Source organism: Pinus tabuliformis, chromosome Q, assembly GCF_031772625.1.
Source record: "Pinus tabuliformis cultivar Carrire ecotype Pingquan chromosome Q, CPIR1, whole genome shotgun sequence".
NCBI classification, from domain to species: domain Eukaryota; kingdom Viridiplantae; phylum Streptophyta; class Pinopsida; order Pinales; family Pinaceae; genus Pinus; species Pinus tabuliformis.
Window position 1 is genome coordinate 1281422988 of NC_142296.1, and position 72089 is coordinate 1281495076.

Here is a 72089-nt window from a genome sequence, read left to right on the forward strand (position 1 = left end):
ACACTTCTTCGTGCACTTTCATTCGGGGTGTCCTATTCTGCTTCAAACTCTGCATCTCCAAGCATAGGTTATGTAGCTACACGTGGATTTGTTGGACTCCCAACCTCAAATCCTGGATCGGTGTTTCATGCAACCTCATCGCCATTTCCAAAGCTTTTGCCTGGGTAGAGATCTTCAGTTGTGACAGCGTCGTCCTCAGGTGTGGTGTCAAAGATGCCACAAACCATGCATGGTGCTACGCATCTGTCAGATCCATATTAGCCTCGTGGATCATACTTTTCAGTCTCTGATCTAGATCCCAGGGGGTTTCACCTGGAAGCATTGTGATCTCCTTAAATCTGATGATCGACTACGTCTCTAACTTCGGCTGCCTAAACTCTTTGTTCAATGCAATCTAGATCTCCGCTATTCCTGCATTTGGGTGATCATTCAAGTGCTTGATATACCACATCAGCGCGCAGTCCTGCAGCGTGCTTACCAATGTGGCCTTCTTAATATTATCATCCGTAACCACGTGTGCTTCCCACACTGCTCTTACTAAGAACCAAAACTCTGGATCTTCATTTCCTACTCCTCTAAATATCGGCAACTTGATCATGCTCACCATGCTAAACTGCTGGTTTGGTGGAGGCGGTGTGGGCGAAGATGGAGGTGAAGGAGGTGACACGAGTGGTGGCATTAGCAGGGATGATAACTGTGGAATGTGTTTCCTTATCAAACTGACCACACTCCTTGGGGAAACCTTGGCGCGATCTTCCTCATTCGCTCGTGGAGGTGAAATTAAAGGACTATTTCCTAACCCTTCGACACCCTTGTAGACCTTTCCGCTCCGCGTCGTTCCACTCATTAATGTATTATCATCACCCTTTTCTCACACAACAACATCTTAATCTAGGTATTAAAGGATTTGATGTACTTACCTCATGGTCCCTTGAGAAAATGTCTTTTTGCTTCGTTGTAGCTTACAATAACGTCTATCGCAAATACAGTGATAAACCCTCCTATTATCCAATCCAGCTAATGGTCTATAGCCTGCGCAACCTTATCTTCAGATGATTCTAGCCTGCGCACCAACTCTGGAGTCCACACTATCGGTTGATCAAGTTTGCACCTTCCTTGGCTATCTGCTAGCCTCACAATCCAATCATGCAATTCTGAAGAGAAGGACATGAAGAAGATCTCGTGGATTTCTGTATATATGAAGTGATCCAACCACCACTTCTTAGATATCTGCGAGGTTTTGTTTTCCTGTACTACGAACTCGTGAAGCTTCTGATCCAACCAATCTTCAATTTCCTTCTTCATAGGGTTCCATCATTCCGACATCAGACATCCCTTAGGCAGATCCCGTTCCTAGAAACATAACCATTTGTTGGCTTATTGGGGCCTGACCTACGTTCAAAAATGTTTAGCCAAACAAATCCCAAAACTACAGTCCCTTTTGGAAACAGTCCGTAGAGCACATACTAAGGTCTCACCTGAGGTGGTATGGGAGGGTGCTGGAACCAGGTTTCCGCACCCTAGGGATGTCTTGATGATGTCTCGAAGGTTCATGAATTGATCCTGCGCACTATGTTACTTTCACGCAGCCGCTTGTTCATAGAAACTACCTTCACATGGCTTGGAGAACGATCGTGAATGCTCTTTACTGTACTTAGTATTATTATAGATCTTGGATCAATTTAAGTAGGCACAATACTTTAATTTATCATTTAACATAAATAGAGATGCGCGCAATCATAAATTGTTAACAAATGTGTAAACAGAAACAGAGCAACAGATATGTGATATTCCAAAGCCAAATTATCTTTATTAATGCTTTTTCCAGTTACAATCCACTTCCTACCCTACGCACACAGCTGCAGGGGTCTGCGCACACAGCTGTGGACTCTACTAGGCCTCTGCGCACACAGCTGCAGAGCCTCTTCTACTACTATGACCCGTGACTCAGACTTACAGACTCAGAGTGAATATCGCAGTCAACAACCCATAACACTTTGGACCTAATCTTTCTTCCCCGCCTTCTACACCTAGACCCTTGCTCTATTTATACATTCCCATGGTCTGTGGACCATGGGTAGGCCAACACTTTCTAGATTAAATTACCATATTTTAGGGCAGACTACCCTTTGACTTGACTCATTACACTTCGCACTTTGCGCACTTTGCGGAGCCTTTATAACACCAATACCCAAATTTGTCGGCTTTAAGCCCCAAAACTGTTACGTAGGGGACCCGCTGCCCAACACTAGCCCTGGAAAACTCTACCTTGAATATGCTCTCAAACTATTAGGCAAGAACAAATCATTTGCAACAATCATCTATATGGAAAGTGTTTACCTTGTAGAAGTTGTAATTAACAATTAGCTTACAGTTTTAGTGTAGACATATAGCAACCCTTTAAGACATCCTTAGGCCACGTCTATGTCACCTTCCCTACCTTCATTCTTATAAAAAAGTCAAGTTATTTCACCCTCCCACAAATTTTGACTTGTTTTGACCTCTAAGACTAGGCCTAGGGTGGAATGATCCCTCTATCTTCTATCTATTCTACAAGTGAACTTCAAACACAACCATTTCTCTATGAGGTAACATAGACAAAGGTAAGGTCCCTTTAACAAATTCTTGCAACTAGAGAGTTAACGCAATAAGTTGCAATTACACTTGTCCCATTCCTGGTGATCCTTATGTTCCACCTGGAGTTGGCTCTAGTCTCATTCTCCATAACCATTTGATCTTCAACACCTTTACTAAATCTAGCTACTCAACATTGAAAGGAACATTAACCATCCCTTCACCTAAGTGTGGAAATGTAGTGTATATATAACACAAAAATTTACAAAATTTTGGCTGAAAGAGTCCCTATATCTCCCTTTTCTTTTGTGTGTGTGTGTATATATATATTTGAATTTTTTTTAGAGATAATGATAAAATAGATACAACACCATCTTTTAAGAAAGACTTCTTCAAATTGCTGAAAAGTGGTGATACTACCAGGTGGAAGGGATTTGAATGGGTGTTACAACATTTTCAACAAATTTAACATTGGTAGTTGTTATGACATCTACTATTAAAACACCTATTGTTAAAGAATCAGTTGTCAAAGCATCTTCTATTACATCATTCACTATAATGGTCATGGTTTCAGTAGTTTCAATAGTAGCAATTGTTATAGCATTATCATTTACTGCAATTTCAACATTTTCAACAATAATGGGTCCTATAGCATTAGTTGTTACAACATTTTCAGCAAATTTAACATTGACAATTGTTATGGAATTTATTGTTACAACAACTGCTATTACAACATCCTGTGATATCCCCACCCATGGTTCTCCCATAAAATGCATTGTAATTTTTTTTACAAATATTTGAAATTAAGGAAAAGGTGTTGAGTCAAAGGGACACAAATTCCAGAGTTGGGTAGGAGGATTTCTTGCTTGTGATGTTGAATTTTTCTTGTGAAAAAAATCTAAAATTTTTGGGACAACCTTGAAAGGTTGGTTGGTGCATGAATTAATGAATTGTTTCTTAAAATTGAATGAACTTCAAGGAATGTATAGAGGCCCATGCACTTGGGAACCTTCACAAAGAAAAGGGATAACTGCATACTGCGAGAAAGAAATGATGAAGTAGTAAATGTAAGCTAGGAAAAGAGGGCAAGGCATGGTATTTCAATTCATATTAAATGAGAGAGGAGACACAATCTGAGCAATAGAAAAATAGAGAAATCTGGTTTGATCAATAGGAAAAACAAAATATAAAAGAAGATAAGGGGATTGGCTCTCAATTTCCCCGGAGTTTGTGGGTTGACCTACTAGACATTGGAGCCCTGTAACAATTTGGGTTTCCCTGGAGATTGTGGGATGAGATAAGGTCCCTAGAGACCTATAACATATTGGGTCCCTCGAGGCTGTGGTTTGAGACAGATTCTATGGAGCCATACAACAGCTTGGTTCCATAGAGGTTGTGGGTTGGGCTGTAATCTATGGATCACTATAACATCTTGGGTCTCCTAGAGGATGCAGGTTGAGAGAACAGCCTCTGGAGCCTCAGACGACTTGGGAAGAGGCTAATCCTGCAACAACATCAAAACAATACTTGATTAAAGACCTTGGTTACTCAATTACTATTACAATAGATCCTGGAATCCCTAAAAGGGAGTGAATCATGGTGTATGCACTTGGTGTGAGGCAAGAAGCTCTAAATTCCATGTGTTGAGAAGATGGTAGTGTCAACTGGTGGTATTGAGGAATAAGCCCTTTAGATTCCATGTTTCTATTAGTAGCTAGTGTTCTAATCCCTTAAGCAAGCACCCCCCTCCTAGAATATGGGTCTGGGGTGACAACTGCAAGTAAGTTTGGTTGCATCAGTCTAAGGTTGGGTGGAGAGTCCTTGTCCCAGACTCAGATGCTCTACACCTTTAAAGATAAGTATTTGTTTGTGTTGCTTAAATATTAATGAACTTATGATGCATTTCTGGTTGAAATGGTCTATATTCTTTTGTGACTGTAACTGTGTTGTTAATGTGATGAGCATATGTATGCCTCTCTATGCAGAGATAGCTTTATAGTTATGGTAAATAAATGCATACATAAACACATATGTCACACCTTAGAAATTGAAAATGTTGATAAACAAGTTGAAATAGTGAATGCATCTACAATGGAATGAAGTGTTGTGTCAAATTTTCATTACCGCAGTTCATAAAACATACTCTACAATATAATGTGTATTGTCGTATACAATAAACTAACTTGAGTCATGTTCCTAAACCGGAATCCTATCTTGGGGTAAATGCTCATTCATACTGATTAACAATGCATATGTAAGTAATATAAGATTTCATGAAATACCACACGCAGGGATCCATATGGATCTGGAATAAAAACTTGGAACATAGGCACAAAGACCCTTTTTATTAACATAAAATAAGTACATAAGAGATATCCCGCTTGGCAGGGTTTGTACATATACATGGATGTTCCTTCACCATACTATAATCCCTTGAACCTGTCAAAAATACGTTGAGTCAATAATGGAAGAGTTATCCTCCCTTTAAGTGGAGGAATAGTTGAAAACCATGGAGGTAGGGTTCACCAACGTTGAATTACCAGTAGCCTAGATATCTTCTGCTTGCACTAAGGTGTAGCTAGCTCATCCATGGAAGTATATAAATAATGCCATGGAGCCGCTTACAAGTCTTCTTTGAAGCCTCGAACCCTTGTTGTATGGTAGATGAGGTGGAAACCTTTCAGGAGTTCACCCCAAGATGGTGGTAAGTAAGGGCCATAAGAGCATCTACGTCAGCATGTGTAGGATTCACTGTCTAAGAACAGGGAATTCAAAAGGGCCACAAACTCATTAGATTTGGATTCACTTCAGCTTATAAGGGATAGAACCATAGGGCACCTTAATAAGCCATTGATGGAGACACCTAATACTAGAATTGATCCAGATGTCTCCCGGGCCTTTGAGATAAATCCATGGTCGAAAAAACTAGCTTCGGGAAATTATGGTCAGTTGAGATTTACTCTTACGACGGTCGTAAATATCCCTGTTTGATGCATTTCTTAAGGCAGGGTCAAGATCCCTTAGGCGAGCTATGGAAAATATTGAAGGCAAGCTCAATGCACCACAGGAGGGAAAACCTTAAACTTATAATGAAAATTCAGCAAAACCTTGTATAGAAAACCCTAGCTTGGAGTTAGAAAATCAAAATATTACCCTAGAGGATTGTATAGTGAATCTATGGGATCGATTGAGATGATTTCATTTGGGATGATTTGGGTGACACACCAACCTTGAAGTCCTATGATTGGTCAGAGGTGGACCCTCTTAGCAAGTCGCCCTATTAGGCTCACCCTCGAATATTGCAGCAAGGGTGCAAGTGAACAAGAGTAAGGCTAAATCACTATAATAGAAACTAATGAGATGATGTGTCTCTGAGGGACCCCACCCAGTCTATTTCAAAGGATCAGTAGGCGAATTCTTCGGCATAAAGCATCAAGATGATCCAGGTGAGATGATGTGCACCTGGAAGCTAAGTTGTTGGTTGGAAGGATGGCCCACCTAAGCAATCAGGCCAATGAGTTCACCCTGAAAGACTAAAGTGAGGTTTAAATATAAGTGCCAAGAGGTGATTAGCAGGATAATGTGGGCATGACCTCATGGGGAGGTTCATAAGCCCGTTTACTTCCCTATTACTGGGAAGCGACCCCTTTTTACTTGTAAGCTCGATGGTAAAGCCCAGATATTATCAAAGGGTCACACTTAGAAATCATCGAGGGAGGGTAAGTGGGGTGGCATGTCTGGTGGGACACACATAGGAGGAATAAGGACGTTATGTCTAAAAACAATAGGTTGATGCAGTGATCGAAGGCCATTGCATTTGGTAGGGACCGATATATATATATATATATATATATATATATATATATATATATATATATATATATATATATATATATATATATATATATATATATATATATATATATATAGATATAGATATAGATATAGATATAGAGAGAGAGAGAGAGAGAGAGAGAGAGAGAGAGTTGTGAGGCCCATATGATGAGTTGAGAAGCCATGTATATTTCAGAGGAAAAATAAATAAATATGTTTAACTCCATTACTCTAACAGTATTTGAGGGGTTGGATGATGTTACACATCTGTTGTTACAACATCTGCTTCTCAACTTGTTGTTACCTACATTTTTGTTCTCAATTTGTTTTCTTGATCCCCCAAGTGTTGGTGTAGTGTTGGGTGGGAGAATCACCACTTTGGCTACCCACTTTCAAGCTTTTACAAGCAAGATGAAATGAATTTATACCCCTTAAGGGGTTACATCATTTTTTGTTGCAACATTCATTGTTATAGCATATGTTGTTACAACATTCGTTGTAATGGTAATTGTTTTAGTAGTTTCAATAGTAGTATTTGTTATATCATTAACATTTAAAGCAGTTTCATCATTTTCAATAGTAATGGGTTTTATAGCATCAGTGGCTACAACATTTTTAGCATATTTAAAATTGGCATGTTGTTATGGCATCTATTGTTGCAACATTCATTGTTACAACATTCTTCTCAATCTGTCGTTACCTATGTTTGTGCTTCTCAATTTGTTTTCTTAATCCCCCAAGTGTTGGTGTGTTGTTGGGTGGCAGAAACATCTCTTTGGCTTCCCACTTTCAAGCTTTGACAAGCAATATGAAATGGCTTGTTTTTACAACATTCGTTGTTACAACATCTGTTATGGCATTTTTTGTTACAAAATCCGTTGTTACAACATATGCTTCTCAATGTGTTGTTGGCTATGCTTGTTTTTTCAATTTGTTTTCGTGAACCCCCAAGTGTTGGTGTAGTGTTGGGTGGCATAAACACCTCTTTGGTTGGTCACTTTCAAGCTTTCAAAAGAAACATGAAATGGCTTTCTACCCCCTCTATTGTTACAACATCTATTGTTACAACACCCATTGTTACAACAACTATTGTTACATCATCCATTGTAATGGTCATTGTTTCAATAGTTTCAATAGTAGAAGTTGTTATAGAATCGATGTTTACAATAGTTTTGGTATTTTCAATAGTAATGGGTGTTACAGCATCATCTACTACAACATTTTCAGCACATTTAACATCGACATGTTGTTATGGCATTTATTTTTATAACATCTACTATTACAACATATGTTGTTACAACATTTTATTCTCAATCTATTATTACTTATGTTTGTGCTTCTCAATTTGTTCTCTTGATCCCCCAAGTGTTGGTGTAGTGTTTGGTGGAAGAAACAACTCTTTGGTTTCCCAATTTCAAGATTTGATAAGCAAGATAAAATGGATTTCTACCCCCTCAATTTTCTTCTCAAGGTGTTACATCTCCTTCAAGGCCACAAATTCAACTTCTTTGATAACATAAGATCCATAAATAGTAGGCCTATGCCCTGTTTATGTCATTAACATGGCCCATTGTGAAAATAAATATAAAATAAAACAATGATGTCTCTATGTAGGTCTTAACCCTGTACAGAGATTACTTGCATAGAAATTCTAAAAAAAAACACAGAAAATAAACAATAGCAAGAGCATAAAACAAAAAACAGATATACACAAAGATCTTCCCTTGGATCCCAAAATCAGGACTACTAAATTATTTCTTCATTATGTTCCTTTCAATGTTACAATACATATATATACATGTCGAAGCATTCATATACCCCAACCCATTAACCATTGATTAGAACATAATGGTAGTTCCCTTGACCGGATCTACAAAATACCATGGGCAGAAAACCATCATGCCCAAATCCATGTGTGAAACCCATGCCAAAAGCCATAGGTAGTTCTTCCCACCTAATATAGGGTCCAAAAAAAATTTCTTGAGTCACTACCCCAAACCCCCTATAGGGGGTTGTCACCCCCTCAGTGACCCCCATGTTGCGCCCAGCGCAATGAAGTGGGGGCTCCCCCCCCCCCCCTGCCTCTTCGATATGGGGCTATTTGTGGAAAGAATATAACACACTCCCAACATTCTCCCACTTGATGTTTTCTTTCCGCACATGGGATCATAGGAGAGCTCAGTCATTGATCCAGCCCAACAATGCCCATTGTTTCTCTACACCAAGAAAATTTCTTAGTGCTCACAAACTTTGTCACTGTATTTGCAATATTCTTCAAAGTGTCCATCTTTACCAGCAACATCTTTTTGTCCTCAACCATATCCCTCATAAAGTGATATTGAACATCGATGTGCTTTGTCTTTGAATGATAATCAAGGGTGTTTTCTAATAAAACCACACTTTGGCTATCATAGTCTATCCTTATAGCTCGTTGTACTAACCCCATACTTGAAAACAATATTTGCAACAAAATTGCTTCCTTGATTGCATGAGTGGCTGCCATGTATTCTGCCTCTATAGTTGAAAGTTCCACTACAGACTATCTCTTTCTCATCCAACTAAATGCGCCACCAAATAGGTTAAACACATACCCACTTTTATATTTTCTCTAATCCTTATATCTAGCCCATTCTGCATCAACAAAGCCACAAATGTCCAGAACTCTATCCAATCTTGGTCTTCCTTGGTAGCACAAACCATAATCACTAGTGCCATGTAAATACTAAAAAACCCACTTCATTGTTGTTCAATGCTCCTTCCTTGGTTTTGACATAAACCTTCTCAATACTCCCACTACATGTGCAATGTCTAGTCTACTGTAGACCATTGCATATATCGGGCTACGAACTGCACTTGCATATGGAACACAGGACATGTCCTCTTCCTTTTCTTGCATCTTCAGAAACTGTTAAGCAAATGAATTTACACCTGCAGGAATAGGAACCTTCACCGATTTAATATCTTGCATATTAAACCTCTGCGATATTTCCTTGAATACATCCTCTGGTCCAACTAGATCTTCCTCTTTACCTGATCTCATTTAATTTCCATGCCCAAAATATAGTTTCTAGCACCAAGATCTTTCATGTCGAATTTGGCAAACAATGGGGTCTTCAAATCCTAGATAATTTCTTTGTCATTTCCAATCAGAAACGTATCATCCACATACAAGACCAGATAAATAATACCATCGCCAATTAATTTACAATACACAATGATCCACTTTTCTTCTAGTGAAACCAAGTCCCTATATAAAGGTATCAAATTTCTGATACCACATCCTTGGTGATTATTTTAACCCATACAAACACTTTTATAACCTGCATAATAGTTCTTTCTTTCCCTTCACCGCAAAGCCTTCAGGTTGCTTCATGTAGATCTCTTCTTCCAGATCCCCATGAAGAAATGATGTCTTCACATCCATCTGTTCTACCTCAAAATGAAAAGAAACCACAACAGACAAAACTAATCTAATAGAAGCTACCTTGGCAATAGGAGAAAAAATCTCACGAAAATCAATTCCCACCACCTGGTAATAACCTTTTTCTACCAACCGAGCTTTGTATTTCTCCCCCTTGCCTTTTTCATTCATCTTCTTCTTAAGCACCCATTTACTTCCAATGGGTTTCCTTCCAGACAAGAACTCTACTAGATCCCAAGCCTCATTTTTTTCCAAAGATGACATTTCATCAACCATGGCTTCTTTCTAGAGTTTTTGATCCTTTGAATCTACTGCCTCCCTCACAGTTCTAGGATCATCATCAGTAATAGATAAAGAAAAAAATGAACAGGGAGAAGATGGACTATACCTTTATGGCTGCCCTTTTTCTTGAACTGATCTTCTCAGAGCTGGATTTTATGGCTCTTCATTTTTTGATTCATCTTCTACTATAGATTCTGACTCTACCTCCTTTAGCTCAAACTCTGCCTTGTCAGGTTCCTTTGGTAGGACTTCATGTTTAATAACATCTTTCACCTCTCTAAAAACCACATCTCAGTTGTACACAACCTTCCTTATTTTTGGTTTCTAAAGCCTATAACCTTTTAAACCATCCTTATACCTAATAAAGATGCACCTTTCATGTTTACTATCCAGCTTGCTTTTTTTCTCCTTTGGAACATGTACATATGCATCACATCCAAATACCCTCAGATGTTAAATAGAATGTTTCTTACTAGTCCATAACTCATATGGAGACTTATCCTCCACGATGATGAAGGTGATCCATTAATCAGGTAACATGCAGTCTCCACTTCCTCTACCCAGAATTCTTGCCCTAACCCAGCACCACTGGGATACTTCTCACCTTTTCCATCAATGTCTTGTTCATTCTTTCTACAACTCCATTTTGCTGAGGTGTGTATGGAGTAGTCTTCTTCCATGATATACCACACTTCTTACAAAACTCTTTAAATTCCTTCTTGTAGAACTCTCCACCATTATTTGTTGTCAACACCTTTTTCTTCTTCTTTGTTTGGTTTTCCATCAGAGCTTTAAATTATTTAAACATGTCTTAGACTTTAGATTTATTTCTGAGGAAATATATCCATGCATTCCTTGAGAATTCATCTAAATGATACATAGTACATAGACATACCTAGTGATGGAACTGACATAGGTCCAAACACATCACTGTGCACAAGCTCTAATATCCCTTTTGCCCTCTTAGCACCAGACGGGAAACTCACCCGATTCTACTTCCCATATACACAATGTTCACAGAAATCGAAATCCATAGAGCAATTAGACATATATTCTACCATACCATTACCGTGAAGTATTCGAAGGCTCTTCTCTCAAAAATGTCTAAGCCTTTGATTCCATAGTACAGTCTTTTCTCCAGAGACCATAAGGTTTTCTACTGCACTTTCAGGACCCACAGAATTGTTGCACCCATCAATAACATTGCTACCCAGAAGCTTGTATAGAGTTCTATTCTAAACTACCCGCATCAATATCAGTTCTCCCTGAGCCAGATTGCAGGTATCCTTCTCGAACAATGTTTTTACACCTGCATCATCCATCTTGCCTACAAAAATAAGGTTTCTAGACAATGCAGGAATATGCAGAACACCCGGAAGTGTTCTAATCCTTCCACCTTGCAACTTCAGCTTGAATTTTCCATGTCTGATGATTCTATCCTTCCTTCCATCCCCTAAGAATGCATCACCATCTTCATATTTCTGATCTCGCAAGACCACTCGCTATGGGGAGTGAAGTGAAAGGATGCACCCGAGTCAATCAACCATGCTTCATGATCTACATGTGTTCTTTAAGAAGAAGCCAACTACACATCCCCACCTTCATCTGAGGTGGTTTTTTCCTTTGCAGAAGGATCATAATCAGATCTCTTTCCTTTCTCAGGAGCTTTAGATATACAGTCCTTTTTGAAATGTCCTTCCTTTCCGCATTTCCAACACACCTTTATAGGTTTTCCTGGATATTTAGATCTCCCTATAGATTTAGATCTCCCACTCGAGGACTTGTTTTGTTTCTGTTCTAGGACCATCCTCGTACATACAATGTATCTCCATTCTGGACCTCCATATTTTGTCATCTCATCTCCTCTAACGCCAAGGATGAGTCTATTTCATCAAACTTCAAGGTAGTTGTATTGCTACCTATTGCAACAACTAGACACTCCCATGAATTGATCTAAAATCTTAGGAAAGCTTGTAAATGTTGTGAAAGATCCCTCATTAGTAAAAAATATGTTTAGGATCGTCTCATTTACCTAGTTATGCAAGAGGTTTATGTGTCAAGTTATATGTCTTTTATGTGTCATGTGTGAGAAAATTATGAGTTAATTATCTGCTTAAATAACATGGAAAACAAATGAAATGCATAGAAATATACACAGAAAAATTATAGGAAAAATCTGATCGAGGATTTCACCCTCCAGTACTGGGCTACATCTCCTGGGACCTCCTTCAATAGTTAGGCCCTCTTGGAATTATTTGATCAAATGTTTGATTACAAGCTTCTGGTAAACTCCAATTGCTTTTCATACTATACCATTAGGTTCAGAGGACCCAAAAACCCTAAAAGTGACTATTATATCTCTGAAAACTGACTATGTCTGATCTTGGCATGACCTCCTTCCCTGGTGGCCCTCGGATTCCTTGTGGAAATATCACCTGTATAAGTCTTCTGTTGCCTCTGAAACCTATTCCATTTTCTTCAAAAAATCAAAATCATCTAAAATTGACTATTCATTTTTAAAAATTGGTCGAAATCCCATCAAGTTATGGTCTTTTCAATTTTTCCCTAGGAATCTCCTCTAAATTGGGAAAACTTCAATTAATCTCGCTAAATTTGGTACAGTTATAGATTTGGCGGAATCCTCAAAAATATCCACCAAGTTAAATGGAATTTAGGGCTAACCATAACCCTGTGGTTTAAGGAGGCAGTCACATGTGGCAGTTAAATTTTTTGTTACCTTTGAATCCTCCACATTTAACTCTTTAAATTTAATTCACACTCATACATTATTAAGAATTAATGTGGTGGCATAGTGGTATGGTTGTTGGCTTGTGGAGGGGAGGTCATGGGTTCGACTCGGACCTCCACCAAATTTTTTAACAAATATATAAACCCTATTCACCATTTGGGAGGTGCCACATTGCGACCTCTCATTGGCCCATCCAAAACCAACCAAATTACGCCACATCATCCAATTGGAAACCAACCAATAGGTGACACTTGGAGAGCCCTCATTGGGCATTGACCGTGACCTTTGACCTGGTCAGTCACCTGCCCAATCACCTACCACGTCAGCAGTATAGACTACTGACTCAGCAGTACCTACAATTTTTTTTGTTGTTTGGTGAAATGGTCAGCGGGCTCTAACTTCCTCATACTGAGTGAAATGAGCTGCGTTGGGATCGTATAGCTGATACAGATGTGGTAATTCAGGTTTCATATGATTCTGAGCAACTTTTTTGAGCTAATTTTTGCCCCTAATCTAGATTTCGATCACTCCTTCCCACCGATGGGCTTTTAGACACACAAAAGTTGGTTATCTAATGACAGCTAAATACTCTTCTCCTTCCCAATTTATATCAATCGATTCTACTTGAAAGCTCTCCATGACAACCACTTGGGTACACTGACATGCCTTGCATTACAACTGGCTATGTCCCTCAACCACTATTCTTTTTTTGTTGTTGACCTAATCCAACACTTGTTGGCAACTTGTTGATTGATGTTACACCTTATTGTACCGAAGTGATCCCTTGGTGCTTGTAGAACTGACTAATAGCATTCCCACTGAGAATCATGTTCTTCCTTTACAACACATGCATTCGATGCAAGCTTCTTCTTGTAAACCACTTTTTCAAGTTAAGCCCATTTGAGTGAACTACAACAATGCTTTCGAATACCAGTAACAACAAGAAAATAAATGACCATTATTTTACCTCCACGGTTCCAAATTCCACATCTGGAAGAATGCATTTTCCATCTCTTTTTCTTCTTGGCATCAACACAAAACAACGGTCTTCTATGGCTGCAAACTTTTTGGCATCTTGTCCATTGTCGCTTCTTGCCTCTGTCATCCTCCATTTCAACATGGTACTCATATTTTGATTTGAGAATGAAAGCTATGCATGAGCATCTTGCTCAAGAATGGGCCTTCCAAAATCATGTGACATCTTGTCACAAAAAACACTATTAAATGGAAAAACACATTATGCAAGAAATGCAAATCGACAACCTCTTCTTTTGCTCCTTCAAAGCAACAATTGTCACATCATGTAACATCGCCATGTACTATTGCATCTTGGTGTGTTATTCGATGGTTTACTATTCACAAGTCGACAAAACATCATCTTCAAGAAACTAACTTGACTTGAAAGCCAAACATAAACATGTATAGCCACTTGAAGATTCTTTGCATAAACAACAAGAATTTCACATCTCATGTAATAATCCGTCAACATATCCCTTTCATCATTAGAGACAAAATCAACTCTTCCAAGTTGATATGACATACATGTGACAACAATCGGCACAATTTGAGACTCATGCATGTATCCAAACACAATGAAAATTCTCAAATTGTCAATCATACATGTTAACAAAGAAATCGACCAATACAAGTCAATCACTCATGCATGTTGCTAGTTTCATTGTTCACACACACACAAACTCTCATGTGTATGTACAATTCTTCAACTCTCTCACAAGTAAAAAAACAAGTACAATAAGCCCAAAAACATGTATAGGTACATAAGAGTTGAATTGACAAATTTGATGCAAATGAAGTGAGTAACATACTCAACTTTCACACACCTTCATGGCGAAATTATGAAACATCAAGAATGCCTAATTTGCTACAAATCAAGTGAGTAACATACACCACTTTCACACACCTTCTTGGTGAATATATGCAATATCAAGAATGCTTTCAAAAGAAATGCATTCACATACAAACTTGTAACCACAAATTGCCTTCTTTGCTGCATTAAAGTGAGTCAAACAAAACTCCACTTTCAACATCTTGCATCATACAAGTTGCAGCATACTTTCAACATAAAAGTAATACATTCATAAGGCAAAGAAATGAATTTTTAAGTCAAAGAATTGCATCTATCAATAAAATAAATGCAAGCCTTATTTGGATAAGAAATAAAACCACCTCTTACCAAACCATTTCAATGGCGATTCTTGCAGCTGCACATCATCTTGTGAATCATCTTGACCCACATCAATTACGAAATCTTCTTTTCCATTCTTGCCAAAGTCTCTCTCCACCTTCTTCAAATGTCATGGATGAGTTGTTGGATGCAAAGTCCAACATTTGTCTATGATCTTGCTTATGGAAATGAGTGCAAAATAGTTGCATCTTCTTTTCAACATGGGTATCCTTATCCAATGGACCTTTGGCTTTTTGTCTCTTTTTCTTTGAAACTTTCCTGAATGTGGCCATTTTCTCTCAACATCTTGAAACAGTATGGTTATTCAAACCACAAAAATAACATGAACTTTTTCTCCAATTCTTACATGAAGATTTACCATGTTTAACATAATCAAAAGAAACTTGATTAAAAGCATATTTATACCTTGCACATTCACCTTTGTCACCTTCTTGAGGAGGTGAATTTGAAGAGGTAGTAGTTCTCTTTGGAATACCAACAATGGTGTTAATAACCTTGGATTTTTCAACATCTTCTTGTAACATAGTTACCGATCAAATGAGAAAATGACCTAGTACCCGTTGTTTTGAGGTAACAAAAAATCACCCGATTTTGAAAAGTGGTGATGCAGAATACGCCTTTTTTTTAGCATAATTTTTGCACTTTAAATTTTCTTATGTATCAAGTATGGACATTTTTTTAAAAATGTTAGTGATTTTCATCTTGATTTTGAAAAGTCTTGATGCAACATCAACACATTTTTTTAAACAGTTTATTTTTGACATTTTAAATTTTTTTATGTATCAAGTATGAACATTTTTTTTTTAAATGTTAGTGATTTTCATCTTGATTTTGAAAAGTGTTGATGTAGCATCAACCATTTTTGTTTAGAGGACTTATTTCTTACATTTTAAATTTTCTAATGTATTAAGTGTGGATATTTCTTTTAAAAGTTTGTGATTTTTATGTTGGTAATAAAACGTAAAAATAAAACACAAAAAACGTCACCAAAAAAAAACTCAAATAATAAAAAATAGATATAAAAAATAAACAAAAAACACACATAAAAAATCAAAAACTAAAAAAAAAGAAAAAACGAAACAAAATTAAATTGTAAAAATAAAAAATAAATAAAAAGAAAGAAAATATTTCAAAAAAGCATATAATTTAAAGAAAAAAATTGAAAATTAAACAAACAAAAAATACATTCAAATAATAATAATAATAATAAAAAAAAAAAAAAAAACCAAAAAAAAAAATGGAAGATTAAAAAAAAAAAAAATATATATATATATATATATATATATATAAATTAAAAAACAAAAAACAAATCAAATCAAAACCAAAAAACTAAAAACAAAAAGAAAAATAAAATTAAAGTTAAAAAAACAAATAAATGAATAAAATGAAACATAAAATTTAAAAAAAAAAAAAAATCGGGCTACCCATGGGCGTGGTTGGCCGCGAGCGCCAGCGGGGAGGCGATTGCATGGCCATCCTGTCCGCCCGCGCCTGCGGCCAACCCCACCCAGGGGCTGGCAGGCCAATTCTACATAGTCACCTTCCTGCTCGTGCCCGCGACCAACCCGGCCCATGAGTGGCCATAATTTTTTATTTATTATTTTTTTTTTTAAATTTAGGTTTTTTATTGTTTTGTTTTTTTTTTTTAATTGTTTTCTTTTGATTTTTATTTTAATTGTTTTTTTTAATTTTTATTTTGTTAATTTAATTCTTTTTTTGGTTAAATTATGTCTATTTTGGTTTTTTTGTTATTTTTAATTATTTTATGATATTATTTATTTATTTATTTATTTTGTCTACTTTTATATATTTATAAGTTTATTTTATTTTATTTTTTATATTTTTTAGTTTTTCTTTTATCTTTTATCTTCTTTTTTATAGTTGATTTTTTTGTCATGCTTTTAAGTTTTCTTAATGCTTATTATTAAAAAAAAAAATTATGATTTTTTTTATTATTATTTTTTTTGTTTCTATATTTGAATTTTTGGTTTCCTTTTGCATTATTTTTTTTGTTTTTTCACTATTTTTAATTTTTTATAATATTTGAATTTTTTTTCTCTTGTAATTTTTTGTGCTTTTATTGTTTTTTTCAATATTTGAATTTTTGTCTTTTTTTAATTATTTTTTTGTGTTTTTTCATTGTTTTTTCTTTTTATCAATATTCAATTTTTTTTTTTTTTGGTATTTTTTGTGTTTTTTTATTGTTTTTATTTTTTTCAATATTTGAATTTTTGTTTTCTTTTGTATTTTTCATTTTTATTTATTTTTACATTAAGTTTTTTATTTTAGTTTTTATTTTTATATTTTTCCTATAGGGTCCGTATTGATGCTCCTCTAGCAATCCAATCCTATTATGGGCAATTTGATAGTTGATTTTAAAATTTTTGTTATAATGAATCGAGTTTGCCCCCACAATGTATCAATTTCATGGTTGGCGTTTAAGTTTTCATTACAACTGGTCCAGTTCACATACACCGTGTGTTAATTTGATGGTTGATTTTTAAATTTGTGTTGCAATGTATCGAATTGTCTTAGCTTAAGATTTTAAAATCGCTATATATTTAGCATTTAAAAAATAAATTACTCATGGGTGTTCATTTTTAAAAAAAATTGTCATAAAATTTTTCCATAACGTTATGCTTGAAATATTTTCAAAACTTGAGATTTATTTGTAATCATAATCTTTGGTTTTAATTGCACGGTTGAAAAATTGTCAAGATTTTAATGTTTTTCTAAGTCATGATATTTTATCTTTAATGTTACGGTTGAAAACAATTAAAATTTCAGGGTTTTTAAGAGTCAAGATATTTTATCTTTAACAACATGGATGGAAATTGTTGGAATTATCAGGATTTGAGATATGATATTTTATCTTTAACATAGGGAGGGTGGGGGCTGTCATCCCCGTTGTTCCTGATGCAATGAAGGGGGAGTTGTCACCCCCCTCTAAACCCTCGCTTCGTGCTTTAGTCTAGTTGTGGAAAGAATATAACACACACCCAATTCAATAAAACTCAATGATTGTTTCCAATGAAATTCATTAATCAGTTGTCAATGTAATTCATCTACAAAACTAGAACTTTGTCAAGTCTAGTTCAAGGATCCTTTATTAGTCCAAGCAAGTTAAAAGATCTTACCCATGATGCATGTTTGCAATTCATGTAACCAATGCTTGACCTTCTATTACTATACAATTGATCAAAAGAAACATTTGTTGGGATCAATTCTATTGATCAACAAAGGGAATAATTGACTATGTTTGCATTAGGTTTCAAGCCTAATCCCAAATGGATTCCAACACCATTCTAATTCATCAATAAGAGGCTATTTCACAAGGAAGTTCGATTTATTTAGTTGAAATTTTCTGCAACATTTAAAATCCATAGCTTCACCAATGAATAGAGGTACATCATGCCGAGTCATTGAAGTGACCAATGCCAATTCATAGATTCGAAGGATTATCTTAATTTTGACTTTGAGCCCTAATTACTAGTCCTGGAAAACTTTACCTTGATTATGTTCTCAAACTGTTAGGTAAGCACAAATAATTTGCAACAATCATTTATATGGAAAGTGTTTCCCTTGTAGAAGTTTGAATGAAAAATCAACTTACAGTTTTAGTGCATACATGTAGGATCCCTTTAGAATAGCCCTAAGTCACCTATAAGTCACCTTCCTTGCCTTCATTCTTAGACTAAAGTTAATTGCTTTTGTCCTTCCACAATTCATCGACTTGTTTTGACCTCTAAGCCTAAGCCTAGGGTGGAACGGTCTCTTTATCTCCTAGCTATTTTAAAAATGAGCTTAAAACATGAACATTTCTCCAAGAAGTGACATATACAAAGGGAAGTTCCCTTTCATGACTTCTTGCAACTAGAGAGTCGGCGCTACCAAATTCAATTGTACTTGTGCCATTCTTGTTGATTCTTCTTCTCCACCTGGATTCAACTATAATCTCATTCCCCATAACCATTTAATCCTCAAAACATTTACTACATCTAGATACTTAGCATTGAAAGAAAACATTGACCATCCCTTCACTTGAGTGTGGAAATGTAGTGTATATATCGCACAAAATGGAGAGGGTTTGTAATTAAGCTTATGTAATATAAATTACAATTGATAGTTAAATTGTATAACAATTTTTTTTATGATCTTTACTAATGTTTATTAGAATTGTTGAATGTTTTACATCATTGGAATGACATCTTAATTGTAGCTTATTTGAAATTTAATTATCGTATGTGCCATTTGATATGATGTAATATTATTAATGTTTCACTTCATACGTTGTAATATTAGATATATAACATAGTAATTAATTATTGCATGAAATAAATAATAACTTTTCATTCGAAATGTTTTTTTTTGCAGAATAAGGATCTTTTAAAAGATCCAATTGATCCTCATCACATAGATATAGATCACGTTGGTCTAATGTTAAGATGGAAGATGATGCTCATCGGTGGACTCCAGTATTGCAGCAATGATGCTACAACTCCTGGGACTCCCTTCTTTACTTTTATCAACCCGGTAGTTCATAACAAACTTGGAAGCGACGGTGTTGTATGCACAAGTACTAGCTCTTGCCGCAGGTTGTCACTTGATCAGCTAGCACAAGTTTGCTAGGAGCTTAAGCCAACTTCTATGAGCTCTTAGAAGAAGCGTTTAATTGTGATGGACGAAAGCTAACTCAAAGGAGGCTAATGTACTTGCAAAAAGGCTGAAGGCTGAAAGGAAACACAAACCCTAGCAAACCCTAGTTTTACCGACTAGCCCTACTGGTGCAAGAAAAGAGATGAAAGTTGCATAAATGGACACCATTGACTCTTGGAATGATGAAATGCATGTGACTAAAATACTTTTGAAGGAAAATATGGATAACACATCTTTTTGTATTTTTGAGTGATTTTGCAGGATTATTATGCATGTGCTTTAACTATGTTTAATTGTGCAGGGGTTTATTGGCAAAAGGAAATGGAGTGGGCTTTTGCAAGAGGTTGGGAAGGTGAGAAGAGGGCCTAAGGGGTCCCTAGCACCCTTCCAGAGAGTTTCACAGCGATCAGATCTCAAGAAACTGCTCACATGATCTTCTACAAGAAGTCTGCAAGGGTTCTACAGGATGTTCTATAGGAAGAGCTGAGAGAGGATTTTTTAGGGTTGATGGAGGAAAGACGGTGGGAAAGTGGAAATGGAGGATGGATGAGGCTGTGAAGAGGTCTAGGACCTCGTAAATGATACTAAGGAGTGATGAATACGATTGGATTTGTTCAAGGATGGAGGGAGCAATGTTGCACAAAAATGAAGAAATTAGGTCAAACTGGCAAAGTGTGGCAAATGAAGGGAAGGAATCTGGATTTTGGGGTTGAAGCAGGTTCTGTGAGGAGGGAAGGATAGGCAGGGATGGATTATGGGTGATCTGCACACAATTTCTCAAAACCAATCAAAGAAAGACTAAAAAATCAGAGATCTATCTACTGTGACCTAATTTGACCTAGAAACCAGAATCATGATGAACAGCAAGTTGTGAACATTAAATCATGCAAGACAACTATGGAAACCTAAGTAAGAATAGATCTAAATATGCAAGCACAACTGGTATCAACTTTTCCATCTAAAAATCCAACACTTGCAATTGCACTGAAAGTCAAAACAACATTTTTGTGGCAGCAAATATGCCTTGGTCTCAGCTCATGGTCCCAAGGAGGGAGAGGTGAGATCGAGGGTTGCTTGATGGCCTTTTTTGGAGAAATTTTTTGTATTCAAACTGTCAAATCAACCTGAAGCATGAAAAGCTATTTTAATCATCAAAATCAACCTAAGTAACAAAGCAAGATCTTAACCTAAATAGAAGAAAGTATTCTATGAATGCAAAGAAAACACATAATAGTACACAAAGGAGGTACTGGCACTTGGGTTGGGCCCAACCCCAAGAGCTACAACCTCCTAAGAAAATCTCAGAGCTGGTGCAAGATGAAATTTATCTCGATTACTCAAAAAATAACCATGTCACAAAAATGTTTACAGCAAAATCTCGAAAAGGAGCTGAAAGGCAAAGCAGCACCAAAGTGTGAAAAACAACTATCCAAGAGCTAAACTACCAAGACTTGAAGCCTTCCTACTTATGCACCATGAGGACCTCCAATAGCCCTCCTTAACTCGAGGGGCTTGGCTGCTCAAAACTGCAAGTAATCAGCCACTTCAAAAAAGCTGCTCGGCTATCATTGGAAATCATCTTTGGTGGGCTGCTGAACTCCGAGATGATCGTGGAGAACTCAAGGAAGGTGCCATTTAGTGCAGGAGACACCCTTCCTACTAATCCTCAGCCTTGTTCCCTCGTATTTGACTGTCAACTAGCTCATAAATACTTGACCTTGTTCCAAAAGATGTCCAAAATATGCAATAAGCACGTATTAGACTTCATGGTCAAGTGACTAACCTCATTCATTCAATTAGCATAAATATACTCAAAAGCATGCATAAACTATGAAGAATGGTGGATTAATCGAGAATAATAGGCAAAATGAGCCAAACAAGTTACCCATTTTTGGGGCTCATCATCACCCCCTTGCTAATGTGTTGCTCATCTTCTGAGCAACTAATCCAGCTCATCATCTTTGATTGCTTTGATTGCCTCTCTAACATCCCAGGCTTCTGAGGTGATGTCCTCTTCTTGATCAGGAAACCCTACTTTTCTCTCAACTTCCTCCCACTGCCTGTGCTCTTCTTCTTCTTTGACCCCTTCCAGCAGTCCTAAAAGCAATGGAGGACTGAACTTCAGGCTAATCCAGTTGGCCTGCAGGTTTTGCATTGACTTTTTATAGAGTGGTACTCTTACCAAGGCCTCCCTCATCCTTGTTGGGGAGTGGTATTCTCTGATTTTCAGACTATGGGACAGTGTGTTCCATCGCCTTGTGCAAGCATGAATGCAGTTATCCCCCAACAGTCTTTCCACGTCCTTAAAGTGAGCAATGGCCTGAGCTTGTCTTTCAATGCAGTCTGGGAGAACCTAGGGGTTGTTGGCAAGGTGTTGATGGGCATACACTAAAGCTAAGGGATCTTTTGGTTCTTCTCTGATCATGAGTGGCTCTCGTAGCTCCCTGTCCATAACATTCCGAATTTTTGTTGTGTTCTTTTCCTCATGGTTTAACCAAGAGGCCATGGCCATGAGTTGCACATCCCCCAATGAATTGTTGGGGTCCCATAGATTCATGTTTGGAAGAGCTAAATTGTGTAAATAGAACTCTAATAACTTGACCTTATCTTCTGCAGAGCTACTGTCACACAAGTCCATAAACTGATGGTAATTTTGAAATGGAATGGTGCCCCTCTAGGCCAATGTGTTAATTTGGAATTGCAACCATTGATCCTTAAGATATAAGGCATATGACTTGGCAGGTTGACTACATCGTAAGGCTTCTATTGCCCAGCTGGCCATGTAGGCCATCTGGGCGTCTTTTTCTTACAACTATTGTTTTAAACCCTGTATCTTTTTTACTGCCTGAGACTCCTGTTCTTGCAGCAATTTTGTGAGCATCTCCACATTAGCTTGTAGCTCTGCCTCCTTCTGCTATTTCTCAGTTGTGTCCTTGTCTGCTGGAGGTCCTTCTTGCTACTGTTGCCCTCCCAAAATGGACGGGCTACCTTCCTTGTGGACTTCCTGTAGCTGCAACTGTTTTCTTAGCAGCTCATTCTCCTCCTGCAGTTGGGCTCTTTTGCAGCTTTCTACATGTCTGACCATGGCCAGTTCTCCTCTTAGCTCTTTTAACTTCTCCTCCATGTGGCCTATGTCCTCAATTCCCTTAGATTTGGAAATTTTCATCCATGTGTGTGTTCTGATCCTCTCTTGTTCTAATGCAAAGAAGAGTGGCACAGCAAATTTCTGTGGGATGATTTTCCCACCCTCTAACAGGTTGTAGTATGAGCCCAAGCTAGGCTGAGGGCTTGGTTCCAGTATCTCCTCGGTCTTTCCCTCTCCCTGTGATGATTTGGCTGCCTTTTCTTCCAATTTCTCGGTCTCTTTTAACTTAGCCAGAGTTTCCTATAGAGATGTCTCGGCTTCCTGTAGAGCTGTCTTTGAGTCCATCATCCTAATTCTCTCTCTCCAGGTGGAGGTTTTTGGGCTTCCTCATTCATAGGTGATAGACACCTTTGAAGGAGACTCTTCTTTTGGTTTAGTTGTTGTGTCCTTAATGAAAATTGGCTCCTTTCACTATGGTTGGGGTCTGCCCACTTTTATCATTGTGCTTCTCCTTGCTTTAAAGTACATGGAGGTTTGCCTCTTTCTCTTCCCTTTTTGTTTTGGAGGTGTGCTTAAGGCGGCAAGCACGGCTGCTACCTCCCTTGCCAATATCTCAGGTGATTTCTCCTCTTGCTGTACTTTTTCCTTGCTTCCTGTATAAATCCCTGTGTCAATTGTTTTTGTCTGCGTTGCTGAGATTTCAGGGTGTGTCTTTTCCTTTTGTTTCTATGTGCCTGCTTTGGTTGTGGCAGCCTTCATTTGGGTTTTTTCGGCTTTCTTTGTTCTACTATGCATCCTCTTTTCCATTGGTTTTTTTGTTGTTGTTTCTTCCTCTGTTTTAGGCTCAGCAATCTGGCCCCTTTCCACTTTTTCTTTATGTTCTTTCTATGCTTGAATGTCCTGTGTTCCTTCATCATTATTTTTCTCACCTTCTTTACTGTGTTCTCCCTCTTCACTACTAGATGGGGTGATGTTTTCTGCAAAATTTCTAATGTTTTCATCCCTGGACATGTTTCAGAAGATTTCCCAAGAGATGGGGACAATGTAGGTGTGCAAAGCATTTTCCACCAATAGTTTGATGAGCGCATGATGGGCCAACTGATCTGGGATCCCTTCATTGAGCTTTGTACCACATTCAATTAGTGACTGGAGAAGGAAATAGGGGATGCTCATTTTCTTGTCTTGAGGCAAGTCAATCCCATGCCTTAGCTCACACAGCAACCTAAAATGATATCCATAGATGACGCTAAACCTCCCTTCACATGTGATGTACTTCATAATTTGGAAACTGACTTCACTCCAGAGAGGAGGCAAGCTGGTTCTTCTATCCCCATTTTTGTCTTCTACGGGATGTTCTGTGGGCAAAAAGAATGACTTCTTAGCAATTTGGCCTAATGATCTCTCTTCTTTCCTCCAAGGGAGCCCCAATGGTAGACCAGTAACTGCACTGATGAGCTCAAGGGTGAGTTCTAGGGTCAAACCCCTAAAACTAACTGTGGCATGTGTTTCTTACTGTGGTCTCAGGGACATTAAAAACTCCTCAGTTATCTCCTCATCATGACCCTGAATTTTGTCAAAGAAGGATATCCAATTTGCTCGGATGAAAAGGTCCACCACCTAAGGATGCTCGTGCAGTTTGCTAGAGTCTGATGGTTCTTTCCTTATGAAGCCTTTTGGCATGGTGAGAGTGCTATTTTTATGTTTTAATCAAAAAAGGAAATGCTGAGGCAACCAAACAGTCAATTTGAAATAAAGGATAGCTGAATTTGGTCTCCCCTGAACTCAAGAAGGAATTTCTCGTGTTCAATATCAACTACCAACAATTCCCTTGCTTTAAGACCGTTGTCACCCCGAACTCGACTGTCTATTTATGAAAGGAAGAATTTTGTTTTTACAGACAGAGCATAAGGATCAGGTTCCCTTCTCAACACACGTAGATATGCAAATTCAAATTTTTCACACACAGGCTGGCCTCTACGGCTGTATATATCTTCCTTACAGGAGAATTTAAAAAGAAATCATGGAGGAGATTTTTGATGCAGAGAAACTGGGGAAACTCAGTGCAATATGCAGGAAAATGTTTACTTCCAGTACACAGGCAGACTTTTCCTTTGATTTTTCAATCTGATGTCATTCAATTCACCACCTTGCACAAAAAACACCATGCATAGAAGAGTTTTTTTGAGCCTACCTCGATTGGAGCTCTGAATTCAATGAAAATCCCAGGTTTTCCTGCTCCGTAAAGTTGTTCTGCCTTTCTTGTATAATCCTTCCTGTAGAAGGCCCCGGTTCCTGTAGAATGACACTGTGCTTCTAAGCGAAACCGATATGTGGGAGATTTTCAAACACAGGCAGAAAAACTGGTGTAGGATGACTGCTTAATTGTTTTTGGAAGCAGTGGATGTGTACTCCAGTCAAGGACGTTGTGAGTGCAGAGTGAACAGAAGGTGGTGCATGTTTCGGTCGGGCATCTTTTAACTGCGGCGTGATTCGTGGTGAGGGGATGAGGTGGCTAGACTGGACCGTTGGTTCGACGTCATAGCCATAATGTTTCGGTGTGTTTCTGACCGCCATCACCTCCTCTCTGCCGTTATCCGCCACCACCACTACCAGTCTCGACGATTTCTCCCTGAATGGACACTCCACATGTGCTGGCTGCACATCTCGTCGGAAATTTTGAATGTAACGGGGCTCATTTGGATCCCACGAGGATATGTAACTGGCCGAGGGTGGCCAATTGACTGGCCACCAATTCCACTCAATCTGAACCATTCCCATAGGCATGCAGCTTTTAAAATATGATTTATGCAATTAACGAATGAGTTTAGGAACTTACCTGCATGGTCGTGGCCGCGTTATGCGGATTTCAGGTTTTGGAACCCATTCCTTCATTTTTTGTCGCTGCATGCTTGGCTTAGGTTGTTGTTGATATTATGACGTTCAAGAAGAGCTCTTTGCATGTCTCTGTTTCCATTCTTGGTTGTCCCTGTCTCCAGAGTATGTCTTCCAGAGGGATCAGCTGCTACAGGATTCCTGTAGGATGTCCTATAGCTGCTTCTCCTCCTGGAATGCAAGCTAGAATGAGCAGGGCTATACCGCTAACGAGGATTTCGGCTGATGAGGAGTCGAGATGGAGTTTGACAGGTATGGTGAGTGAGGAACTGCTACTTGATTTGTCAACAAAAGTTTTTGCTGGCAGTATGGAGGTGTAAAGAGATGGAAGAGGGTGACATATGGCGATGGATGGAGACAGGGATGTTTGCAGGTCTCATAGACAGATTCCCAACCTTCGAATTCCCTTCTAAGATCAATTTTTCTCGTCTGTGGGTTCTACAGGATCTTCCTATAGAAGACACAGAACTTCCTGTAGAAGGTGAAATCTTGGCCGAAATGAGATCAAATCTTAGGAAAGGGTAGTGGTCATGGAGGAATTGATTGTGAGGGATACTTGTAGCCTGGTGCTGACCTCTGTCCTTGTTTTGTGCGATCCTCCTAACCTGCAATGTCCTTCCTGCAACCTGCAATTTGTTCAACAGAAGTCAAGTTTATTTTTATGTTTTTTTCCTTTTCTTTTTTCTCTTTTTTGTTTTTTTTCGTTTTTTTTTGTTTTTTTCTTCTTCTTTTTTGAGACAGACGAGGCGCCTCCAAGAGGTTTTCACCCTCACTGCTTGCCCTGGGCGCCTCCAAGAGGTTTTCACCCAAGGATCTTTTATTATTTTCCTGCTTTTTTTTTTTTGGTGCTTAGAATGTGGATGGGGTGGAAACAAGGGCCTGCTCCACCACCAGCACTGATTTATCCAGAGTTTCAATGAACTTCTTCTTAGAAAGGGGCTTCCTGTAGACCTTCAGACGATGCCCATTGAGGAGCATGGGGATGGCTTCTTCATCAATGGTCCTGATAAGGACTAAACCATTGTCGTTACATTTCTCCATAGTATATGGTCCCAACCATCTTGTCCTCAGCTTCCCTTTGAAATCCTTGTATCTTGAATCATATAACAGTGCCCAATCTCCTGGCTGAAATTGCTTCTCTTTAAGGTGTCGGTCATGCCATATTTTTCTTTGAAGTTGGACCACCTTTGAGTGGAGAAGGGCCTGCATTCTTTGTTCATCTAGTCCATTCAGCTGGAGTAGTCTCTCTTGTTGTGCATGGATGAGATCTAGGTCTAGCTGAGCTGCCAAATTCAATGTGTTGTATTCAATTTCTATGGATAACAAAGCCTTCTTCCCGTAGACTAGCTCATAAGGTGTGAAACCTGTTGTAGTTTTCCAAGTAGTGTTGTAGGCCCAGGTGGCCTCAACCAAGTGATCTGCCCAATCCTTTCTACTGCTTCTCACCACTTTAGTCAAGATCTCTTCTAAAGCCCTGTTAGTGACTTCCACCTGCTCATTTGCTTGTGGATGATAAGGGGTGGAAGTTTCGTGCTTAATCTTGTGATGAGCAAGCAAGTCTTCAATCAAGTTAGAGATAAACTGGCTTCCTTGATCTGTGACTAATTCTCTTGGGTAGCCAAACTTATAGAAGATATTTTCCCTCAAAAACTCAACCACTTTTTCTTCTGTTGCTACCTTGATTGCCTTTGTTTCTGGCCACATTGTCAGGTAGTTCGTGCACACAATGATGTAAGACTTTTGTCCTGAAGGAGGGTTGATAGGACCCACAAAGTCCATGCCCCACTTCTGAAATGGCTCTAAAGTCACCTGAGGTTGGAGGGGCATTTCATCCCTTGGAGTCGGTTTCCCCATACTTTGACATTGGTAACATTGGCTGATGTATCTTCTGACATCTTGATGAAGAGTGGGCCAATAGTAGCCTGCCTGTAGAATTTTGAAAGCGATTCTTTTTTCTACAAAGTGGCCTCAATAGGGTCCATCATGACAGGTCATGAGGATGTCAAAAACTTCTTCCTCCCTGACACAATGCCTCAAAATCTGATCTGGGCCAAGTTTGAACAGGTTTCCCCCAATCCAAATGAATGGGGCACTTTTCCTCATGATCTTGCTCTTCTCTTTTGAGGATAGGTGTGGCGGGAATTGTGCTGAAACCAAGTAATTTGCTATATCAGCAAACCATGGCGAGAGTACTTAAATAACAAACAGGTGTTCATCTGGCAGTTGATCATCCACCACCCCTTCTTCTCCTACAGGCAAATCTATTCTAGACAGAAAATCAGCAACAACATTTTCCTTACCTAGCTTATCAACAATGGTCAAATCAGATTGCTGCAATAAAAGTAACCATCTAATTATACGAGCATTTACATCAGGTTTATTCATCAAATACCTAATTGCAACATGATCAGTGTGTATGAATGTTTGATAACCAGTGATGTAGTGTCTAAACTTGTTTAGGGAATGGACTACAGCTAGGAGCTCTTCCTCGGTTACAGTATAGTTTAATTCTGCCTTGGACAGCTTTTTACTAACAAAATATATGGCATATGGTAGTTTCTCCTCAACTTGTCCTAAGGCTGCTCCTATGGCTTTGTTTGAGGCATATGTGTGAATGTGGAAAGGTAGGGCCCAGTTTGGACCTCTCAAGATTCGGGTAGTTACCATCTTATCCTTCAACACATCCAGAGCCTCTTGACAATTGTCAGTCCACATAAACTCAACATCTTTCCCCGAAAGACAAAACAATGGAGAGACTAGCTTACTGGAATCTTTAATGAACCTTCTATAATATCTTGCTAAGCCTAAAACACTTCAAACATCCCTTACCTTTTGATGAGGTGGAACCCTTTGGATGACAACAATCTTGTTGGGATCCACCTGTAATCCTTGCTAAGAAATTGTATGACCTAGCATGGTCCCTTAAGTTGTCAAGAATTCACATTTTTTAGGACTAAGGAATGGGTTCATTTCAACACGTTTGGTTAAAGCTTTTCCCAGGTTAATCACTGCTCCTTGGAAGTTGGACCCATAAGGAGTAAATTCATCCATATATATTTCCACCGAATCATGAACCATCTCAACGAATTTGCTTAGTACTTCTCTCTAGAAAGTGGCAGGAGCGTTGCATAACCCAAAGGGAAGGACCCAGTAGACAAAGGTACCCCATGGACAAGTGAAAGTGGTCTTATCTTGGTCTTCCAGGCTGACTTGGATCTGATTATACCTGCTAAACCCATCTAGGAAGGAAAAGAACTTCCTCCCCGCCAGGCCATCTAACACTTGATCTATGAAAGGCAAAGGGAAATGGTCCTTCTTGGTAGCTTTGTTAAGTTCTCGATAATCTACATAGATTCTCCACTTCCCATTTTTCTTGGGCACCAACACCAGAGGAGAAACCCACTCGCTATTAGAGATTGGGTAGATGAATCCTGCATCGAATAACTTTTGCAATTCTTCTTTGACAATGTCCTTAAGGGCTGGATTCATTCTCCTCTGAGGTTGTCTGACTGGCTTACAATCCTCTTTAATGTAAATGTGATGGGTACAGACTGAAGGGTGGACTCCCTTCATCTCCTTGTAGCTCCAAGCAAAAGCATCCAAATGGCTGTTCAATAAGCTACACAGCTCCTTCCCTTGAGAGGGAGATAGGGATGAGTTGATCTTCAAGGTTCTTTCAGGGCCAAATTCCACATTCTTGACTCGGGAAGAGGTCGTATCAGCCACAAAGAGATCCACTAAATCACTGTCTTGGGCGTCTCCTACCAACTCTTCTAATGGCAGCACACTGGGAGATGGATTCTGGATTAAATTCTCAATAAGTTCATCCTTGGTTTGAGGACCCCCCCTTGTGGCTTCCATGGTGCACACTGGTGCAGAGTAGACTTCATCCTCATCTTCCTCCTCCAACCAAAGAGGTAACTCATGTTCGAGCAAAAGTTTGGCAGGAGGATATAGGACTAGTTGTTTGGACATTGTCCCATTCTTAATGGTCATGCTCCCAGCTCGACAACTGATGTAAGCATCTACAGTAGCTAACCAAGGCCTTCCAAAAATGAGGGGGTATCCAATGAGTTTTGCCTTTGGCTGAAGGACCAAAATGTATGCAGGGTACTCCCAAGAATCAATAGAGACCAGGACATCTTCCACAATCCCTTCGAGAGTCATGGTGGAGCGGTCTACTAACTGCAGTACTGTCGAGGTCTTTCTCAGGGAACCTTGAAGGTTAAGTTTGAGCATAGTGTCTCGGGTCATCACATTAATGCAGCCCCTAGATCAATTAGTGTGTGGGGGATTATGGTGCCATTGATGTGTACATCCACTACAGGACTCCCAGGGTCCAAATATTTTGGACAGATTACTTGTCCCAACATTAGGTCGGACAGTTGTCCTATGACATTGATAGTTGGGGCATCTCTCCTGCGCCTGCCTGGGTGCCTGAAACACTTCTCTTTGATCAGTTTTTTGTATATTGGTACATCTTTGATGGCCTGGAGAAGTGGTATTTTTACACACAATTGTTTAAGTTCTCCCAGAAGTTCAGTCTCTTCTAGGTTTGGTTGCGTGTTTCCAGTTAGTCTCTCAGGAAAGGGTGGAATGGCTTTGGGTTCACTTTCCTGTTCCTCTGCTTCATCTTCCTTAGGAGGAGTTTGGCTATCTGGGAGGACCTTCCCAGATCTAAGGTTGATCTCCTGAATCTCCACAGCGTAGGTAGGGCATGTTGTCTCTCCAGTATATACTTGCTAGGCATGTCTGTTATTGGGGTTCAGGTTCGGTTGAGCAGGCATCTGCGGTTGTCTTGGAGGAGCAAGAGGTAATGGTTGTGGTTGATTAGGGGGTGGAGGCAGAATGGTAGGAGTAGAGTTGTACTGGGGCCTCCACCCCTATTGTGGTGCATTCCATTGAGGTTGTGGTGCATTCCACTGAGGTTGTGGCTGAACATGAGAATGAAACGAATGAGCAGCAGGTTGAGTATGGTATTGAGATGGATATGACTAAGGAGAGGGTGTGGACCAGGAAGGATGAATAGGGGGACCCCAAGAAGGTATGTGAGTAGATTGGTTGGGGTTGTAATACGTTTGGAATGTCCCTTGCATCCCCTGCTGGTAAGGTCTAGATCCATGTGGCCTCCTTTGGTTGAGGAAGTAGAGTGGTTCAGGGGCTCATTCAGCCCCTTGGTACACAGCTTTAAGTCCGGGTAAGGTTGGGCACTGGTTTGTAGGGTAGTCTTCCTCACAAACGAAACATACCTCTACTGAGTGCAATGGACACTCATTCTTAGGATGCATCCTTGTGCATCTGGGACAAAATATGGCCAAATCCCTCTTAGCTTCCTCTTTCTTCTGCTGGATTTGGAAAGTATCCAGTTGCATATAAATGGTCTGTCTCACCTCACTTTTAAGGTCTTCCATCTGATTTGTAAACTCATGTTTGGAGAAGGTGGCACTAGCTAAAAGTGGATTCCCCCTACCTCTTTTCTGGGCTGCCCTAGAATGGTTTCTAAACACAGTCTTTATGTCATCATAAGGTAGTTGGTAGATGTCTCCTCTAGCTAGCAAATGGAGGGTATCTAGAAGGTCTTCAGGGACTCCTTGGAGCAGAACCAACTTCAGAGATTCGGGGTCAAGTGTGCACCTGACCCTTTTATAACTGAGTTGGAACCTTTCTTCATAGTCTTCCAAAGACTCATCACTTCCCATTGTCATTCAAAATATTTCTCCCTTCGTTTCCTTTGACCTACAGTAGTCCTGATATTTATTGTTAAAGGCTTGCTGCATTTGATCCCAAGTTGTGATACTGTTTCCAGGTAACCCCATGAACCAGCGTAGTGCTGCATCCTTGAGGGTAGAGGGAAAGAGTTTCAACTTTTTCTCGTCTTCTGCATAGTCATAAGTTAGACAAAGGACAACAAACTCAAACAAGAAGGTATCAGGGTCTTCAGTGGTGAATCCATGGAAGTGAGGTAAGGCTGAGGGACTAACGTTTTTCATTTTTGTGTCCCCATTTGTCTTTCGGATGGGAAAGGCACCTTCTATTCTCTCCTCATTCCCTACACCATTCATGTGTTCATCCATGGTCTCAAGAGGAATGTTTCTTGCTCTTCTTATGTTATAGGGTCTTCTTATATCTTTGGAGGTTCACCTATAGGTTCTTCTGGATCAATGCAATCAAAGAAGAGAGAAGGGTGACTCAGTGATGTGGTGGCGGTGTTGGGTAAGAATTTTCCTGTGTGGTCTCTATTCCTATGAGGCATGAAATGAAATATTTTTGGTTGATCTTTGGTTTTTTCTCTGCTTGTACCTGCAAAACTAAAATAGATTGAACTGCAACTAACTAAAATCTAACTTGCTGAAATGAAAATGCAGACTTGAAGTTTCTGAATTGAAATGCTAATTTACGCTTGCAGAATTGGAATTGCAGAATGGAAATGCTAAACTAAGCTTGCAGAATTGAAATTGCTGAATTGAAATGTTAATTTATGCATGCAAAATTGAAATGCTAGTCTAGGAAAGTGGGAAATGTCTAGTCTACTTTTGCAGAAATGAAATTGCAGAATGGAAATGAAATAAACTACTTAGCAGAAGGTTGTAGTAGAAAATAGAAGAAAAGTAGCAATCACAAATACTCTGACGCTTCCCCGGCAACGGCGTCAAAAATATGGTGGGCTCCAGTATTGCAACAATGATGCTACAACTCTTGGGACTCCCTTCTTTACTTTTATCAACCCGGTAGTGCGTAAAAACTTGGAAGCGACGGTGTTGTATGCACAAGTACTAGCTCTTGTCACACGCTGTCACTTGATCAGCTGGCACAAGTCCACTAGGAGCTTAAGCCAACTTCTATGAGCTCTTAGAAGAAGCTTTTAATTGTGATGGATGAAAGCTAACTAAAAGGAGGCTAATCTACTAGCAGAAAGAAGCTGAAGGCTGAAACGAAACGCAAACCCTAGCAAACCCTAGTTTTACCGACTAGCCCTACTGGTGCAAGAAAAGAGATGAAAGTTGCAGAAATGGATGCCATTGACTCTTGGAATGGTGAAATGCATGTGACTAAACTACTTCTGAAGGAAAATATGGAAAACACATCTTTTTGTATTTTTGAGTGATTTTGCAGGATTATTATGCATGTGCTTTAACTATGTTTAATTGTGCAGGGGTTTATTGGCGAAAGGAAATGGAGTGGGCATTTGTAGGAGGTTGGGAAGGTGAGAAGAGGGCCTAAGGGGTCCCTAACACCCTTCCAGAGAGTTTCACAGTGATCAGATCTCGAGAAACTGCTCACGTGATCTTCTACAAGAAGTCTGCAGGGGTTCTACAGGATGTTCTACAGGAAGAGCCGAGAGAGGATTTTTGAGGGTTGATGGAGGAAAAACGGTGGGAAAGTGGAAATGGAGGATGGATGAGGCTATGAAGAGGTCTAGGACCTAGTAAATGAGACTAAGGAGTGATGAAGATGGTTGGATTTGTTCAAGGATGGAGGGAGAAATGTTGCACAAAAATGAAGAAATTAGGTCAAACTGGCAAAGTGTGGCAAATGAAGGGAAGGAATCCAGAATTTGGGGTTGAAGAAGGTTTTGTGAGGAGGGAAGGATAGGCAGGGATGGATTACAGGTGATCTGCACATAATTTCTCAAAACCAATCAAAGAAAGACTAAAAAATCAGAGATCTATCTACTGTGACCTAATCTGACCTAGAAACCAAAACCATGATGAACAGCAAGTTGTGAATAGTAAATCATGCAAGGAAACTATGGAAACCTAAGCATGAATAGATCTAAATATGCAAGCACATCTGGTATCAAATTTTCCATCTAAAAATCCAGCACTTGCAATTGCACTGAAAGGCAAAACATCGTTTTTGTCACACCAAGTATGCCTTGGTCTCAGCTTATGGTCCCAAGGAGGGAGAGGTGAGATCAAGGGTTGCTTGATGGCCTTTTTTGAAGAAATTTTTTGTATTCAAACTGTCAAATCAACCTGAAGCATGAAAAGCTATTTTAATCATCAAAAGAAACCTAAGTAACAAAGCAAGATCTTAACCTAAATAGCAGAAATTATTCTATGAATGCAAAGAAAACACATAATAGTACACAAAGGAGGTACTGGCACTTGGGTTGGGCCCAACCCCAAGAGATACAGCCTCCTAATAAAATATCAGAGCTGGTGCAAGATGAAATTTATCTCCATTACTAAAAAAATAACCATGTCATAGAAATGTTTTCAGCAAAAGCTCGAAAAGGAGCTGAAAGGCATAGCAGCACCAAAGTGCGAAAAAAACTATCCAAGAGCTAAACTACCAATGCTTGAAGCCTTCCTACTTATGCACCATGAGGACCTCCAACAACCCTCCTTAACTCGAGGGGCTTGGCTGCTCAAAATTCCAAGTAGTCAGCCACTTCACAAATACTGCTCGGTTGCCCTTGGAAATCATCTTTGGTGGGTTGCTGAACTCCGAGATGATGGTGGAGAACTCGAGGAAGGGGCCATTTAGTGCAGGAGACACCCTTCCTACTAATCCTCAGCCTTGTTCCCTCGTATTTGGCTGTCAACTGGCTCATAAATGCTTGACCTTATTCCAAAAGATGTCCAAAAATCTGCAATAAGCACGTATTAGACTTCATGGTCAAGTGACTAACCTCATTCATTCAATTAGCATAAATATACTCAAAAGCATGCATAAACTATGAAGAATGGTGGATTAATCGAGAATAATAGGCAAAATGAGCCCAATAAGTTACCCATTTTTGGGGCTCATCTCTCATGATGACATAAATACAGATGACAATGTGTTTGATGTCGATACAGATGATGATCATGATCATGATCATGATTGTGATGGTGATGATGATCATGAGGCGGTCGTTGGTAGCAGCTAGTGACATTCATGATCATATAGACTGCATCATGCATCATTTTTGATAGATTGTTATGATGTTGATTTTCATTGTTACTATCATATGTATAATTTTCACGACATCGTGTACCATATTATTGAGTTATATCTTTTTTACATGTATCATTTTGACTTATAACATTTGGACATAACGTATCATATTGACTTGTATCATTTTGTCTTACATAGTTTATCATTTTTATTTATATCATTTGTACATGATGTATCATTTTGACTTATGTTAACTTTTGGACATGCATCATTTTCACATGTCATTGACCTACTAGTATATGTGAATTTCACTTTTTTTACTTATATATGATGATGATATTGTCAATATTGACTCGTCAATTTTGAAATGTTGAAAGGGGTTGATGATTTCAATGCATATTTATTACGTATGATGGTTTTGATTTACTACTCAAGAAAAATGTTGTCAAATTCACTTAAATTATAGATATTTGGCTCACTTTACGACATAATTTATGGCATAAATTTCAACCCAAATTTCGGCAAAATTTATGGCGCTATTTTTCCGACGCTATTCTAGGTGTTATTTACAACGTTAATTCTAGCGCAATTTATAGCACCAAATATGGTGTTATGATAAACATACTTGTTGCACCCATTTTTGCGCCAAGAAAGGTGTCTTTAATTCGTGAACTGAAAAACACTAAATTAAGGTATTATTTTAGGCATTATTTGTCTGTTTTGTTGTAGTGATTTGTTCCTAAGACTAACATCCACCTACCTTCCTCCCTCACCCTTTTCATGTGTGGTATACCTTAGTAGGACTGTGAACACATTCTTGAACACATGCTTTCTCTTTTTCCATTACTTCTCCACCATCTCTCCACTCCCTTCTCTCCCATCACTCCTCTTTCTCTATCTCTCTTCCGCCAATGGTTGGCTCTCAAAATGAAAATGATCCTAGACACAAGAGTGTGTATTCATAATAAATTCCCTCGTTAAAAATATTTAATTAGAGCAAGAAATGAAAATTTTATAAAACTTAATACCTTACCTTATTGACATGAAATTTTGATTCATTGTGTCTTATAATTCCTATCTGAGCATTGTCTTTTCAAAATCCATAGCTGAAATTTTTCTATCAAGTATTTCTTCATTGATTTATTCATTCATAGTTGTGCTTTCTAGCCTCTCTTCATTGTTCCATTCCTATCCCATCATGCCTTTTGTCTTATATAGGTAGGAATACATGCACATTAATAACACGTGCATGTTTTACACACTTAATGTTCATGTGTTCCTATTACAACTTATACATTGAAGGAAAAGGAGAAGGAGGAATGTGAAAAGGAAAATAGAGAGAGAGAGAGAGAGAGAGTGGAGGAATAAGGAGGGATGGAGAGATAAATATCGAGGGGGTTAGAGAGAGAAAAAGGAGACATGGAAATAGATAAAGAAAAAGAGGGAGACAAGGAAAGAGAGAGAGAAAGGGATAGGGAAAGGGGGAGAGAGGGCATGGGCAGGGGAGAGAGAGGGCAGGGGGAATGGTGGAGAGAGAGAGGTAGTATATATGGAAATGGAGAGACATAAAAATTTGGGTAGAGATATAAATATATTAACATAGGTAACGAGGTAAGGGGTTTAGTGAGAGAGAGAGAGAAGAGGAGGCAGAGGAAGGGAGAAAGGGATAGTGAAATAGATATAAGGGGATTTAGTGAAATATGGGGGGAGGTGAGGAGAGAGAGAGAATGAGATAACGAGAGAAAGAGAGAGAGAGAAGGAGAGGAGGTAGACATATGGGGAATAGGAGAGAGTGATATAGGAGGGAAGCAAAGGGGTAAGAGAGAGAGAGAGAGAGAGAGAAGGAGAGGAGGTAGACATACAGGGAATAGGAGGGAAGCAAAGGGGTGAGAGAGAGTGATGGGGAAAGGAAAATAGAGAGGGGAAATAGAGAGAGGGAGCGAGAGACTAAAATGGGGATGGGTTTGGAGGATAGATAAAAATGAATATGGAAATGGGTAGAGAGATGGGTTATTAGTTAAGGGGGAAGAGAGGGAAAGGGACAGGGAGGGAGAAATGGAGGGAGAGCAAGGAGGGAGGGATGGAAAAGGGGATGGGGATAGAGAGGTGGGGGAATATGGAAAGGGAGAGAGAGATAAAAATATGGATAGTGAGAAGGGAGAGATAGAAAGAGATAGAGAAATAGGTAGAGAGAGAGGGAAGTTTGGGGAAAATATAGAGAAGGATATTGAATGGAGGGATGGGGGGGGCCAGGAGAGTGATAAGGGAATGGGGGAAGGGAGAGGGAGAGAGAGATGGGGAAGGAAGAGAGATAGACAGGGAGAATAAAATATGGAATGAGAGAGAGATAGAGAGTGGTAAAGATAAAGGGAAAGAAAGAGATAGAGATAGATGTTGAAAATGGCAACAAGAAATGCTAAAAATAGAAGTGCTAAAAATAGCACTGCTATAAATAGTAGTTCAGGTACCAGTGTTGGACATAGCAACAAGGAATGAAAAATTGAAGTGCTAAAAATGGCATTTCACGATGGATTCCAATTTTAGTTAGTCCCTGAACTAAAATTGAGAAGTAAAATTCGAATTTGATCTTATTAGCTATTTGTAAAATAATTAATTAATTCATCTTGAGTTAATTAGTTGTAGAAAATCAAACATGAAGTCTATGTGGGGACATGCAACAATTTCTCCATTGATTGATAAATTTATCCATCAGTTAAAGAGATAAGGATGAGTTGTAATTTGAGTTGTGATTAGTTAGCTCAGTTAACTGAGTTAAGTCCAATTAGATTGGTTCCAAAAGTTTGTGGAATTAATTGTGAGTTCAGTTAGTTAATGCATGCATGCATGTAACTGATGCACTCCAGATAACTAAATATTCTCTCATAAATAACTCATGAATGTCAGTTCAGTCAGAGACCTAGTTGAGATCATAGGAAGGGACAGTGTACTATCAGTTGGAGGAATTTTCCTATAAAGGAAACTCATCCATGCAGAAGGAATGATCTCCTTTAGGTTTGTGCAGTTATTTCTGAGGTCAGGGCAGTGTGTGAGGGATTATTACACACAGGTGGCAGCTTGAGGACCAAGGAAAAACTGCGCAGGGAAATAGGAGGCTTGGAGGGAAGAGGAGAAGGTTTGGAGAAGCCTTTGACTGTCTATGAGCAGTATTGTTTGATTGCAAAGAGAGCAGCATAGCTTGAGAGATGATTTTTTTGTAACTTGAACAAGATTTCCACTTGTATGATAATACAAAGATTAGGGTTTTAGGATGAGGCTTTCCCCGGGTTATTTCTTTTGTGTTATGCGTGATTGATTTCTCATTCTCAGTTATATGTGTTGTCATTGATCTTGCCCATATTCGATTAAGCTTCTGCAAAGTTTGTTGTAGAAGTAGATCTTGTATTTTGCTTTAGTATATTGCATAATCTGTTGATCTACAGTGGGAATTTCTACATGGTATCAGAGCAAAGGTGATCAAGGCGAAGAACAATATACAAAAAGGAGGAGTTCAAATTTTGTGGTTCCTGAATATAGAAATCGAGTTCTTATCACATCTCAATTTCACCAATGGCGTTCAACGATTTAAGACTCGAGTATGCCCTTGATGGCAGCTCAAATTACATATCCTGGAAGGATCGCATGGAAGTAGTATTAGAGGATAACGGTCTAAAGGACTTCATTGATCAAGAAGTCCCCAAGCCGACTGATGCTACTCAATTGGCGGAATGGAAGAAATGCGTGGCTAGAGCAAGGAGAATCCTTCTGGAGGGAGTTTGAGATCACATAGTCTCGACTCTCCATGGGAAGGAGACACTGTTTCAATGTGGAAAACATTGAAATATCTATATCAAAACAGTGGCGATCAGAGGAAGCTGGCGCTAAAGGACAAGCTTCGAAAAATCAAGTGTGAAAAGGGCGACATGATATCTACATATCTGAACAAGCTCACCAACTGCAGGGATGAGCTTGGAAGTGTAGGGATCATGACCGTTGATGATGACATGGTGAGTCTTGCTCTCCTTAGTCTTCCTAAGAGCTCGCATAGCTACCATGACTCGGTTAATGGAAGAGAAAAACTGCCAGATTGGGAACGACTTTGGTCGGATCTGATGCAGGAGGAGATAAGAAGAAGCACCAGAAATGGTTCTTCATCCATGGAGGATGAAGAAAATTACGCCTTAGCGAGTAAGGAAAATAAAGGGAAGGAGAAGGATTCTCATCCCAAATCGATTTCTTCCCATGGTGGGAAGAATTTTGACAAATCGAAAGTGCGATGTTTTCATTGTCATGCGGTGGGCTATTTTGCTACAAATTGTCCATTGAAGAAGTCCAAGAATGGATCCTTGGAAGGATCAAAAGGTGAGGCACTTGCCTCACAGTTCGAGTTGGATTTCACATTCTTCACATGCATGGTTTCATCCATGGTGGGAAGTGGTTGGTTTCTTAACAGTGGAGCTTCTTTCCACATGACCAGCGACAAGAGTTTGTTCAGTACCTTGGAGGAGAAAGATCTCCAGATACTCATAGCTATGGGTAATGATGAAAAGTATAATGTCTCAGGAGTAGGCACGATTGTTTTTCAAAGGGAGAATGGAGCTCACATTACCTTGATCGATGTAAAGTATGTACCAGGACTGAAGAAAAATTTGGTGTTGATCGTAATGCTGGAAGACAAAGGCTATGCTGCAGTCTTCAGTAAGGGAAAGGTTTTTCTTCTACACGTCACCACCAGACAGGTGAGGTAGATCAGTTCACAAGTCAAGAACTTGTATTCTCTTGAGGTTCAAGATGCATGCAAGGCCTTGAGTAGCAAGGCAACTGACAGAGACTTGGTGGTTGAGAGGGAGAGTACACTACCTATCAAAATGCAGCGCCAGAAGAAGTCTCAGATAATTGTGGAGAAGCCACAATTGGTGAAGCAACTTCAGGAGGTTGTGGAGTAGCCACAACTAGAGAAGCTGAGAGGAGATCGAGTGGAGGCATCCATTCATCTAGAGACCTCCATTAGGGGGAAATTTTGAGCCAAGTGGGCAGAGGGATCACATGCATCCACACCTCTAGGTAGGAGGTGGCGCGATGTGGAGTGACAGTCCCAAGAAGGCTGGAATAGGGGCAGGATCATTGAGGTACCCAACCTCTTTGATTAGACCTTGTTATGGGAGCCTCGATGAGGAGTAGCAGGATTGGCAAAGTGGGTAGAGACAGATGCGGATGGAGCGGAAGAGAGAGCTACTGTGCAGGAATCCCAAGACAGTGTAGAGCTAGCAAGCTACAACAATGCGAGAGGCACAGGAGTTTTGCACCCGTGCAAGATGGCACAAAGAGGTGTGCAATGGTGCAAGATGCATGGAGTGTTGCAACAGCTCAGAGGTCAGAGAGGGAGCACCTGTCAGTGGTAGAAGGAGCTTCAGCATCAGAGGTTTTTTCTAGCCCAACATAAAGGTCAGTTGGGAGATTTTTTTGTTTCTAGAGTTGCTGGAGCAATAACACTTGGGAGAAGTGTTGCATGCAGAACATTCCAAAGGTTTAGGATCGGGTTCGAGTTGAATGCCTTTCTTGTTGAGAGGGAGTGTTGAAAATGGCAACAAGAAATGCTAAAAATAGCACTGCTATAAATAGCAGTTCGGGTACCAGTGTTGGACATAGCAACAAGGAATGAAAAATGGAAGTGCTAAAAATAGCATTGCTATAAATAGCATTTTGGGATGGATTCCAATTTTAGTTAGTCCTTGAACTAAAATTGAGAAGTTAAATTCGAATTTGATCTTAGCAGTTGTTTGTAAAATAATTAATTAATTCATCTTGAGTTAATTAGCTGTAGAAAATCAAACATGAAGTCTATGAGGGGACATGCAACAGTTTCTCCATTGATTGAGGAATTTATCCATCAGTTAAAGAGATAAGGATGAGTTGTAATTTGAGTTGTAATTAGTTAGCTCAGTTAACTGAGTTAAGTCCAGTTAGATTAGTTCCAACAGTTTGTGGAATTAATTGTGAGTTCAAGTAGTTAATGCATGCATGCATGTAACTGCTGCACTCCAGATAATTGAATATTCTCTCATAAATAACTCATGCATGTCAGTTCAATCAGATACTTAGTTGATATCAGAGGAAGGGAAAGTGTACTATCAGTTGGAGGAATTTTCCTATAAAGGAAACTCATCCATGCAGAAGGAATTATCTCCTTCAGGTTTGTGCAGTTATTTCAAAGGTCAAAGCAGTGTCTGAGGGATTATTACACACAGGTGGAAGCTTGAGGACCGAGGAGAAACTGTACAAGGAAATAGAAGGCTTGGAGGGCAGAGGAGAAGGTTTGGAGAAGCCTTTGGCTGTCTATGAGCAGTATTGTTTGATTGCAGAGAGAGCAGGATAGCTTGAGAGCTGATTCTTTTGGTAACTTGAACAAGATTTCCACTTGTATGATAATACAGAGATTGGGGTTTTAGGTTGAGGCTTTCACCAGGTTATTTCTTCTATGTTATGTGTGATTGATTTATCATTCTCAGTTATATTTGTTCTCATTGATCTTGCTCATATTCGATTAAGCTTTCACAAAGTTTGTTGTAGAAGTAGATCTTGTATTTTCCTTTAGTATATTGCATAATTTGTTGATCTACAGTGGGAATTTCTAAAATAGATACATAGATAGTGTGAGAGAGAGAGAATAAGGAGAAGAAGATATGCATAGAATGAGGGAAACATATGGATAGAGAGAGGAGGGATGGAGAAAGAAAGAGTAATGGGAAAATGAAAAGATAGATTGGGGGAGGAATAGGGATATGTAGAGAGATGGGGATATATGGGGGATAAATAGGGATAGAGACATAAAGGTACACATAGAGAGATAGGGATAATGGGAGGGAGACAATGGGAGGGAGGGAGACACGGGAGGAGAGAAACAAAGATAAAGGGAAAAAAGGATGGGGGTTAGAGAAAAAGAGGGGAAAAGAGAGAGAAAGTGATGGGGAAAGGAAGATATATGGAGGAATGTGTAAAGTAAGATACATATAATGAGAGGATGAGAGATAGAAAGGGATCATGAAATAGGTAGAGAGAGGTAGTTTTAAGGAAAGAGAGAGTGAGGGATATAGGAGGTAGAGATAGAGAGAAGGAGAGATATGGGGAAAGGAATAGAGATATAGAGATGGGATAGTAGGGAGAGAGAGAAAGTGATCAAAATATGGGGAAAGGAAGAAAAAGAGGGGGGAGAGAGAGAGAGAGAGAGAGAGAGAGAGAGATGGGTGGAGGAAGGGAGAGAGAAAGTGATAGAGAGAGGGGTGGAGGGAGGGGGAGAGCGGGAGTGAATGATGGGGTAAGGAAAAGAGATAGGGGGGATATGAAGGGAGAGAGAGATAAAAATGGATATGGGGAGAGGGGGAGAGATAGAAAGGGGTGGAGACATGGGAACTTAGAGAGAGAGGAGGATATAAGAGATAAAAATAGGGGGATAAAGATAGGGAGTGGAGTTGGTTAGAGGGAGAGAGGGGATTATGGAAGTGTAGAGAGAGGGATATAAGCGGAGACATATGGGGTGGGGGTGAGAGAAATGGATAGGGAGAGAAAAAAGGGGAGGGAGAGGGGGGAACAGAGGGAGAGAGGCTGTAGGGAGGGAGAGAGAGATAGGTACATAGAGGGAAAAAGAGAGTGGATTGTAAAGAGAGAGAGAGAGAGGGTGGAGAGAAACAGGGATATATAAGGGAGACAAACAAAGGGGAGGGAATGGAGAGAGAGATATAAATGGGAGAGGGATAAAGAGAGAAATATGAGAGAAGGAATGGAGATAAATATGGGGGAATTAAGATAGAGAAGGGGGGAGAAATAAAAAGAGAGAGAGATGAGAGAAGGAATGGAGAGAGAGATGGGGGAAGGAAGAGAGAGAGAGAGTGAGAGAGAGAGAGAGAGAGAGAGAGAGAGAGAGAGAGAGAAAGAGAGAAAGAGATGAGGGAAGGAAGAGAGAGATATAGAGATATGAGGAAATACAAAAAGAGAGACAGATATAAAATAACGAACATAGGAAGATATAGAATTTAATGGATAAAAAATGGGGTAAGACAGCAAGGGGGGGACAGAGAGGAGGGAAACATAGGAGATCAAGTGATATAGGGTGTATGGGTCACAAAGAGAGAGAGGATATATGAGAGAGACATAATGGAAAATAGAGAAAGGGATAGAGATAGAGGGACAAAGAGAATGGGGTTAGAGAACGAGTATGTGTCAAAGAGAGAGAGAGAGGAAGAAATACATATAGGAATATGACAGGGGGGAGATATATTTAATTAGGGATATGGAGAGAGAGAGAGAGAGAGAGAGAGAGATGAAATGGGGAGAGAAGGAAATAAATAAGGGAGACATAAGGGGATGAAGAGAGAGAGAGAGAGAGACAGAGAGACAGAGAGAGAGAGAGAGAGAGAGAGAGAGAGTTAAGGGGAAAGGATAAAATAGTGAGGGGAAAGTAAGAGTGAAATGGAGAGGGGGAGAGATAGAAAGGGGTAGAGAGAGGAGGGATTAAGTTGAGAGAGAGAAAAAATGGAGACATAGAGAGAGAGAGAGAGAGAGAGAGAGAGAATGGGGTAGAAAGAGAAAAGGGAGAGACAGAAAGAGAGGGGGGAGGTTTAACAAAAAGAGGGAGAGAGATAGGGGGAAAGGACATTTGTGAAGGATGGTGAGAGATGGAGGAAAAAAATGTGGTGTTAGTAAAGTGTGTAAACATTCTTAAAACACATGAACATTACTAGAAATCAAGCGTGATTTATTAAATTTCATGCATTGTTGGCATGCTTGTATTACTAAATTCAAAAAAAATAGCAGGATCTCCTTTCTTCAATTATGTGGTGGACGAGGTCACACTACCTTTGTTTTAGTTTGGATTGGAAAACCTCTTGGTTTTCTCTGCATAAACTAAAACATATACATTCATGATTTTAAGCAATGTTTTTGTATATGCTCCACACATTCATTGCTAATGAAACTGCACACACTTATGGATATTTTTGTGTAGACTGTGAATTTGTATTTTTTGAGGAATTATTGTGTTTATTTTTTATTATTTTTTTAGACATGTATAATTAATAAAAACACGTGTATTTTATTTTTTTGGTTGACCTATTTTGAAATTGGAAAAGAACTCATATTAGTAAAACTGAAGACCCAAAAAAATATCATCATTTTGATACCCTCATATTAGGGCTTAAAGCCCAACCTAATCATTTTAAGGCTTTACTATCTATATATATATATATATATATATATATATATATATATATATATATATATATATATATATATATATATATATATATATAACTACATAAAAGTAGCATTGTAGAAGAATCATTTGTTACCTACAATCATACAAAAGCTCCATCAATTACATACTAAACATGGGGCCTAACATGAACATATGCATTATGTTTTAAAGAAAAAAATAACATACCAATCTTTAAAACACCATATTTTTAGTCATACCATTTTAGTTGTATATTCATGACGATAATTTGATTTTTATACATTTTATATTTTTACATGATGTTCTAAAAGGTTGTGTGTATACCTCTAGTAATTAGCTTTAGTGATTAGATATATGTTTATTCATATTTCCATTGCAACTGATGTGTCATAATTTGGTAGCATGATCTTGTACCCACCAAATAATGTTTTTCAAACATGTTGTTAAATTCATATATAGAGTGATACAATGACTCACAATCTATCTCTAATTGAAATTCAATATGTCATGGTAAAATTAAAATTAGAAAGCACGGTTTATCCATAATTTATAGGTCCCAAAATTAAGATTGGCTCTAGTACATTTTATTTTTACGTATACCTTTTTAAGTGATATTTAAATAGTTCACTTACTAGAATGTAAGTTTGGATCATTCATAGTTTCTATCATTGTTTTTCATCATTTTGAATCCCAAAAACCGATCCATCATCAAGATTGAGAGTTGAAAGATGATACAAATCTGAGATGTGAGACAAAAAGGAGAAGGGAAGGGTCAACTTTAAATGAAATGTGAGACAAAAGGAGGGAATGGTCAACTATGGAAACTTTACAATTAGGAAGAAATAATAAACCAACACACCAAAAAAAAAAGTAATGATAATAATAGGTAAGCTTTGTTACCTATAATATTCACTATCCCAAGCTCATTACCTATGTGTCAAATTAATGGCCTAATTATTCTACCATATTAAATGGTTCCCAACCAGTTGACTATGTCTAGAAGTGACCATAGGTTGTTTCGAGGAAATCATAGGTTACATGTGTAACCTAGTCTCCTTGAGTATACCTCCAAATAAAGAAGCATTAGGGCCATGTATTACTGGATTTCATTCCTTCAAAATCATATCAATTAGTTAAAGTGATGACAGACAAAATTCTTGTTTCGTTAGGTCACTTTCCTTGGGAAAATGCATGTTTTCAACTTCCTTGGATTTAAAAGTGGCTCCACTCCATCTATGGGTGGATTTAGTGTTGAATAAATCGATCAGGGACATCTCACAAATGATCAATAATTTTAAATATTTTGTATCAGTCTCAACCAACACTTCTAAAAATACTTTTCTAGAATTGTTGATGATTAATGTATGGTTTTCTTTAAATTAGGTAAATGATGTGGTAGTGTCCTTACTTGAAGTGTCTTATGACACTCATTTGGAAACTCCAATATTATGAATATCTCTGGTCCATCTTTAGATGATTTTGATAAATAAGGTACATCTCAAAAAATATTAAAGGTCCAAATTACTTTAGGTATCCCTTCTTACAACTCATGCAAGGATAGCTACAAATGGTGCTTGAAGTGACATGATGAAATCAGGAGTCTAAGGTTTCTAGGGTTTTTTGTCATAATTTCTTGCATGGAGTGGGAAAAACAATGACTTAACATTTTTTAAGTTATTCAATAGATATTGTATAGTTGAACTCTGACTTGAATTAGGAGAATTTTGAGGTCTAAAATGGATATTCCAAGGAAAAAAAAACAAGTTATGAATTTTTAAAGAAAAATAAAACTTTTTTTTTTAATTCTATTTTTGGCTTATCTCCTTATAGAGTTACTCAAATTTAAAGTGTGGGCACTCATTGGATGTAGAACTAGATTCCACATCTAATGAATACCCACTCTACATACTTTTAAGTAGACCCACACCAAGGAAAATTGAAAATACAAAAAAAAATGTGTATTTCTTTCAAGAAACATGTTTTATCAAATATTTTTAGTTTTTATTTGTGCAATAGTACTTAAAAGTATGTAGAGTAGGTACTTATTATATGAAGTATCTAGTTCTACGTGTATAACAGATACCTACATTTAACTTCAATATAATTACAAAAATAAAATAAAAAATACGATTAAAAAAAGTGTTTTCTTCTTTTGCTTATAAAAATATGTAACCCTAAAAATAATATCATCATCTTCACTCCTTCTGATTATTATAAAATTTATTTGATTAATACAAGTTTCATTTTAGTCATTTTTCATCTTAAAATTCTCAAAATAATATATACTAAATTCTTCTGATGTATAATGATATTATAATATTCCAACAACATAACTATATATATTTTAGTCTTTTCATTTTAACAATAAAATATGCTTTAGGCAAGCTTTATCCATTAGACTTATCTTAACATTAATTATATATATGTACATATATATCAGAAATAATTTATAATTCATACCAAAAATAACTTATTGTTACAAGTCAATTCTATATATAGATATATCAAAAATAACTTATTGTTACCGGTCAATTCTATTTCTTTATTTTATAGCTATATACAAAAGATAAGAATTATGATCATTAATGAACTATCATAACATGCGACTCTCATGATATGGTTATGTTATTTTATTAATTTATTTTTATAATATTAAAATTTATATATATCATATTTTTATTTTTATTATATTAAAATTGATGAATTTTTTTATGTTAAATACTTAGGAAAAATATTTTTTTAATTAAAAAATTAAAAACATTAAAAATTAAACTGCTTAGAATTTAATATATTATTATTTTAAAAATAATTATAATAAAAAAATACCTAATATATTAAATTAAGTTATTAATTTTTTTAATTAATTATTAAATAAATTTAATATTTTAATTACCAATATTTTTAAAATATTATAAAATTTATTTTTTTAATTTAATTGTTTAATAATATTAATATGAATGTTATGTCCAAAATAATTGAAGCAATGTAAACCCTTGTTTTCAATAATAATTATGTTAGGTTCCATGTTTATTATCTTATAATTTTTATATATTTGTATATTAGTTGGGATATGACATTTTTATTTTTATGAATGGAATTTTAACTTAATATAAAAGATTAAATAAGATATTTTTTTTATTTTCTTTCTATAATTTTTTATTGCTAAATAATAAGAATATATAAATTATGGGTTATATATAAGAAATCAAACTAGTGACACAAGCATATTATAAAATGTAATTTTAAAATAGAAATGAAACATATGAAACTATATTGTTTACAAGTTGTCTAGTTAGTGTGAGAAATGGTATGAAGCCCAAAGTTATCACAAAAACTAATTTTGGATATTAGACATAAAAACTTAGTGAAAGCATAAACATAATAGTTAAGAGGAGGCAAGGATTCTACATCAATTAGTTTGGTCGCCACTTTGATGTTTGTATCAGGAGTTGATCTAGGAGCAGGGCATGCTTCTAATTCAAGTGAACATTTCTTCTATGTTGTCTAAAAACAACTAAATTTCTTTAAGTAACACTAGATTTGTATCTCTTCCAACATGGTGTTCTAGCAAGACCCTGCTAAGGAGGGTCCTAAGTTGCTAGTACAAGTCAGTTGTGATCCAGGTGGATATTTGTCACGACCCCAAGGGCTCTTACAGTTACAAGCCACCTTTTAAGTACACCACAACCCCTTGAGCATGCAGAACTTACATGTTTCACCTCTACCTCGTTAAGTACAAAGTTACTACACCAGAAATATGCCTCACAATAATTTTACTTATATAATCTCTATATCATTGGTTACTTAGCGAAATATCATAACCCTTCAATACAGCGCAAGCAATCTTATAGTCCCTCCTACTTCAATTAATATTTATTCATTAACTAGTCATGTACATCATATGGAAGACATTAAACCATCATCAACATCATCATACACATGCACAAGATTTAGAGAAACAACCCTCTAGACTTCTGCCTCATTTATAAAACAAAAATACACTAGTTCACTCAGACAATGGCTCAAATCAATAGAAGCACATATCCAAGCATCGAAAAAAACATAAAATAGAACCTTCCCCACCCTTCAAACCCCACTTACATCATTTTGGTATTTATCCAACCCTGTTTGGGTAGTTTCCACCCTACTTCGACCCATATTTGATTCGAATCAACTGTTGCTCGATTCTGCATTACCACAGACCTTGAGCTACCTTGTCATCTCGGCTCTCACTATGATTTGCTACAACCCTTCCCACCATGTCCCAACTCTCCATCGAGTGAATTCAGTTAATTATTTGGTTGGTTGTGTGTCTCTATTATGTCATCCAATTGTTTTGGGATGTGCCTCCCTTCATGTGGCTACACTTCACGCACATTCAAGTGGACTCATCTCATAGGTTGTGCACCTTGGGTCAAGCTAACCTCCACCATTCCACCCAATTCTCAAATATCACACCTATATTTCCCATTATGCCCAATCGTTTTTCCTATTAAAAATAGCAACAAGAAATGTTTAAAATAGCATCAAGAAAGAAAAATCCCAATTTAATTTGTCCTTGAATTAAATTGGGAACAAAATTGTAATTCCACATCTCATGAAAACTTGTAATAGTTAACTAACTTAATTTGATTTAGTTGGCTCAGTTAGTTCAAGTTGAGGGTCTAAATAGAGTCATGTAGAGTTTCTCCTACAATTAGGAGCACTAGTTGAGTTTATTTGGAGTTGTAATTATTTAATTCAATCCAACTGAGTTAAAGTTAGTTAAACTAGTTCCAACTGATGGAGGAATTAGTGGGAGGTCCAGTAGTGGGGTGTAACTTGGAGTAGTGGGGTGCAACCTGCAATAGTGGGGTGTAACATGCAGTAGTGGGGTGTAACCTACAATAGTCGGGTGTAACTTGTAGTAGTGGGGTGTAGCTTGCAGTAGTGGGGTGTAACTTGTTGTAGTGGGGTGTAACCTGCAGTCGAGTGTGGTGTTGCCTAATGTATATTGTGATGTTGCCTATCGAACAATAGGGTGTAACCTGTAGTAGTGGAGTATAACCTACACTAGTGGGGTGTAACCTGTTGTAGTGGGTTGTAACCTACAGTAGTGGGGTGCAACCTACAATAGTAGGGTGTAACTTGCAGTGATCCACCAGTAAACTGAAGATTCACTAATAACTAACTCATACATGTGAGATCAGAGAAAGACCCAATTGAGATTGGAGTTCAGGGAGAGTGTACTATCAGTTGTAAAATCATCTAAATTAAACAGATGGTGCATGCAGTTAAAAGAAGGCCTAAAATAAATCATTCCTTAACTAGAGAACTCATTAATTTTAACCTTTCAAATTGCCTTTAAAAGGAGGAATGAATGCACAAGTTTAATCATTGTTTTCGTGCGCATGAGTTGGTGAGACCAAGCAATAGGAAGCATAAGTTTATGCGTGGAGCTTGTGAATGAAAGGAAGTAGGAGCTTGGAAGGCTAGGAATTTGGCTAAGTATTGGCCAAAGGCAGTCAGTCAGGAAGAGGATATAAAATACTTGTGCAGGTTTAGCTCAAGGTTGAGCATAACATATTGTATTCATTCATATTCTTTCACTAATTCAATATACAAATAGCAAGGGTTTTTAGCAGTGGATTTCCCCATAAAATCATTCCATTATGTGTGATTTAATTCTTTCTCTTATATGATTCATGATTTCATATATCGTTTATTGTTTCCGCTAATGAGTAGAGTATATTCAAGTCAATTTTTTTAGCATATTACAATCTTCAGTTTGAATCTACAAGGAATTTCTACATGGTATGAGAGCTAGATTTGTAGAAATTTCTACATGGTATCAAAGCTTGCTTTCTAGGAATTTCTTCATGGTATCAAAGTTGAAATCACGATAGAAGAGAATAATTCGAAGTCGTCCTTGCAGGTTGATGGTGCTCTAGTTCAGGGAAGAACCAAAAGACCCTATGTGCGGACTTCTTGATGGCACAAGAATGTTGCTAGTGGGAAGATCAGTGAGCCAATGTTTAGTCACATCAAAGGGACTTCTGATCATTGATATTGGTAGATTGAGGAGAAAATATATTTTCCACAGGGGGATCGAGACTCAAAGGGAGTTTAGTTTCAAAGGGAGCAACCCTATGGAAGCTAGTTCTTCAAGATATGGGGAGATCGAACTCATTATTGCAGTGGTTGTAGCAGTAGTGCGAAAGAAGAAATAGAGAAGAAGCAACAATAGTATGAGTAGATCAGATTTAGCTCAAGCATGCAAATCCTTGAGGAGCAAGGTAAAGGTTAGAGACTTGGTGGTTGAGAGAGAGCATGAATTACCCCTCAACATGCAACCTTAGAAGAATCCTCAGAAATTTATGGAGCAACCACAATTGGAGAAGAAGAGAGGAGACTGGGTGGAACCATCCACTCAAACAGAGACCTCCAACAGGGGGGAATGTCAAGCCAAGTGGGTATAGGGAGCACATGTAGCCATACCTCTAGGTGAGAGGTGGAGAAATGTGAAGAAATAGTCCCAAGAGTGTAGAAATTTAGGCAGGAACCATTGAGGTGTTGTTTTCTCATGTATCATTACCTTGCTACCCACAGTATTCAGTAATAGGAGGATGAGTGTCAATCAGATACTTAAGAGTGCAAATAATTGTTGACAACATAGCAGGAGGCTCAGTAGCATATTTAGCAACAACAAAGTTTTTCCCAGTAGAAAGTTGCAGACACAGTTGATTCAATTTATTTTGTTTGGATGCCTTTTTGTTGCAGATGTTGTAGTAGCAACAACAACAGTGACAAGTGTTGCATGCAGAACATTCCAAAGGTACTAGATCGGGATAGAGTTGAATTCCTTTCTTGTTGAGAGGGAGTGTTGAAAATAGCAACAAAAAATGTTAAAAATAGCATCAAGAAAGAAAAATCCTAATTTAATTTGTCCTTGAATTAAATTGGGAATAAAATTGTAATTCCACATCTCATGATAACTTGTAATAGTTAACTAAGTTAATTTGACTTAGTTGGCTCAGTTAATTTGAGTTGAGGGTCTAACTAGAGTCATGTAGAGTGTCTCCTACAATTAGGAGCACTAGTTGAGTTTATTTTGAGTTGTAATTATTTAATTCAGTCCAACTGAGTTAAAGTCAGTTAAATTAGTTCCAACTGATGGAGGAATTAGTGGGAGGTCTAGTAATGGGGTGTAACCTGCAATATTGAGGTGTAACCTATTGTAGTTGGGTGTAACTTGCAGTAGTGGGGTGTAACCTACAGTCAAGTGTGGTGATGTTTGTTGAACAATGGGGTGTAACCTGTAGTAATGGGGTGTAACCTATTGTAGTGGGGTGTAACCCACAGTAGTAGGGTGTGACTTGTAGTGATCAACCAGTAAACTGAAGATTCACTCATAATTAACTCATGCATGTCATATCAGAGAAAGACTCAGTTGATATTGGAGTTCAGGGATAGTGTATTATCAGTTGTAAAATCATCTAAATTAACAGATTGTGCATACGGTCAGAATAAGGCCTAAAATAAATCATTCCTTAATTAGGAAACTAATTAATTTTAACCATTTGAAATTCCATTAGAGGGATGAATGGCGTCATAAGTTTAATCATTGTTTTGGTGAGCATGAGTTGGTGAGACCAAGCAATAGGAAGCACAAGTTTGCGCATGGAGCTTGTGAGCGCAAGGAAGGAGCTTGGAAGGCTAGGAATTTGGCTAAGTATTGGCCAAAGGCAATTAGTCAAGCAAACGATAGAAAATACTTGTGAAGGTTGAGTTCAAGGTTCAGTATATCATATTGTATTCATCCAGATTATTTGACTAATGCAATATATAGATAGTAGGGCTTTTAACCTGTGACTTTCCTCGGAAAATCATTGTGTTATGTGTGATTGAATTCTCTCTCTTATATGCTTTGTGATTTCATTGACCATTTATTATTTCTGCTGATGGGTAGAGTAGATTCAAGTTAATTGTTTTAGCATATTACAATCTGTGTTTTGAATCTACAAGGAATTTCTACATGGTAGCAGAGCTAGATTTGTAGAAATTTCTACATTTCCCATGGGTCGTCTTATGTTGCATTGTCTCATCTCAACTGCCATGCCTTGTGCTAGATGTGCTCGTCATCTATTCGTCTCGGTCCACTTCTTCTCACACTCCACTCTCATTTGGCCCATTGGGCCCCAAGCTAACATGCTACGTACTACTTCATCACTTGTCTTAGGATTGTTTTGGGCTACGCCTTGGGAAAGCCATGTCACCTCCCATAGTTTAGCTCTCAATTTCTCACCCATCGTTTGAGCAAGTTGGGTGCACGGTTGTCCACATCCACCATGCCATCCACATGTGCCCAATGAAAACCCCAAGTGTTGGTTTCCGACCCTTCGTGTTGGCACACCCTCACCTAACATCCACTTTCATCACATTTCCTGCAATATCTTCATTGCATATCATGTGATGTGGATGTCAACCATGGTGTGTCCCTTGGTTAAAGGTGCGCCCAACTCTAGGGTCTGACAATATTGTTGACTACCCACCTCTTCCACGTCTCAATGGTTCTCTATCTTGTTGGTATTTCTTTTATCATTTTTGGGTGCCAATTTTTCAAGGCCATTTTGAGGCCCTAAATGATGTTTTTTGGCAATTCAAGAGACTTGATATTCCCATGGCATACCCTGACCTTAGTCAAAAGTTGCAGTCCTTGGATACTTTCTTTTAACAAATTGTTGTGCACCCCAAATGGGCATTGTATGCAAAAAGTTGCAACTTGGAAAGTTTATATACCAAGTAACCAACTTGAGCCAGCAAACCTTTTGGTGTGTCATATTCTAGGGTTAGTTTTAGACATCTAGGATTCTTTCTTTATGTTAAAAGGTCATTCTTTCAACCTGTGTATCATCTTCTAGGGTTAGGGTTTTAGACATCTAGGGTTATTTCTTTATGTTAAAAGGTCATTCTTTCAACCTTTTGTAATATTGTAGCTACCATCTCTCTCTATCTAGAGATACCTACCACCATTCTAGCCCATTTGTGTTTTACAACTATTTCATTTACTAATAGAAGTTTGGTTTTCACGGTATTACTATTCTTTCTGTTATATTCCTTTATGTGTGCTTCATTTCTCTTCCTGCCTTTCATTTCATTCTTTGTACATCCTAGATCAAATTGTGTGAAAATACTCACTTATATACCCAATATTCGACACCCTCCTCCAACAACTCTATATTTAAATAGCATTAAGTTTCCATCAGAATATCTTCTTCTACCTTTGTAAACTCCTGTTGCACTTTCAGCAAAATTTGGTAATAGTAAAGACTAGCAAAAAAAATTCAAAACAAACCCAAGCCTTGAGCGTTGTATAGTGAGAATATATTTGTAAATATAGAACCTGGTATAGTCAGAATATATTTGTAAAAATAGATTTTATAAAATAACACTTCGATTTCTAAAATTTCATATGAACAATTAATATATATATATATAGATATATAATTTTTTTTTAAGTAATCAATTTTAGATAAAATGTTTAAAAAAAATAAATTTTTTGTTAAGTATACTGAACTACGCAACGACTCACCGTTATATTCAATAGTTAAGGCTGATCACGTGTAGTCGAGCTTGGTAGATTCTAAACTAAAAATTAACTCTACTTCCTCACTGTTTTGACCCGTAGTCTCTCAGTTGCAATAATCACATTCCTGTCACGCAGACCTTTCAAATTTTTATTATCGGTCAAAACATTTAAGAGCTTGGTAGATTCTAAACTAAAAATTAACTCTACTTTCTCACTGTTTTGACCCGTAGTCTCCCCGTTGGAATAATCTCATTCCTGTCAAATAGACCTTTCAAATTTTTATTATTGGTCAAAACATTTAAAAACCAAAGCATTTTTAGTCACGCACTGTAAAGAGGGTTATTTTACAAAGTGGGATGATTTCTGGAATTGTTACACCATTACTTAACAGTTAGGTCTTTTACTTTTCTCAAAGTTACGTTGCTCTTTTTATATAAAAATATATATTTTTTTTAATAACAAAATTTATTGGAATAGGATAGAAATGAGTTACTTTTATATATTAAAACTAAAAACGAAAAGATATTTGATGATGATGATGGTTAACGTCAATTGAGACCAAACTTTGGTCTATCACACCTAAAGAAACAAATTATTTAGTTTAATTTAATATTTTATTCCTATGCTCAAAAAGCTTGGAGAGAAGTCTCCCGAGCTCACTATAATTTTGACATCGTACAAGGCTAGGAAGGTCAGTATTGTGACAAAGATTATGAAACTGAGATCTAATGTGGTTGTATTTGGGGCACTCTAAGAGGAAGTGGTTTTCATCCTCGATGTTCCTATTCTCACAGAGATGGCAGATCCTTTCCATCCATGGTGTTTTAGGAACTGCCCAACGACCTGTTTCATTATGGAGCTCATGAGAGTTCGTTCTAATCTTCGCTATATTAATTTTCTTTTTTGAGCTAGTTAAAATAGAGAGATACTTTTGATCTTCTAGGGTGGGGTTGATGACCTTATTATAATAACTTAATTTTCTTTTAGCTGCTAAATCTTTCTCACACCACATTTTTTCTTTGAACTTAGAAGTAACAATATTTTTAATGTTACTAATGTTTTGCAATGCATCACTCTCATGGATCTCCCAATAGTTTAACCAAGCCCTCATGTCTTTATACCACCCTCGTTTGAGCCTTAAGTGGTTTTGGTTGAAATTTAAAGCTAGCTTAGGAAGTCTATGATCTTCTATGTTATTGAGTTTGTGCTTGTACAATAGAAGCCTAATCATAGCTAAGCTCTCGATAGAGGAATGACCTACTTCTATAAGGAGAATAGGATAGGGTGTATTGCCTTTATTTTTCAGGTTATACGTTATAAAATGCTTCTGGATTTGCTCAATATTTCTCTGGGATTCTCTAGAGATGTTGCAACCCCAAACCTCACATCCATTTAAGATAACAGGAGTGACTAAAGTTTCAAAGAGGAACTTATTTTTATCCCACATTACGAGGTTTGTCGTTTTACAATTATTTTCAAGACCAAAATAAGCTTTCCACCCCCCATTAGTCTTTTTCTCAATGCTATAGTTCTAGTTGAGCTTGTGATGAATATCAATTCCTAGGTACTTGTAAGAATACACTTCCTCCAAGTTATTATTGTCAGACATAAAATTTGCGTAAGTGTCCTTCTTGGATTTGATAATCATAACTTTTGTTTTGTCAGTGTTAACAGTCATACCCATGGTAGAGCAGAAATCCTTAAGAAGCCTAAGTTGCTTATCAAGATTAGATGGGCACCTTGCGAGAAGAACAATATCATGAGCATAGAGAAGAAGGATGACGACTATCCCAGCTAAGATCATGCCAGCACATCCTACTTCCTCTAAATAACCTTTGAGCTTGTCAATGTAAATGTCAAATAGGGTAGGGGAGAAGGGGCAACCTTGTTTAACCCTGCTATTACACTTAATATCTTTCGACCACCCCTCATTGCTATTTAGCTTGGCATCTACATTCTCATATAACCTTATAATGGCAGCTCTCAACTCGGAAGGAACCTTCAGCTCTTCTAATCTATTCCAAAGGTTGTTTCTAGGAACCGTATCGAAAGCCTTTCAAAAGTCCACAAAGCAACAAAAGAGATTGGATTTATCATTACGACATTCCTCCACAATGATCCTAAGCATAACGAGGTGGTCTGTTGTTGAGTGATGCCTTCTGAAACCCTATTGGCCTTTAGCCCGCTTATCTTCACTTTCAAGCCATATGTTCAACTTCTTTTCCAAAATACTACCCTATAACTTGGCTAAGAGAGGGCTGATCATAATTGCCTAATAATTAGAGTGGTTATCTATATCCCCACTTTTAAAAATAGGGATCTAATGAGGCTCTCAGTCCATGGTTTAGGGAATCCTTGCTTGACTGCTTGATTGAAAAGCTTGTGGATGTGGGGGATGAGGACAGGACCTCCAATTAGCACCTAGTAACCTTCAATGTCATTAGCTTTCCGATTAGCCAGGTGTTTAACCCCAAACTCAATGTCTTCTAAAGAGAAAAATTCTTTCGTTGTGAGCAGGGTTCCAAATTTATCCATGACATTTGGAAATTCATAAAGCTTTTTAAGGTAGGAATTCCAATAGTGTAGAGAAATTTTATTATTATCTTTAGTTTTCCTAGTCAGAATCTGCCTCCAAAATTTCTTAGGAGCTACCTTAGAGAGGTGTAAGAGATTCTCTTGTCTTTTACGAATGTACTGCCTCTTTTTCCTTTTAGTTAGGGCTTTTATATTTTTATCTTGCCCATTTTAAGAGATTCATCAACAACTTCCTTAATTGCTCTCCTTGCACTTTTACAATCTTTGTCATACCATGGGTTGGTTTTGCCATTTCTTTTATTATTTGAATCTTCAATTGAGAACTTGTTAATAGAATATGAGAGGGTTGTAATAAAATTTTGATAAAGGTCTTCTATGTTGTCTATACTAGATAAAGGAAGCAAATTAGTTCTTAATTCATTTAGAAATAGATCATTTTTATTTCTATCAAATATTAAGTTATTTTGGCTATAAGAATTATTTTCTATGGGATCTCTATGCATGACAAAATTGAGAGTTATAAGTAAAGGCCTATGATCAAAGTCAGGCTCGTGGTCGTTCAAGATGTCAAAATTTATTATTTCATTGTATAAAGGGAGATCAGAAATAACGTAGTCTACCACGCTGCTACCAAGCCCATGGATGCAGGTCATCTGGCTAGAATTGGGCCACTTCTTTATACCGTTGCAAATTATGAGATCCTGAGCACTACAGAGCTTGACTAGCTCCGACCCAAACAAATTCTCCCCGAGGTCTTCAGAGCTCCTTTTGTATCTACTAGCCAGAGTAGGGTCTTCATCTAACCAAAAAGGGTTAGGGTTGGAATGATTGCTTAGAATAATATCTTGGTTGCTTGAAGTTTGAGCATTAAAATCACCTATTAAAAGGATATTACCTTCATTCCTTAGGCTAGAAATATCATTCTCTAAACCATTGTAAGGACTATTTTTATCTAGATTCTTCTTCTTATAGAAGTTAGAATTGATGGGGGGAAAATAACATATTGATATGTAGGTCTTTTTATTATTAATGTCACTCATCTCTATCCAAATATATTGGTTGTAAGGGTCGTTTTTATAAATCCTAGCATGGGGGAGATGTTCTTCTTAATGTAACAAACTATTACCCCAATGCCTCTACGGGAGGATCGATTGTTCTAGGTAGACCATAGCGTAAAGCCATCTATGTTAGGGACCTTAGATTCTTCGTGCTCCCAAGTTTCAACAAGAAAAATAATATCAACATCATTTGAGATCCAACTTAGCTTGGGGCCTTTGTTCCATGGAAAACCCCGACAGTTCCAAGAAAGAATCTGGAGCATGTTGAATTGCTATTTGTTACTATCTTTTTGGTTTCTATCTTGAATAAAGACTTTTCTATTTCTGATTATTGCCCATTTTCCTTCCTTTCTAGCTTCTTTTACCTTTTGAACCTCCTTTCTTAATTCTGCTTGATCTTCTGGAATGAGATCTTCATTTATAAATATTCCCATTCCTTTTAGACTTGAGGTTTTACTAAGTATGTCGTACTTATGATCAGTAGAGCTCACCTTTATTCAGATCAGTCTTCCTTTATTCTCGATTAATTTCCCCAACCTTGTTGCTTCTGTGAGACACGTTGTTTCAATTTGTAATCTATTATGTAGTTCTGTCTAGGCTATGGCTAAAGTATCCTCATCTACCTCCTCTTTTAAACTGAAGATTATAAGGTTCAAGGCCCTTTTGTTACACTCATGGTCTAATTCTATTAATTTTTTCATTTCATCTTTAATTGGTTTGATGTCTAATTTATCTACCACATTATTTAGGGTGAGGCGGCTATTAAATTTTTCTTCTAGTTCTTTAATCATGTCCTTCATTTTAAGACTCTCTAAAGTATCAGCATCTCCTTGCTGGGATGTTTGGTTAGTATCTTGGTTTTGTTTTTCTATAACCTGCAACCTAGTCTCTATTGCCTCCATTTTATTCTCCAATAGTTATATTTTATTTTCTATTTGTTTTTGGATCGTGTCTTCAAGAGATGTAAATTTATTTTCCAGCATGGCTTCTAACTCTGTTTGTAGCTTGAATTCTCTTTCTTCTCTATGTTTCTCTAAAGACTCTATATACTCATAAAGGCCTTGTAGAGTAACTGTGCTAGGTCTGCCTTTGGTAATCTTTGGTAGCTATGGTGACACATTCATACTTGAAAATATATGAGAAAATATGTATTAGAAAAAGATAAGAAATGTGTGCACCTCATATCAGCAAACCTAACTGCAGATCGCACGTGCCCATCGCAGCTCGCAGACCTAATTGGATCGGGAGCAATATTCTCGAAAACAATGGTCATTGCAATTTTTTGGACAAGAAAAGGATAATTTTACAAGAGCGGAAACCCTAGAGCTGAAATTGAAACCCTGGAGTGCATCGATTGTTGCACTATTCTCTGAAGGGGGTTCGAAGTGTCATGGTATTTCCTCTTATTCGTTTGGTCTAAGGCCTGGAGCAATTTTCTCGAAAAACAATGGCTGTTGCAATGTGCCTTACTTCGCTGGTTCTGAAATGAATGATCAATCCACTGATTCGCAACACAGTTTTGTGAGCCTCAAAATGCGAGTTTTAAAATAGTAATATGAGCCTCAAAATGTGATCTTCTCCTAATACGAGCTTAGTAATGCGAGCCTCAGAATGCGAGCTTTAGAATGTGAGCCTCAGAGTGGTAATGTGAGCTTTAGAATGCGAGCCTCAGAATGCTAGGAACCAGAGCGAATATATAGACTCAAAACCAGAGCGAGTATATGGTTTAGAATTGGTTTCAGACTGCCGAGTTCAGAAGATATATATACCACGTGCACCCAAGATCACCGAAGAGACCGATATATAAACACAGAATGCCGAGTTCAGAATGTTGAGTATATGGTTTAGAATTGGTTTCAGACCACCGAGTTCAGAAGATATATATACCACGTGCAGCCAAGATCACCGAAAAGACCGATATATAAACACATAATGCCAAGTATATAAAACTAAAAAATCAAAAATATGTTAGATATATTATTGTGTCATAAATATAAATTAGAAAATTCAAAAAAATACTATTTCAAAAAAAAATATGTTTGATGTATATATAAATATAAAAATGAAAATTTTTAAAAATACTTATTTAAAATAAAATAAAATAAAAAATTATATATATATATAACTGTTTGATATGTCAATTTATACTATAATTAAAATAATATGAGTACAAATTAATTACATAAAATCATCTAAAATATATAAACAAAATAATCTACATAAATGTGAAAACATACACATTTAAAAAAATCCATACTTATTTTATTCATATTTCAATTATAATATAATTGAAAATAGCATGAATATGAAAGAAGCTGTATACTTTGCAGTCATCAGTTTTCAGCAGTGATGCATATATGAACGTGCATGAGTCTATGGTGGTGCTTCTGCAGTGATTGGGTTTGGGGTGACTAGGGAAATGCACGATTAGTGGGAATGATTGGGTTTTCTGTGATTGGATTTGTGGCGATTCAGGGTTTGCAACACTTTTGAGGGGCACAATGTATGGTATATAATCTCTGGTGTACAACATTACACCAATAATAATTTTGGAATAATATAAGATTATTGCGATCTAATTGGCCACTTATAACCTATATTCATAATTTTTTTTTTTTAATTAATTATGAGCATTTTATCATATATTTCAAAACTTCAACCTACCACTAAAGGCATTCTAGAAAAATCATTTTAAAAAACATTAGGATCATATTGTTTTTTAAGAAAGTAAAGTGGAACACAAACTAAAATTATCTACAATTCTTAATAAGGAAAAAAAAATATTAGCGTTTCAAACTCAAACTCAATTGCAAAAAAACATAATATAGGTTATAAGAAATGGAAAAACACAAATAATGAATGATTGAAGAAAATTGCACCTTGAGAGACAATATTAAAGAGAAAGGAAAAGCTAAATAACAATTTGGCTCTAGGTAATATATAAAATAAATTAGACATCAAATCTTTCTGAGAAGAAATGAACAAGCTAATTGATTTGGAGAATAAGTGCAATAAAAAATTCTCTAATCTTATAATTAATGGTATAAAGGAGTAGAAATACAAGGACAAGTTAGGAATAGTAAGAGATGAACTAAAAAATTAGTCACAACTCATCTCATAGAAGTAGGAAGATTGAGAAAGGTACTTGAGGATAAAGATACACTAATCCGTGTTAGTTAAGCACTAGTGACCATTAATTTTGTATATTCAGTAAATTTTCAAACTTAAAAGGAGTAGGATTATTTATAAATAAGGACCTCATTCTAGCATACCAAATTGAATGAAGGAGGTATGTCCAAAAGGTGGTGCAAAAGCAAAAAAGGAAGTGAAATGAGAAATCATTATAAATAGAAAGTTATTGTTAGGGATAGAGAGCAAAATTAAAGTAATAAATAAGAATTTGGAACACTCCAAATCATTTTTTGGAATTATCTTGGCTTTCCATGGCATTAAAGTCATATGTTAAGTTGGATGCCAAGTAAAATCATTGTTATTTTTTTAGTTCAAACTTGGGAGCATGATGAGTCTAAGATCCCTCACATAAATGGATTTATTTTTTGGTCACCATCATTGGAACGAGAAATCCTATCACAAGGGAATTGTAGGAATGTTTGTCCTCACACTCGATTTCATAAGTTAAACCCCCTCAATGAAGACATTTGGATCAAAATAATTGGCACTAGTGCAAAGAAGATTTATATTGCATTGCTATTTCACACCTATCAACTCCGTCTTTTATAAAATAAATAAATAAGTATATAATAAGAATTTCCATTTTAATAACCTAGAGCAAGATATTTATAGTGTAAGAAATGAAGGCAATATCCTCTTTCTAGGATACTTTAATGCTAGAACCACAACTAATGAAGCTATTCTTCTAAGCAATGATTCCAAATATATTCTTTTTTGGCTAGATGAAGACCTTAGCTAGTGCGTACAAACTCTACATACCTAACCAAGAATTTATTTGGTCTTGAGTTAGTCAAACTTTGTAGCTCTCAAGACCTTATAATTTACAAAGGCATAATCAAGTGGCCAAATTCTAACCAAGGCGTGGCAGTAGTGTTGTGGATTATATAATATTTGATATCCTGATTTCCAAATGAATTGTAAATTTTGACCTCTTATATGACCATTAGTTGACTTTTACCATAGACTTTGAACCTCAACTCTAAACTTTGCCATGCAAAATGGCCATATGTAGGAGTGTTGCGAAAGTCAAAGGCACTTACTTTTTGACAAAGGTAAAATGAATCTCTTCTTAAAGGTTTTAAATAGGAATTTAAACACCATAACTTATAAAGATAACTTTGAGAACCTCATAATTTTACTACAACCCTCTCTTGTTTCCATTAGCAAGTTTTCTACCTAGGTGTCATATAAAAAGAATAATAGAATGACAAACCCTTACTATGATAATTATTGTAAAATTGTGAGAAAAATGACTAAGGATGCCTCTAATGAAACATTAAAATTTAATAAGATCAATACATAGAATGTTATTATTAAAAGGAAGAAAAAATACTATATAAATAGAAAGAAAGAGTAGCTATTACACATTCGTAATGCTAATCCTAGAAAGTTAAAGAGAAAAATTCTAATTCGTAAAACTCAAGAAAAGAATTTGATTACCTTTAAGAAATGGAATATATACCTTAAAACTTTTTTGAATACCCGAATGCCATGGAGACCTTTTTGAATGCCCCTATAAAATATGATATATTTTCTTTGGAAGACAATGAGTTTGGGGTTAAGAAACGTGCTAATGAGAAGCTAAGGATATTCAAACCTATTAGGCTAAAAAAATTAAAATGGGAGGGCCTATAATCATCCCTCACATAAACAAGCTCTTCAATTTGGAAATGAGGCAAGGCTTCACTAAGCTTTGGACATAAATCCTTAATGTGTCTATATTTAAAAGTGGGGATAAAATCATTTCTTATAATTATAGGACCATCATCATTAGTCACATTTTAGCAAAGTTGTATAGGCTTCCCTGAACTTTGGACATAAAGACTTAATGTGTCGATATTTAAAAGTGGGGATAAAATCATTTCCTATGATTATAGGACCATCATCATTAGTCACATGTTAGTAAAGTTGTATAGGTTTATTTTGGAAAAGAAGATTATCCTTTGGTTTGAAAGGAGCTAAAGGTAAAGATAATTTTATGAGATATCATTCAAATATAGACCATCTAGTTACTCTTAGGATCATTGCAAAGGAATGTTGCAGTAATAAAATTGATCATTTTCTATGTTTGTGGAATTTAGAAAATATTTTGAGATTGTTCCTAGGATAAAGCTATGGAAGAGACTAGAAAGAGATAAGAATTCCTCTTGAGTTGAGGATTGTTGTCATAAGGCTATATGAGAATGTTATTTTCAAAGTTAAGGCCATTGAAGATTGGCGAGAAGAAATTTAATGTAATGTTGATGTGAAGCAAAAGTTTCCTTATCCCATCCTTTTGACATATACAATAATAAGCTAGAACAATATTTAGAAAATGTAGAATGTATTAACCTCATGCTTACTTCTCATCAAGTATAAAAATAAAAGATTAAAAATTATATTTAATTCTTACTAATCATTGACATTATTATACTAAATGTTTAAACAAAAATTGTGTATTACTTTAAATGAAAACGCTATAAAATGCATATTAAAATTACAATAACAAGATTATGTGATGAATTCAAAATCTAACCATGGTTTTACATGAGACAAGTTAAGTGATTTTACATTCGGGATGAAAAATATATGGTTCTTTTATTTCAAGTTCGATACTTTTACATGTTGGGTGTAGAAAATATATTATTGTTTTATATTTTAAACAAGGGAAGCTGCAAGGAAGCCAGTCCCTGCATTGAGTGTGGTAGAATTCTTGGATAAACTAGGTTCACCTCCTTGGTAACCAATTGGCACTTCATCAAGTACAATACAACATGCAATTCTATCTCCAAGTCATTCCCTCATGTACAAGCATTCCCTCAAACCCTACAGAGGGTAAAATATGTCAATCTGTGTGCACAATGACATCTGTCTCGTAAGAATGGAAAGGGTGGGATTAGTTTCGGGTTAAGTAAGTTGACAAAGCCTTTGAATTTGCTTTCTACTCAGAAAGAACAGTGAAAAGATGCTAGAGCAAGCTTGTGTTTGAGATAGATACCTGAAAACTAACCTTGAAATTGACTAGTGGGGTAGTTATGGAGAGCAAGCTTGTGTTTGAGATAGATACCTGAAAAGCAAATTTGCAATCAACATAAAATTGAAATCAAATGCTAACTGAGAATGCAGATAATACAAGTCACCAAAAAAAGTGTATTCTGTCAAACAGGGCAATGAGCTCATAAAAAGACCAAGAACACATGGCTCAAAACACAGAAAAATATCCCATATCATCAAGGCAATTCAATGGAAAAAAACGAGGGCCCCATATTACTTCAGTGTAAATCAAATCAATCTATGATGCTTGCATTTTTATCAAAGGAATTTTGATTGATTCTAACCCCTCCCACAAGGAGGGGGCTGGGTGAATAGCCCTGGGTTCAAGAGGATATCTAAACGAATTATTGGCATTGACTCTATGTATGCATTCCATTGCTAAATCAATGTCAAAAAGAATCAGTACAGATTCTGTCATCAGTTGATAAAACAAGCTACCAGCTTGGTTTATATTACAACACATACCCTGTTATAGAGCTTAGTTTCACTAGTGTTCTCATTATTGGGACCTGTATTTGATGGACGACCAAGGTGAGTATAAGCAAATCAATAGCACACATATTAGAGATGGCAATACTAAGAGAATAGCCCATATTATCCATAGATATACTTCAAGTAGTGGGGACAACTGTGGACTCAGACCATACAGGTGATAACAAGAGACCCTAATCATTACAAGAACAAGAATAGTGAAAAAGTCATCCCATCGAGCTAAGTCATCCGATCATGTTCCTCAGTCATACAATTTTGTGTGTTCTCACATCACATCTACACTTATGTCAGGTTCTGTAAATTGAAGAAATTGACTAAAACAATTCTGTTATAAAAAAAACCCTCAGAAACCCTCAGTCATACAATTTTTTGTGTTCTCACATCACATCTACACTTATGTCTTGACTAAAACAATTCTGTTATAAAAAAAACTCTCAGAAACCATGGCTTGCCACCACAGACACAGAAAAACTTTATACCTGCTGGGATTTATAATCCGGGATGTTTACATGGCAGCACCCTGTCCCAACCACTAAGCCAACTAGTCAAACAAAAGATTCAGAGACAAACTCCAGTAACATAGCAAGTGTCAGTGAGATTGAATATCAAGGTTGAGAATGTGTAGAAAAGCCCACAAAAGAATAGGCTGAATAGATTGGCAATCGATCCTACGCAGGTATATTCAAAACACACTAAACAACCCTAATCAACTGAACAAAGGCACAAAAGCAGGATACTGCGCTCTCGAATAATATATATGTTCCAGAACTGACTCGAGTAGCAAAAACTGATTGCTTTCACTAGTGAGCCAACTTAACCATTCTGCATCCTGGGGAGACGCAAAGCCTATGGGCTTTCATACCAATCGGAATGAATAAGAGACAAAAGGCTTTATAAATTTTAGGAAGCCCAAGACCTAAAAAACAGTGTGAATAGGAAGGCTTTATGTCTCTTGATTCCATCCCTTGGAATCAAGAGACATAAACTGATCACAATGGACAAGGAGTGCTCCCATAAATAGCCAAATGACAAGTGAGAGAAGCGAAGGCCCTAATTAGAAACCATGGCAGACAATGGAGATTCATCTAATATGCAACAACAGTCATTGGGGAGAATTAACTGCATCAACACACTACCAGAGCAATTCAAGAGGATATATAAATCAGTCAAATGGTGACAAATCCACTGTCAATTGCCAGATTAAAGCTATGCTATATTGTATTAGTAGACAATAAGTCTAAGTTAAATGCCAGATTAAAACTACAGTATATTTTATTTGGAAAATTTTAATATTTATGTTAAAAAGAATATATAAAATACATATAAATAATATTATATAGATTACAATACACACAAAATTATATATCCCTACCAGAGAAATTCAAGGGGTTATCTAAACCAATTATTGGCATTGACTCTATGTATGCATTCCATTGTTAAATTCTCCTTCAAGCTCCTAAGTTTCGGTTAGATTCTAACAGTATTGATTTAGCCCTCAATAGAGGCTCTATAGTCATCACTATTGTATGTAGTGCTTGCGAGAGCTAATGGTAACCGTAACTTGCAAGGGTCCTATAGTTTGAGGTCCCTTCCTAACCATTCATTTGTTTACAGACAAAAAAAGTCACTTCCAAGATAAAAAAGAACGTTAGGACAACCCACGCTACTGATAAAAACACAAGTTTCCCGTAGCTCAAAAACTGAAATCGTACACAGCCTAGGTAAAAAACTCAAACCCTACAGATGCTAAAATATGTCAATACAATGTAATAACATAAACAGTACCTGATATAAACCAATGTAGTGGAACTGAAGCAAAAATAGAAGTCGAAGCGAGGTAACCACGAAATCATTTCTAACTTTATTATATAACAACAAAAGTAACTTACAAGTGTGGATGCTGCATGGATAATGCTGAATAGAATGAAATTTGTACACAATGAATAATTAGCAGCTAACACGTACAAATTCCCTGACTTATGTTAACCTCCATCAAATCAGCCTCATAGGTTAACTAGCACAGATGTCATAACTTCCCAAATAGATGTCATATTCTTTGTTCAGCACGATTGCTCTTCTTGCTACCTTAGTTGCTGGCTCAAATGTTTAAACTCTTGGTTGTTTAACCATCTAAGCTCCATGCCCTATTAGCTGTTTAACAGTCTAACCTCCCTGACTGTCAGCCCTTCCCTAACTATTAGCCCTTCACTGCGCCGTTACTATGAGATACATAGTCAGTTCCACTACCTGTTTAGAGAGTCTCGGGATAGATATGGATGCTGGAAAGAAGGTTGCTAATGAACTAATAAATCTGTCTATCAGGCTAGCATGAATGCAAAGGAAGGCAATCCCAGAGAACTTAGTTAGGAAAGCCCAAGGTAGGATTGTCCTTCATTAGCTGGACCGAGATTAGTTGTTGGACCATCCTTGCCAAGTATGGTACCTCCCTTTCAGTCTCGGTAAGCCTGCCATCGCTTAGGTTTCATTGTTTCTGCCCTCATTTATATCTTAGCACAAACTAGCTTCTTCTAGTGCTGATTCATTTCTTCTTCCGGCCCACCTCCTCAAGCAGCCCATGGTGCCAAGGATGCCCTGTTGGTTGTTTAACAGTCTAACCTCCCTGACTGTCAGCCCTTCCCTGCGTTGTTACTATGAGATACATAGTCAGCTCCACTGCCTGTTCAGAGAGTCTCAGAGCAGATACTGACTAGCTTCTTCCAGTACCAGTTCATTTCTTCTTCCAGCCCACCTCCTCAAGCAACCCATGGTGCCAAGGATGCCCTGTTGGCTATTTAACAGTCTAACCTCCCTGACTGTCAGCCCTTCCCTGCGCTGTTACTATGAGATACATTGTCAGCTCCACTGCCTGTTCAGAGAGTCTCAAAGCAGATATGGATGCTGGAAAGAAGGCTGCTAATGACCCAATCAATCTGTCCATCAGGCTGGCATGAATGGAAAGGAAAGCAAGCCCAGAGAACTTAGTTAGGAAAGCCCAAGGTAGGATTGTCCTTCGTTAGGTGGACCGAGATTAGCTGCTGCACCATCCTTGTGAAGTATGGTACCTCCCTGACTCTCAGCCCTTCCCCGTGCTATTACTATGAGATACATAGTCAGTGGTAGTCAGTTCCACTGCCTGGACCTGCTTGCTAATAGCCTGGACCTGACCTGAATCGGAACTGAGCCCTTGGATTCCAGGAAGGGAGGGCAGCAAAAGAGGAAAGGAACACCTGCACCTGCATGCACACCTACTCCATGCACACCTGCACCATGCATGCACACCTACACCACCTGCATGCACACCTATACCTGCCAACCTGCAAATAAACCAATATGCTTAAACTATGCTCAAACTAAAATGCTAGGCAAAGTAGGCAAACTATTGTTAGCATTAATATCAACTGTTTGACAACCACTAATAATGAACCGGGTAAAAGTAGAACAAACCTATGGTCTAGCCTCTTCCACCTCGGGAAGAGGCCAAATAAGATGGCAAACAAGGTTGCATTTAAAAACTTTTGTTACTCCAGCAATGGCAAACAGCATTACATTTAAAAAACTTTGGTTACTCCCGCAATAATCAACTTAAATTAATAACATAGCAGCTTAAACTAATGTCATAGCAGCGCATTTCGATTACTATAGTCCCTGGCCATTGCCAGATGGCAGGGACTAATAAGACTATTTTTAAAATAATGATAATGGAAGTCAAATAAATTTACATTGTGGGATAGAACAAAGTGAAATATAGATTTTGCTATTATTTTCTTATATATTTAAAATATATATATATATATATATTCTTTATTTTAATAAATAAATAAATATTTTTAATTACGATATAGATAAGGAAAATAAAATATATAAATATATAAAATGGAAAAAAACTTTATTTATAAAAATAAAATTTTAAAAATTAATTTTCTTATATTATTGTTTAAAAATAATATTGATATCTATATATATATATATATATATATATATAATTTAATTTAATTTAATTTAATGATAATTATTTATATTTATTTTAAAAATTATATATAAGAATATCAAGATTAAAGCAATAAAAATATACACATTTAATATAAAAATTTATATAATATAATATAAAATTTTGTAATTTATATATAGTTAAAATAATATAAATATTTACTTTGGTGGAGGTGTTGAAATGTGTGCTAAAGAGGGAAGGGCGCAGACTTGCCACCCTACTATCACCCCAAGAATTAAAGAGGGGATGGCATGGCCAACCACTCCCATGCAATCACACACACCAATGCTTAATGACAATGCAGAGCATTAATACAAAAACCTTTGAGACCTCCTTAACTTCATGGGATTGCTAGGAGTGAATTTCTAATATCTAGTGTCAATGTTGGGTTGTCAGGTTACTTATGGGATTTTTCCCTCATGGCACTTGCATCAGTGGCTTAACCATGGTGGAAGGTTGGTCTAGCATTCGTTCATTCACTCCATTTCGCTAGTTGGATTCTCTACAATTTCGAAGTAATTGTAAAAGTACATGCAATCAACTGATGTGTCCGCTTATGGGAGGATCTGTACCAAAATTATTTTGGGGCTTTCGAGAGCTTGACCCACACAAGATTTCTAGTATTTCCTCTTCTTTTAACTTCCTTCTATTGATCATTTAGTTCTAGTTCTAGTTCTATTGCTATGGCTTGTTTGGTCCACAAATTTTTGGGGAAGGCTCAAAATGGTATTTGGGGGCTAGGTGGCTTAGCCCTTTTCCTACCAAAGATGGAACTCCTAGTGCCTTATCTTGTTTATACCACTCCACTGGAGATACTCTGGCCTTTGGCATACCTACCACTTATATCCCTAAAGTTCTTCGTTGTACATGTTTTGCTCTAGCCTCACTCTAGTTTTCCATTCCTCTAAACTCCTTTTCTCTCTTGGGGCTTCACTAGTCATTTTTACGTGCCTCAATATCACCATGCCTTAGAAACAAATGTGGCCAAGAAATGACTCAAGTGGCCGCAACACATCTGGAAAGCTAAGAGGTTAGTACCAAACCCAAACTAATTCTTACCTCTACCATGTGGGTACCCTCCCAAAAGTTTAGAACGGAATCTGATTGCTTGAAGCTTAGGAAATTTGTGATAGAAACACCCATTTTGACTCAAATATTTAGGCTGACATTGTTGAATTGTTTCTAGATCTCGAACAAACCAAAGGTCGTAGGAATCAATACCTCCATTCTATCACTATGTATTTCCAAATGAAAATGATGCTAAGAAGATTCATCTAGGAGAAGTAGGAGAACCATAATGAGATAATTGTCCATCTCAATGATATTCAATGTGTTAAAAAACACTTGCAATCATATCTGGTTAGTTTGGACATTTGGTTGGCACATATAGAGACACATATTAGACGCATGAGACAAACATTTCCAAGACCAAACACTCAATATCCTATCCCTATAACTTCTTTCAATGAAGGATGATGCGCCGGGTCTAGTATACTTTTATGTCTATGTTTTATGAACTGTAATATATTGTTTTTTGTGTTATGTAGTTGTGGATAGTTTACTATACCTAGCTATTTTTTGTAATCTATATGTTGTCATTGACAACCGTGTGTTATGTTCTATATTTATTTATGTGGCAACATTATATTGGGTAATTTTGATAGAAGGACTAACATTATAACATTTCTATTATTGTTGGTCTAGTTTTCCTTGTAAGCCAATAAATAATATTTCTATTTTGCATATTTAAATTATGAAGTAATTAAAGTTGGTATATTAACCAAAAAATATTATAAAATATAAATATTTGAATAATTATATAAACTTTTAAATTTGTTTGAAATGCTTTTAGTTCATTTTAATTGTTGATCTATCAAATTTTTTTTTGGTCAAGTAAGAGTGGAACCTTCTATTAACCGTATGAGTGCATTACATATGTTACAAGTGTTTACTAGTGCAAAGACCAACACCAGACAAACCCGACATTGGTAAACCACCAATAGGGTCCACAGGACCCAATATCAAACATCTATTCACGGAGTTTCACCTATTTTTAAGCCGAAAACCAAGAAATATATCACTCAAGAAGCAATATCCTATCTATTCACAATGCACCATAATGTTCATTTACTAGAATCTCAAATCTATACAAACTGCGAAGACTATCGACCCTTCCAAAACATACAAAATCGTGCCAAAATTCTCCGTCTCATTTGCTCAAGCCCCACCCTGAACGCACAGTTCCCACTGTCGCCGCCTCCTTTTCATCTGCCGATCAACAAGCCTTTGATCATGAGAGCTACATGGAGGTCCAGCACCATCGATCAGAGTCTAATTGATCCAACAGTCAACCTCGATTTCGGCCCGACCATTAGCGCAATAAATAACGAGAATCTAGACCCAAAAAGATTAGAGTACATCATTATAAAGGATTTCGGGTCCAACCAAAAGCTTATCGGTCGAGCTTTTTCCGGCTCGAAAACCATAGGATACACCCTCGATCAACACCTATTTGATCTGACAGCTCACCACAATTTTGGCCCGAGTCACAAGCATGAAGGAAAACAAAAAATCGGACCCAAAAAAGAATAGAGCCCTTCAGTCTAAATCATTTCGAGTCCAACCAAGCTGTTAACGGACGATCACTTTCTAGCCTGAAATCCAATGGATGATAGAAGCAAAATAACCTACGAACTGTGGCCATGCAACATGCGAATTGGTTAAGCGGCGTTTAACTTCTGCAGGTCTCCTCATCATCGTTGTTGATCCAACCTGTCAATCCAACGGTCCAGATCGATCCCTGTAAACCTGATCCACCCGAGATTAGACATAATTCCGTTGTCCCTTTTGAGCTCCTTCTGAAGCAGCTTGTTCCAAATGACACCACTACCGCTAAACCCAACTATTTGTATATTCACTTCACTTCTTCAACTTGTTTTTCCTTGTGAAAGACTGCAGCCCAAGTATCTCCTCTCTTCACCTTTCTTTAATCTTCCTCCTTCTTGCTGCTGAATATTTGGAAGAGTTCCATGTCTTTTGCAGCCTGATAGAGACAGTCATCACACAGTTTTCATGGGGGTATCGACTCCTACCCCTGCCTTGTGCAGCGTTCCTTATTAATCACTCCTTCATTTGCCAGACGATCAACCAACCCATTTGCTTTTCGTTTCACATGGACAAAGTTAACAGTTATCAAGGTTTGCAGGTGGGTATGTATACGGTGAAATACCTATGATAGCCTCCAATGTTTTGACACTTTTTCAAGTGCCGTTCCATTGGACATTTTCTTGACCACTTCAATGATCAATTCTGAATCAGCTTCAAATATGACATTGTGTAAATTTGAGTCCACTAGGAATTCCAGGCATTGCTCTAGGTCCATGAGTTCTGCCATATTATTAGAGGCCCTCCCCAAGTGGCTGTAAAACATCTCCTTTATGCATCCTTGCTCATCTCTTATAGCACCCCCAAAACAAGCTAACCCTGGGTTGCCCTTAGATGCTCCATCTATATTGACTTTTAAGAAACCTGTGGAGAAGACTTCCAAATATTCATATCTTCATTTATTTGGCTCACACCCTTGTTTATGCCCTATGGAAATATTTTTTGGAGACCCAAATGCAGTAGTATACAAGCATCCTGGGGCAGAGGAGGGTCCTCAGGAAATTTCCCCGACAAACTTTTAACTATGTCTTTGAGCTGCCTTAATTTGATCAATTATGTGCTGGGGTGTACATGTTTTGTTATTGAAGATCCTACTATTACGTTCTTTCCAAACATCCCAAATGACAAAGCCTAGAATCAAAGTCTATGCTTTATTGATGATTTCATTTCCTGAGACATTTTTCCTCCAATTTTTCAATGTGTTGGAGATGCTGAATCTATCCCTATCAGTGTGCCTAAAGACCAAGGCCACCCACTCCCACGTGGTGGAGGTGAAAGGGCAGAGGTTGAGTAGGTGATCCATCGTCTCCTCTTGTGGGCCACATAGGTAACATTTGGATGGGCCAGTAAAACCTCTTTTCAGGAGATTCTCCCAAGTTAAAATTTTCTTTTGTTGAACTAGCCAAATGAACAACTTTATTTTCATCCAGTGAGGGTTCTGCCAAAGATTCTTCCAAACTTGATCAGGGTTTTGGTAGTTAAGCCCTGTTACTACTTGTTTAGCTTCTTTGAGGCTGAAGTTTCCTTCGGTGTTCCTTCCCCATATTAGTTGGTCCGACAAGGATGATACCAAAATCTTCCTTTGCTCTAAATCTTGAGCAAGGGAGTCCGCCTGGGCCTTCAGAGGGCTCTCTTCACTGTGGCCTAGATACCTACATATTCTCCATTTACCATTATTCCTTACCTGGTCCCAGAAGTCACTTACCATAAGTAGACCTTTATTGTCAGTGTCATTCTTGAGAGCTGTTAAT